The sequence below is a fragment of the Neovison vison genome, chromosome 7 (assembly GCF_020171115.1).
Source record: "Neovison vison isolate M4711 chromosome 7, ASM_NN_V1, whole genome shotgun sequence".
NCBI lineage: Eukaryota > Metazoa > Chordata > Mammalia > Carnivora > Mustelidae > Neogale > Neogale vison.
The window spans coordinates 58,445,092-58,500,469 of NC_058097.1; the positions used below are offsets into that span (position 1 = coordinate 58,445,092).

The following is a 55,378-nucleotide window of genomic DNA, read 5'->3' on the forward strand; positions in this document are numbered from 1 at the left end:
AGAGGGGGAAGCAGGCTCCCTGCCTAGCAGAGAGCCCGATGCGGGACTCGATCCCAGGACCCTGGGATCATGACCTGAGCCGAAGGCAGCGGCTTAACCCACTGAGCCACCCAGGCGCCACCAATAAAATCTTTTAAAAGATCTGCTGAAGGCAGATGCTTAATGACTTGAGCCACGCAGGCACCCACCCTGACATTCCTATATATTCTTTAGAGATGTGTTTAATAAAATTAATAGTTTAAAACACATATATTTTAAAGGATGATAAATAACAAGTAATACATTCATCTCACAAATGCTTTTTAAAAATCCACAGCAGGGGCACCAGGGTGGCTCAGTGGGTTAAGCCTCCACCTTCGGCTCAGGTCATCTCAGGGTCCTGGGATTGAGCCCCACATCAGGCTCTTTGCTTGGCAGGGGGCTTGCTTCCCCCTCTCTCTCTGCCTGCCTCTCAGGCTACTTGTGATCTCTGTCTGTCAAATAAATAAATAAAATCTTTAAAAGAAATCCACAGCAAAGAAAAGCACACTGATTCCATTCATACAGATTTCAAAATCAAGCATAAAATGTATTTATTATTAGTGATACATATGCAAGGTCCAACTATGAATTTAAAAGAATTAGTAAAGCAAACTTCCTGGACAAAGGATTCCTCTGAGGTATAGAATGGGATGTGTAATCTGTGAGGTTCATAACGAAATTCCAGTCTTGCTTATGCTCTTTTTTATGCTGTGGGCTGTGCACCGGTATTTATCTATCTTTTTTTCTACATATGTAATTTCGAGAAGATAAAATGGACACAGCTTAAGTGTGTGGCTTGACAAGTATTTGCCTGTCAACACATGTATAAACCACACCCACACAAAACCACAGGGCGCTCTCGGCAGCCCCGCACAAAGATGACCATGACTGTCCTTTCTCACCACATATTAGGTTCATCTGTTTTTTGACCTTTCTACAAGGTCACGGCACATACTACTTTATCTCTGACGGGTATTACTGCCACTCACTGTCTTTTTCTAGGAGATTCACCCACACTGTAGAGTGAAGCAGTAGTTTTTGTTGCTGTGTTTTCCTTCAGTTTGTGGCATGTAATTTGTTCAGGCATGTCCCTATCGAGAGCTATGTGCGTGGTGTCAGGGTCTTGGTTATCATCAGTAAAGTTGCTTGTAAACCGATAATCCTACAGTTGACCCTCGAACAACACGAGGGCTGGGTGTGCCGACCTAAAGTTAAAAATCCATGTATAACCTCTGATTCTTCCAAAACCTAACTAGTAATAGTCTACTATTAAGCAAACTGAGAAAATAAACAGTTGATTAACATATTTGGTGACCTCCCGTATCCTTACAATAAAGTAAGCTAGAGAAAAGAAAATGCTACACAGAAAATCATGAGGGAGGTGCCTGGGTGGCTTAGGGCATGATTTTGGGGTCCTGGGTGGGGCACCCTGCTCAGTGGGGAGTCTGCTTCTCCCTCTGTCTCTGCCCCTCTGCTCCCTGCTTGTTCTCTCTCTCTCCCAAATAAAATAAAATATTAAAAAAGAGAAAACTATAAAGAAGAGAAAATATATTCACAGTACTGTATTTTTTTTAAAAATGCACATTTAATGGACCCATGCAGTTCAAATGTGGGTTGTTCAAGGATCAACTGTGTATATTTTGAAGGAAAAATGCCCTCATTTCTATTGGGCATACACACAGAACTGGATTTGCTTGGTTGCAGTATACAAATATGTTGAAATTTTATACAAATCTTGACACATCAGAGTTTAAGCCAAAACGAATGAGAGCATTCTTCGAGAATCAGCTGGCTATGTGAAGCTGACAGAAGAGATCACTGTCTGTGTTACCATCTGTAAGTTGCATGCTGTACATCCTTTGTGTCGGTGAAGTGTGTAATGAATTTCTATAATCCCGTGCATTCTTCTTCTCTGGAGCAGATGTTCCACATTTACCTGCACACTCTTGTGGATACAGATCCGCTCATCTGCATTAGGGGATTTCATTGTGAATGTGTGTCTGTGGGAGTGCATGAGATCCTGGGTGTGCGCCTCTCTCTGGATGGCTCTATCTATCCATATACAATCATTTGTACACGTGTGTCTGTCACTGCGACTGTATCCATTAGTCTACTCTTGGCTACATACCTGTCTCTGTTGTCCTTGTGTTCTCGTGTCCGGGACTTCCTTTCTGTGGATGCATGCACAGTCCTTCTGCATGTGTGTGTCCCAGCGTGAACCTGCGTATCTGCAGATATGCATTTGTGCCAATGGGTCCATCTGCCTGCTACCCATAGGGAGCACTGTTCTGGAAGGACTGGTTGTGACGCATGTGGGACTTGTACCCGGGTGTCCTTATATGTCTGTGTCTGTCTTGTGGGTGCACACGTCTTCAGTTAATAGAAATACACCAGTGCCCAACTCCCAGGTCTGTGTCCTGGTGGGTATCCATGTGTGCACCTGCATAGGACTTTGTATCTTGTGTGTATGTCTCTGGGTGTGCATGTCTGCCAACACATTTGTGCTAGTTCTCTGTGACGGTGTTGTAGGGTCTGTTCCCAGACTGTGTGTTCTCCACGGCAGGTCCGAGGGTACTCTGCCTGCATCTCCCTCTGGGTGCTCCTTACCAGCTGCTCAAACGGGACCCAGGTCCCTTGCTCTGCCACAGCCCAATCACCTCTAAAGGGACTCTCTGGGTGCCACTAGGGCTTCACCAGCAATGGGGCACTCTGGAACAACGTCCCCACTGGCATCTCTGGGAGCTCGGCTTGTCCCAACTCAGAAGTCACCTCCTCCAGGAGGCCTCCCCGACCAGCCTCTTGGGTGGGCTGGTTCCCAGGCCCTGGGCACAGCTCTCCCCACTTTAAACTTCCACTCTCTCTAATGCACAGAATCCTCATATGTGCAGAGTTTTGTGTGTGATGCTCCCTCTTCCTACAGCTATGTGGGGCTAATTTCTGTCTGTAGGATGGGTGGAAATTTGCCATGATTGGAAAGGAAAAGTAGAGCTCAGGGGCGTCCTGGAGGCCAGGTCATGGCATAAGTAGCTGGCCTGGTACTTGGTTAAACTCTGGGATTCCTCTGTCAGACATAAACAAGTTCACAGAACACCAAACTCAGTCAAGGCCACTCAGTGACCATGACAGACTGAGACAAAGACAAAACCATCCCATCATCATGTCAGAGCACGGACAAAACCAAGAATTCTGTGTGAACAATGGAAATGACCAGGTATCAACCCTCTCCTTGGTGACCTAAGTGACAGCTATGTCATCTCCCAGCTGCTGCTGGAGTGACACTTCCATCCCTGCTTTGTAGAATAAACATTTCAGGATATCCCATCATAGGATCAGCCCTGCCTCCTGGTAATGTCCAGTTCCGACCAAATCTCTTCCTTCCTCCCTTCCTTCCTTCCTTTCTCTCTCTCTCTCTTTTTTTTTAGCGAGTGCGCGCGCGGGAGAGAGCGAGCACACAGTGGGGAGCAGCAGGCAGAGGGAGAGGCAGACTCCCTGCTGAGTGGGGAGCCCAAGGTGGGACTCAATTCCAGGACCCTGAGATCACGAGCAGAACCGAAGGTAGGCGCCCAATCGACTGAGCCATCCAGGTGCCCCCCAAATCTCTACACTCTAAAACCCTCCTACAAGTCACTGAGCACAAGGGCAGAGCCTGGAAGACACCCTAACACCCTGAGTGTTGCCCATCTCCGGAAGCGCAATATCCCCTGCAGTGCAGCAACACATCACTCTGGTCCGCGACGGGCGTCAGGTGCACTTTCAGTGCCAGAGGGCACTGGCGCCAACCACCCCGAGACCCAAACACGGCTCTGGATTCTAGCCTTGCTTGCCCAGCTGCTCACCAGCACCTCCTGCCAGACGGCTGGTAGAAACCTCAAAACTAGTGAGCGCAAACGCCAGTTCCTCATCCCGCCCTGCCCCGCTCTGTGGTGCCCACCTTAGCCACAGGGACTGCACCCTGGTTTCCACCGCAGGCCCCGCTCGCTGCCCCGGAACACTGACACTTGGCAGACGCTCCCAACTCCAGCCCCGCCTGCGCGTCGCGAGCTTCCAGGGGCAGCTCTGCTTTCTGGGTTTCAGTTCAATGTCCAGCTTCCCATTTTATGCAAGAACAGGGAACTCCAGCGGCGAGGGACAGGACGAGTCCTGTGGCCGCGGACAGGCGCGGGGCAGACAGGCTGGAATCCCGACGCCTCCAAGCTCTCGGCTGCTAGGCCTCCCCGTCCCCCTCCCGGTCCTCGGGGCCGACGTTCCACCCTTCCCTCCCACTCCCGGGGTTACAGACACGCGGTGTCAAAGCGAGTGTCCCCTTTTCCACCTGTTTAATGCAACCCCGTGTGAGCTTGAGGCCAGGGCTCCGGGAGCTCCCAGGCAGCGAGGGACGCGCTCTCTGCACAGAGTGTCTCCAGCCCTCGCAGACCCAGGCGCTTCGCGGCCTGCACGGCCACAGCCTCGGGTCTGTGCCGCGGGTGGAGGAGGAGCCTCGAGGGACAGCTCTCTCTCCTAAGTGACAGGAAGCGATACACGGGGTCGTTCATGACTGGAAGTGTTGTGACGGCAGAGAACGAGGAAGTGCGGTAGAGACCATAGAGTGGGTCGGCCGCGCGGCCGGCAGCAACACCACGCCTGCGCTCGCTGACCCGGTGTTGAGCAGCGCTCAAAGTGAGCAATTCTATTTATATTAAAAACTGCAGGGGCGCCTGGGTGGCTCAGTGGGTTAAGCCGCTGCCTTTGGCTCAGGTCATGATCTTGGGGTCCTGGGATCGAGTCCCGCATCGGGCTCTCTGCTCAGCAGGGAGCCTGCTTCCCTCTCTCTCTCTGCCTGCCTCTCCGACTACTTGTGATTTCTCTCTGTCAAATAAATAAATAAAATCTTTAAAAAAAAAAAAAAAGAAACAGCAAAATACCTAGGAATGAATTTAACCAAGGAAGTGAAAGATCTATATAATGAAAAATATGAAATTCTGGTGGAAGATGTAAGACACAAACAAATGGAAGGATACGTTACGTTCACAGGCTGAAAGTAATAATGTCAAAATACCCATGCCATGCACAGCTGTCCGCAGATTAAACACAATCCCTATCAAAATGCCAATGGCACTTTTCACAGGAAGAGAAGAAACAGAACTGCAAGGCCCCTAACAGCCAAAACAACCAGGAGAAAGAACAGGTAGCATCACATTTCCTGATTTCGACTATACTACAAAGTTACAGTAACCAAAACAGTATAGTACTGGCTAAAAATAGACACAGACCAATGGAACAGAATAAAGAGACAGAATTAAAACCTCATATACACAGTCATTCAGTATTTGATGAGAGCCAAGGACATCAAATGGGGGAAAGTCTCTCCAGTGAAAGGTGTTGGAAAACTGCATAACCCATGCAGAGAAACGAAATCGGATCACCTCCTTATAGCACTCACAAACATTAACTCAAAACGGATTGAGGACTTAAACACAGGCCTATTAAACTATGCTATTAAACTCCTAGAAAAAAACAAGGGAAGCTCCAGGACAATGGCTTTTAGGACAGGACATCAAAGGTACAAACAAAAGAAAAAATCAACAAGTGGGACTACATCAAACTTAAGTGTCTGCATTGCAAAAGAAATAATTAAGAAAAATGAGAAGACAACCTATGGAGTAGGAGAGAATATTTGCAAACCATGTTACCAGATAAGGGGTTAATACTCAAAATTTTATAAAGAACTCATACACATCAATAACAACAATAAAAATCTGGTTAAACCAGGGGCAGACAAACTACCCAGACATCTTAAAGACATCCAAATGGCCAACAGGTACACGAAGAGGTCCTCAGTACCACTAACCATCAGGGCAATGCAAACCAAAACCACAGTGAGAGCTCACCTCACACTTGTCAGAATGGCTAGTATCAAGAAGATGAGAGAAAAGTCACCAAAGATGTGGAGAAAAAGGAACATTTGTGCACAGTTGGTGGGACTGTTAACTGGTCCAGTCATTTTCGAGAACAGTATGGAGGTTCTTTGAAAACTTAAAATAGGGGCAACCCTCTCGGGTCCCCTCCCTCCTTGGGAGATTTGTACTATCACTTTGCTATTGCTCAATAAGCCTTGCTTTGCTGCCCACCAAAAAATTTTTAAATAAAAAAAAGGGCGCCTGGTGGCTCAGTGAGGTAAGCATCTGCCTCCAGCTCAGGTCATGATCCCAGGGTCCTAGATCGAGCCCCCAGTCAGGCTCCCTGCTCAGTGGGGAGCTTGCTTCTCCATCTCCCTGCTGCTCCCCCTGCTTGTGCTTGCGCTCTCTCTCACATAAATAAATATTCTTTAAAAAAATTGAAAACAGAACCACCATATGGTCCAATAATCCCGCTTCTGGGTATATAGATGGCTAAAGGAAATGAAAACAGGATCTCAGAGGTATGCGCACTCCAGGTTTATTAAAGCAACGTACACAAGAGACACGATGTGGTAACAACTGAAGTGTCTATCAAGGGAGAAGACGCGGTCTATACACAATGGACTATTATTCAGTCACGAGAAAAAAGGAAATGCTGTCATTTGCGACAATATGGATGGCCCTTAAGGAAATTATGCTAAGTGAGGTAAGTCAAACGCAGAAAGACAAATACTATATATTTTTATATGTGGAACCTTAAGAGCAAAACAAAAAACCAAACTCAAATTCGAGAGTGGAATGATGGTTACCAAAGGCTTGGGTGGGGGGATGTTGTTTAAGGATTTCTACTTGCAACTGGTAGATAAATAAATCCTGAAGATCTAATACACAGCATGGGGAAGAAAAGAAACAAAACTGTATTACAAACATTGAACTGGACAAGAGACTAGATCTTAACTGTTCCTACCATGAGGAACACTGGATACCACGAGGATACAGGTGCTAGTGCTACAATGGCAATCATACTAGAGTGTAAATTCATCAGCTCAATGCTCTACACCTTAAACTCGCACAGGGCTATATGTCAATCATATCTCAATGAAGAAAAAATTAGTGAATGAATAACTGAAGCCTTAAATGGTCTTAAAATGGTGCAGAAAAGGTACCCATTCATATCTATGAACTTAGCTCCTTAGATATGAAATGACTTTAGGTGACAATATTTTTAGTGTTCTAACTTCTTTTAAATTTTGAGTGCTTCATCAATCAACTTCACATTTATCACAAAGACTTATGACCCTGACTGGCTAAGTCAGTGTTTTTTTAACAAAGAAGGATTTGGGTAAATACCCGCAGAGGCTGTCAAGTGCCCAGCTCTCCTGACACAGAAAGGAAGTGACTGTGCGTAGGCTGGTTGACAGGGATGAGGCCCCCTCGCACCTACTGCCACCCCAAACAGAAATAACTGAAAACAAACTGTCATGAGTTTGCCTGGGACACTGGAAATAAACCAAGAAAGTAGTCCTTCTTCTGTCACGTCTACTTCTTTCCTTCCTCCTCCTATGCCTTTTCTCTTTTTTAAATAATCTTCCATGATTGCTTCTCAGCACATACTAAGACTGAGTGCTAGCTCAAGGTTTTGTTAACTGCACCATAACCACAAGTTTCCTCTCCTTTTCCCACTAGCTTTCTCCTTTCTCATTTGGAGAGTAAGGTCCTTGCAGAGTCAACTTCCAACAGGACCCTTTCGAAGACAGTAAGCGACGATCTGTTTCGGAAGATTTTCTCACAACGATGACACTTACAGGATTTCTCTTTGGTATAACTTCTCAGCTGCCAAGTGAGATGTTTCCTCCGGCAAACATTTTCCTCAGGAGTTACATTCTTCCCAGTATGAGTTCTCAGGTGTTGACTGAGCTAAGTCCACCTGCGAAAGGCCTTCCCACATCTCTTCCACTCACAGGGTTTCTCCCCAGTAAGAATACTTCAGGGGCAGGTGAGGGATGAATGAAGGTGGAGAGTGTGTCCACAGTCGCTGTATCCACGAGGTTTTCCCCACTGTGACTCCTCGTGCCAAGCTAGGCAAGAGCGGTCATAAAAGGCTCTCTGATCTTTATACTCAAAAGATTCTCCCCCAGCACAGATGCTCTTAATGCCAGGAATAAAAATGGTGAATGAAGGCCTTCCCACCTCACTGCCCTCAAGCCTTCTCTCCTGGGGGAGCCCTTACATGATGAGTGAGAAAACAGCTGACACAAAAGGCTTAGCCCACATATTCTGTACTTGAAGAGACTCTCTCGGTCGGGGAAAGTTATTTTGGACAAAAGCAGAGCCATCCCCCACTTTCCTGCATTCCTTGCATTCACAAGGCCTTTCCCAGTGTGAGTCCGCTGTGCTGCAGGAGGTCTGACCTGCAGCTGGAGGCCTTCCCACACTTGGAAGTACTCCCCTGGCTTCACTCAGTGCAAATCCTCCCATGCTGACCTAGGCCTGCCCTCTCAAGAAAGGCTTTCTCCGTGGTCACAGGCTTCCCTTCAGCATGATCTGCTGATGTCGAACAACCACACCAATATTTGTTAAACTTCCACTTGTATGAGTTCTGCCCATAGACCATGGAAGCTTTCTGTGGGGTGAGTGGTTCACAGAAAGCACCCTCCCCAAGAGACTCACTCCCATGAAAGTGTTGTAGGCAGATTAGCAGTTCCCACACCCATGTGCTCAGAGCTCACCTTCCTGGGAGGACTATCCTTGTGGGAAAGTGTCCCAGGCTCAGGAGCCTTTCCTGAATCTCCAATGACCCCTGTTGTTCCCAGGTTTACCACAGCCAAGAGTCCCTTGGGATGCTCTGAGTCAACCAACCCAGGAGCGAGGTTGCCTCCTAACAAGCGGAAGGCTTTATGATCTCAGATTATGGTCTCTTACCTAAAGGAAATCTGATATGCAAAAGGCCTCCCCAGACTCAGGGCCCCTGTGTGGTTTCTCCCCACTGCTAGGGGACTGCAGCTGGTAAGTCCAGAACTGACCACAAAGTTTTTCCAACCCTCCCTGCAAGTAAAGGCCTTCTCCAACACCTGGGATCTGTAGATCTTCACAAATCAGGCCTGGCTCCTTTCCTTTCTGAAGAAATTCTCTCCACTCTGCGGCCTCTGCATCTGGTCAAGGTTTATACTACCCCAGGAGTCTCTCCCACAGTGATGCACATGGCGGTGTTTGGGTACTGCTCAGATGGTGTTTCCTGTGGCTCAGCCGGGTGCAAAGATGTCTTTCAAGACCGGGTCACACATGTCACAGGGATGAGCCTTTTGGGTGGAAGGACCTGCCTTGGGAGTTCCCATCTGTGACACTCACAGAAACACCCTGCTCAGAAAGTGCAGCCTCATCCCTCACACCATGCCATCAACCTGAAGAAAGATAAAGGTGGGGAAGTGCATGTTTAATGGGTGGCAAGTGGCAGGCCACGACACATGCGTGTCTGATACAACCAGGAACGAGTCCATGGGACAACAGAACATGGGAGCTAGCGTCAGGATCAGGAAGGGAAGGCTGCAGGCCTCTACAGGTCAGGGAATGACAGAGACCTCACAGGAAGAGGGTACAAGGAGGGAGTACAGTACGAGGAGGGGCAGGGTCTCCAAATCACTCCTCTGCCCAATGATCTCCCAACAAGGCCTTGTGGTAGATAAGTGCTGTGCAAAAGGGTCTGTCTGTCAGAAAAATCTGGCTGGAATGGAATACTTCATTTTCAAGGAAAATTGAAGGATGTAAGCACAACTCATGACAGTGTTAAATGAAACCCAATGCTGCAGAGTACCAAGAGAAGATACAGGGCAGAGGGAAGGGACTAAGAGGTACCTGAGATCAGAGTACAAAGACAGTGGGCAGAGCATCCAGATGGAAAAGGAAAAGGAGAGAGGTCAGACACAGGTACCAGCGTCTGAACACCAGGAGACACAGCACGGGCTGCTGGTATAACGTGAAGCCAGCCCCAATGCGACCATTCCCTCAGCTTCCACTCACCAGGCCCAGGCTCCTCCAAGTCTTCTTTGCTGTAGCCGGAGCTGTGTTTACCTTCTCAGGCACCCTGGGCTCCCCTCCGGCTCCATCTGGGTAACTACGTGGGACCTGGAAACGGCAAGTCCTAAAAGGAAAGAAGAGCCGCTGAGTGGCTGGCAGCACCCCAGGGCAACGTTCTCCAAAAAGAAAAATAAATATTTAAAAAAGAATCTTGGAAAAGCGTCTTGTAGGAACAGCTCACTGTTCTTCACGAGGAATGACCATGTCAGTGCCTGCAATTCCTGGCACAGTCAGGCCCCAGGAAAAGTCAATTAGAAGAAGGGGTAAAAATGTAGGCAGAGAAGAGGTGTTTGGACACCCAGTCGAGGTGTGGCCAGGCTATCTGGGATCCGCTGGGCAGACCGCAAGATGTCTGACCCCCAAACTCTTCATTTGAAAGCTTTGGGACAGGAGAGATTGGGGCTGCAGCAGAACAGGAGCCAGTGCCCACTGCCCAGCCCCTGGACCCACACCACCTACCCCAGGGAGCCAAGGAAAATGGTCGGTCGTGCCATGACAGTACTGTAAGACTGAGAGCTACCCTTTGAGGAAGAAAGGGAAGAACAAAATTCAGCCCAGGAAACTGGCAATCATACTATTCCCTCCTGTCCATGTTCTTGAATGTGGGCTGAACTGAAAACTCCTTTTTAATGAAAAGAATATGGCCCAAATGACAGGATGTCACTTCTGAGAACAGATTACGAAAACACCAGCCTCTACGTTGGGTGCTGTCTCTTGCTCGTGCTCGTGGAAATCAGCTGCCTTGTTGTGATCTGCTTATGGAGAAGACACATGGCAAGAGCCTGAGGGAAGGCTCTGGCCAAAAGCCAGCAAGCAAATGACTAGTTAGTCCAATAGCCTCCTGCACAGGTGTGTGACCTTGAAAAGAGACTGACCTCCAGCTGAGCCTTCCCATGAGAGAGCAAACGTGGACAGCTTGACTCAAGGTTATGAAAGACCTTGAGCTAAAGGTACCTGAATAAGATATGCCTGATTCTTGACCCACAGAAACCGTGAGACAGTAAGTGTTTGTCTTCACTCCACTAAGCTTTGGGATAATTTGTCACGTAGCAACAGGTAACTAAAGCAGGGCCTTACCCAGTGAGGACACAAGTGCGAAGTTCTCCAGCATCACATCACGATACAGGAGTCTCTGGGCTTCCTCAAGGAGCTCCCACTCCTCCCGGGAGAAGTACACGAACACATCCTCGAAGGTCACACAGCCCTGTCACAAGGGGGGACAGTTGAGCCCACAGGCAGCAGGGGCCCCCAGTTGATCCACTCACACAACCACCCATGGTGCCTCTCCTCTTGGCCTCCCACCTCACAGGAGATAGCAGGCTTTGGCGCCACCAGTGCCTGCTCTGCCCTCCTGTCTCTTTGATCACTGCGAGCGGCCCAGAGCCAGGCAGGTGGTCAGACAGATACCATGTAACCTGTGGATCTGCGGGAAGGGCACCAACTCTCTGCCATGCCTCCCAGACACAACCACACTGGGCTTCGCCTTCTCCCGGAAGCTCTCAGCACTAGGGCCTTAATGCTCTCAGTTCGCATCCTCCCGAGCCTCCACTCTGTGGCCAGGGGAAGCTGCTGAGGGAAATCTGTGTCAAACCACCTTGGTCCTCAGCTCCAGACTTTCAGAAGAAAGGCCCAGCGTGCGGGGCTGCCCTTTCCCTGTTCCCGTCGGACCCACTGCAGACCCTGCTCTCTCCCAGCTCAATCTTGCTCCCAGTACTGGCCCATGCCCGCGCCCGTGCCTCGGTCCCCCTTCCGAGTGTTACTCCACCGGCCGCCAGCAACGGGAACATCCCCACGTTATCTCACCTGCGCCAGAAGCGACCTCCCCCAGGGCCTCCACCGCCGAGAAAAGGCGAAATTAAATCGAACCCCGCCCTCCCACCGGCCATGAGGAGGAGCGGCGCCCGTGACGTGAGAGACGGAGGGGCGCGTGGGGGGCGGCCCGGGACGACTCTCCGCTCACCTGCGCGGGATTCATCCGTGCTGCCGCCCCTGCCACGCCAGGGGTCCGGGTGGGCTGAGCAGGGCCCGAGAGGCGGGAGACCAGGTGGGTCCCAAGGGCTCAGCTTGGGCGGGGTCGGCCAAAGCCCGTGTGGCGTGTGGCGGCCCAAACCGCGCTCTCAGATGCTTGAGAGGCTCACAGGGGCCGGGCCGCCGCCTCCCGGGGCCTGGGCGACGGAGAGCGGGGACCTCGGAAGAGGAGCGGCGCCGGCGGCGCCCGTCCCACAGGCCGGCCACAGTCTCGGGGAGAGGGGACGGACGCCGGGCGTCACGGCTGGCCCAGGGCGCGGAGGCGGTCCCCACCACGTCACTCCTCCGCCCGGCGCGGCCCGGAGTGCCCCGGCGCGCGCTCCCGTCCACGCGGTCGTGGCGCCACCAGCAGCGGCTCAGTTAGGGATGCGCCCCTGCGGCGCGGCAGGAAGTTCCGCCCCTCGCGCAGGAAGCGTCCCCGGGCGGTCTGCGGTGGGGCGCTCGGGGCGGAAGCCCATAGCCCATGCTTCTGGGCACTGTGGCTTAGGGGTGGGTGCAGTCCTCGGGACTACGACAGGCCTACCGGGGGAACAGAACCCAGGCTCCCCGGTGCAAAGAAGCGTCCGCAGTCCCGCGGGCGAGGGGCGAAGGCCCCCCCGAAGCCAGGCGGCGCGGGAGCGGAGGACGTCTGCGGCCAGCCCGCCCCGGTGCGCGGGAGACTGCGGGGCGGGCGCAGCCGGTCGCAGGGCCACGCTGCTGGTCCCAGGTTGGGAACCCGATCTCTGCGTGACTCGGACGGGAAGTCCCTCGCGGACGAAGTCCCTCGCGGGATTTAACGTGCCCCTCACGCGGTTAGTTCCCGTTAGGTCACTCGCTGTTAGCTGTACCATGCCCGGCTGTGGGAGGCCAAGTCGCGCTGGCTCTTTGCGGGATCCTGGGCATTGTTTATCTAACAAAATACTATAACTTCTTGACCGGAAAGGAGCCTCACAGGTATTGGTTAAAATTTTCACATACAAGCACAGATTTGAACTAGTTGATTTATTTAGTGGTTTCTTAAACAGCGTGGCAGGAGAGCGTCTTCAACTACAGAGAGACAAGCTGCCCGACACAGGCGTTACGACAGGCCCCAGGACTCAGATCTCGGCTCGTCAGGACCAGCGGCTGTCAGGGCGAGCTGACGGTGGAGCTGAAGGGACCTGTTGTCTAGTTCACAGTAGCCCGGCCCTGCGTCTCCCATCTGACCTTCGTCCTGCCCTTCTGATTGCTTAGGGCAAATATATGATCATGAAGCTCGGAGGCCTTCGGTCATGATGCCCTGTCTTTATCAAAACACTGTCACTGGGCGCCTGGGTGGCTCAGGTCATGACCCGGGAGCCTGGTGATGGAGTCCTGCATCGAGCTCCCAGCTCCACAGGGAGTCTGCTTCTCCCTCTTACATTCTCTCCTCTCATGCGCTTTCTCAAATTAGTAAATAAAAATCTTAAAAAACAAAAACAAAAAAACACTGTCACCGTCAGCCCACGCCTCTGAACTTGCAAGCCCCCAAAGGAGTACTAAATCCTGGGTGGTGTGAAATCTAGAACCACTGAGGATATCCCCAGAATTGTGCACAAACGTGAGAACAGTTAAGACACAATTTCACCATCACTTCTGCCTATATCCAACTGGCCACGGCTCATTCACATGGTCTCAAAATAAGTGTAAGAAGAGCTGAGACATGCTGTCCTCCCGAGAGTCCAGGCAGGGAAAATGCGATTGGTAAGCATCCAGCCACCGTAGGTCACAATCCGTCAATTTGGTCATCAGATATGTATTCTATTATTTCTCCTATGGATTCTACACTGTCACTTTTTTATTGTTCTAACAACTCAAACCCCATCTAATTCCTGAGCCCATCTCACAGTTACAATCTCTAGTGTGTCGTTCAAATACTAGTCTTTAACAACAGGAAACTATCAACACAAAGTAAGTTGCTTCCACTCATTTCCGGTTTACAGTGGGTCAAGAACACATTGAACAACACAGTGAAGGTGCCAAAAAACAATCGTCCACAAAGATTTCGATACTCGACAAAACAGTATTTTTGAAGAAAGAGCAGGAGGGGCGCCTGGGTGGCTCAGTGGGTTGGGCCGCTGCCTTCGTCTCGGGTCATGATCTCGGGGTCCTGGGATCGAGTCCCGCATCTGGCTCTCTGCTCAGCAGGGAGCCTGCTTCCTCCTCTCTCTCTCTGCCTGCCTCTCTGCCTACTTGTGATCTCTCTCTGTCAAATAAATAAAATAAAAAAAAATCTTTAAAAAAAATGAAGAAAGAGCAGGAAATAAGACAATATGAGGCCAAAAATGAAAAATATAATAGAAACCTAAGCCATACAAAATGAATCCTGAAGTTTAAAGTCAAAGGAAAGTGATCCCTGGTAAAAGGTCTGCACTGACAGAAGGAATGAAGATCCAAGAGAGATGCATCTATGGATTAATAAAATTATTCGCTATCTATAAAGCATATGAACGGTATCTCCTTGTTGAACTGAATGATAGAATTGCCATGCAATTCTCAATAATTCCCCTTACATTGTGCAAAAAAAGGGTAAAGGTATTAACACTATATTCTGTTGTGTTAGACGTGTCTTATAATTTTTACCTTAAACATTAATAAAATAGGGCCACATACATTCCCAACTAAAAGCAATGTTTAGAAAGCAAATAGTCTATACAAATTTTTAAAGGAAAGTGTAAGAAACAGAACTGAAGCAAAAATAAGAACAAAATAGGAAGATGCATTTGAATCCAAATATCCCAGCCACACAGGACATGAGGAATAAATGCTTGAATTAGTAGTCAGTTATTTTTGGTGGGTTGAAAAACATCCCACAATAATCAGTTTATAAGCCACACTTCTAAGATATGATGTTACAGAAATTGATGAAATAAAAGTTAGAGAAATATATAACTATTTTTAAAGATTTTATTTATATATTTGAGAGAGAGAGAGCCAGCAGGGATGGGGGTGGGGATGGAAGTGGGGTGAGGGGGTGGGGCAGAGGGAGAAGCAGAGAGTTCCAAGCAGACTCAGCCCTCAGTTCAATCTCCCCACCCTGAGATAATGAAGCCAAAATCAAGAGTTGGACATTTAACCGACTAAGTCACCCAGGCACCCCTATAGCTAATAATTATTAGACAATAACACAAAGATTTGTATTTGTATTGAAAAATAGATATAAGGACGAAAAAAGCTGGAAGACATACTTTAAAACTTGTATACAATTCTTTTTTTTTTTTTTTAAGATTTTGTTTATTTGAGAGAGAGAGAGCACAGCAGGGGGAGGGGGGTAGGAAAGGAAGACCGACAAAGGACTCCATGCTGAGCATAGAGCTGGGCATGGGGCTCAGTCCCAGGACTGTGAGATCATGACCTGACCCGGAGTCGGATGCTTAACTGACTGAGCTACACAGGTGCCCCTAAAATTTGTATGTAATTCTTAGCATCAATTCAAACTATGTAAAAAAATTTTTTTTACTCTAAGAATAAAGGGTTAAATGTGGGATATTTTACTATGATTTTTGAAAGGCAGGCATAATACTGGTAAGTTTCCATTAGAGTCACACATCAAGATGGACAAATCTGACCTGAAGGATACATATAGAAATGTAGACACTGACTATAGGAGGTTTGCTTTTTAGCACAAATTTAATATGTATGAAGCTGACTATACACAGAACCATAAAAAAAAAGGGGGGGTTCCTGGGTGGCTCAGTCAGTTGAGTGTCTGACTTGAGATTCTGTCTCCCTCTGCCCCTCTCCTCGCTCATGCTCTCTTTCTTAAATAAATAAAATATATTTTTTTGATCCCTCTTTGGGGCACCTGGGTGGCTCAGTGGGTTAGGGCCTCTGCCTTTGGCTCAGGTCATGATCCAGGGGTCCTGGGATGGAGCCCCGCTTTGGGCTCTCTGCTCAGTGGGGAGCCTGCTTACCCCCTTCTCTGCCTGCCTCTCTGCCTACTTGTGATCTGTGTCGAACAGATGAATGGACTCTTTAAAAAAAAATTAAAAGGCCCTCTTTAACTGCATAGAATGAAAAAAAGAATGCAATCAGGATAGAGATTAGCAACAGAAAATAACTGAAAAAAACTAAAGATATGCTTGGAAAATTGAGTTCCAAAATACTAAATAACCCATGCCTAAAGAAAGTGAAGATAATCAGTATTGAACTATGTGTTTTGAAAATGACATCCCCAATGCCAACTTGGCGGGCCTTTTATAAATACCATAATGGACGGTATTCAGACAAGCTCAGAGAAATAGACATGGTCTGTGCTTGAGTATGGGCTTGGGTTCATCATAGGAGTTCTCTGCACTTCAGTTTTCATATTACATTGAAGGGGTTTCCATGGTTCTTTAAAGTGCTCAATCTCTATTATTTGAATCATACTTTTGTTTTAAAATTCTTATACAATATTCAACGTGAAGCTTTGCTTTACAAGGTGCCAAAAATGATGATACCCCTACATATTCTCATGAGATGCCATTAATGAATTCCATTAAAAGGAATACCCTTTAATGTATATAAGGGTGATAATGAGACAGACATACATTCATCTCAAAAACCTTTAAAAATCACAATAATAACAACAACAGGCAATACAAAAAAGGCATCTGTAAAGCATTATACCATTCATATAAATTTCAAAATCCAACAAAAGTACAATAACCACTATTAGTAATACATATTTAAGGTATCAAACTATGAAGAAAAGTAAGAAAATAAGTAAAGCAAAATTCTGGACGGTGTTCTTCGAAGTGAAGGATAGAATCTGCAATCTCACAGGCTCATCCATGGCATGCTAATGTCACTTGGCTCCATTTTTTACTGGGGTGGGGGATGCATTTCTACTTATGATATTTATCTTTTTCCTCCTTTTTCATACATGTCTAATTCAATGAGATTAAATGGACAAATCATAGAAGTATAGCTTGGACACTCTTTATGTGTTTCCCATGCAACCCCTAGCTGTACATAGAGAATATTCCCAGGAACTTCTCAGACACGTATCTGCCTCCTCTCAGTTAATACTATGCGAACATGACCATTATTATGTTCTCAATCACCATGTATTAGGTTTTCTTGGTTATGAAACTTTCTATAAAATTCTGAAGAATTTACTACTTTGTGTTCAATGTACATTGCCCCTCAGAGCACTGCAGGATGAAGGCAGCAGTCTGAAACCGTTTTCTTCCACTGCATGAAAGGTAGAAATTAGGCACCTTTTCTTTTTTTAAGATTTTATTTATTTAGGGGCACCTGGGTGGCTCAGTGGGTTAAACCGCTGCCTTCGGCTCGGGTCATGATCTCAGGGTCCTGGGATCGAGCCCTGCATTGGGCTCTCTGCTCAGCAGGGAGTCTGGTTCCTCCTCTCTCTCTGCCTGCCTCTCTGCCTGCTTGTCATCTCTCTCTGTCAAATAAATAAATAAAATCTTTAAAAAAAAGATTTTATTTATTTATTTGACAGACGGAGATCACAAGCAGGCAGAGAGGAAGGCAGAGAGAGAGAGGTGGGGGAAGCAGGCTCCCCGCTGAGTAGACAGACCAATGCAGGGCTCGATCCCAGGACCCTGAGACCATGACCTGAGTCGAAGGCAGAGGCTTTAACCCACTGAGCCACCCAGGCGCCCCAGAAATTAAGCACCTTATAGATGACTGTCATCTGAATTATTTCCATTTCTTGGTTATCATGAAATTATTATAAACTTTTGTATATATTTATGTTGGTGTAAAAAGCACTCATTCCTAATGCACATGCCCCCAAAGTGATTAGGTTGGTTATAAAATGTTTAGTAGAAGTAATATAAAATCTTTACCTCAGACCACATAAAAGTATTAACTCAAAAATGGGTCTAGACCATAAAATATCTAGAAGAAAGCATAATTCAAATCTTTGCAACCTTGGGTTGGAGAGAAACTCCAATAGAGAGTAGACAGAAAGAACACATAAAAGAAAATGAATTTTGGATTACATCAAGATTAAAAACATCTCTTCTTCAAAAGACACTATGAAAATAATGAAGATATAAGCCATTGATTGAGAGAAACTATTTGCAAAACACACATCTGATAAGAGGACTAGCATTCAGAATTAACTAAACCAATTCTTACAAGTCATGTTAGGGGAAAAATTTTAAATGGGCAAAGGACTCGATCAAATAACCAAAGATCTATGAATGATCAATGAACATATGAAAAGATGCTCAATATCATTAGTCATTCTGGCAATGCCACTTAAAACTACAATACAGGGGCACCTGGGTGTCTCAGTGGATTAAAGCCTCTGCTTTCAGCTCGTATCATGGTCCCAGGGTCCTGGGATCGAGCCTTGCATCGGGCTCTCTGCTTGGCAGGAAGCCTGCTTCTCCCTCTCTGCTTGCCTCTCTGCCTACTTGTGATCTCTGTCTGTCAAATAAATAAATAAAATCTTAAAAAAACCCTACAATACAATAACTATATGCCTGCCCAAATCGCCACAATTAAAAAGACTGATGAGGACGCACATCAGCGTGTGGAATTCTCACACGCTGTTGGCGGAGTGCACAGTGGCACGGCCACTTTGGAAAGCAATTGGGCAGTTTCCCAATTAATTCCCAATTCCCAAGGTAAATACACACTTGCTATAGGACAGGGCCATCTCCTCCCACATATTTACACAAGTTAAAAGGTCTCCTTCCAAATATCTGTTGAAACATCTGGATGGTTTTGTGCACAATACCCAAAAACTTGGAACTGCTGTCCACAACTGGTTAATGGATGGACAAATTGTAGCACACACAGAAAACAAAATACTACTTGGCTTTATATACAAGGAAGAGACGAGGAACAGGACTGAATCTCAAGATCATTATGCAAGTGAAAATGCCTGAAAAAAAGAAAGACCACATATTAAGTGATTCCATTCATTTGACATTCTAAAAAAACTAAGTCAGTGGTTCCTAAGGCATGTGTTTGGGAGAGGAATTTCCATGAGGAAACATTTTGGGGTGAGGCAAGTATTTTCACATCTTGATGGTGATAGTGGTCACAAAATTGTATACATATTTTTCAAAATTAATCAAGATATATTCTTAAAAGATTCCTGAATGGAAATTATGCTTCAACACTTTTTTTTGTTGTTTCAATACATTTTTTAAAATAAAAAGTTTAAGATAAATTTTTAAAAGATTTTATTTATTGGATAAAGAGAGAGAGAGCATGAGAGGAGAGGTCAGTGGGAGAAACAGACAGGGAGTCTGATGTGGGACTGGATCCCAGACTCAAGGATTGTGACCTGAGACGAAGGCAATTGCTTAACCAACTGAGCCACACAGGCACCCGAGTTTAAGATAAACTTGATGCATTTCATGTACTTCCCTAGGCTTGTCCAAATGAACAAAGAAGGAATGTAAAGAAAATATGCACAAAGAAATAAAAAATTTGAATTTGTTTTACACTGGGTGAAAATTTTGAGTGAAAGACTTAGAGAGGAGACTATCTAGCATATCAATCATTGTATAGGCTGAAAATATTAACATCACAGGGGAAAAGCTGTAGAGAGCCGCAGTGGGTGGGCAGTGCACGAATCTGGGGAAATGCACACTGGGGCTGCCACGATTTTGGAAGAGAAACACATAAAACTTCATTCGAAGTACCTTTAATCAGTGAGGGGCAGTGGAGTCTGGAAATGGTGATAACAAAGTCAGAAAATACTGTTCATCTGAGTAGCTGAAGTCTCCAGAGGTTTTAGTTTACTTTATGAACATCTAGGACTTCCCCTGTGTGGAGAAGAGCTTCTGGAAGAAAATGGCTCAGAAACCATGATGATAAATAAGGGCAGGTATGATCAAGCTGTAAATATAAAAATTGGAACCTTGAGAGATGGCTAAGATGCTGAAAAATATGAACATACTTAGAAATGATGGGTAGGTAGAGGTTTGTTGGGTGGTAGAGATGGGGGTCCGGCTTTCTCCAAAATTCCCCCAGAGCCTGAATTGGCTCAGAAAATGTAGGGATTATGAATACTCTTGGTTTAGGGCCATGTATGGCAAGTGCCATGAAATGGAGCTAAAAGAGGAGATTTTCAGAGGAGGATGAAGCAGTATCTGCAAGTGAGAGTGGGAAAATGAGAACGAGGGGCAGCTGGTGAATGGAAAGAAAATGTGAAAACAGAACTGCTTACTTCAGATATTTTATGGCAGGAAACTGTGAGCTGAATCCTGGGGTCTGGGGAGTGTAACCAAGAAAAGAACTTAGGACGCACAGGAGAGACAGCAGGCTGACATCATGGGCAAGTCTGGCTCCATCCTGCTGGGGACCCTCTGATAAGACGTGTGGTAAAGTGGGTAGTACAGAGCGTGGGATATCAACAGCGCTGGCTACAGAAACTACCTTGCACGACCTCAATCCATTCATCTACAGAAGATGGCATCTTCTGTGTAGTGGCCAGCTAGTGTTGGCAGGTCAAGTAGTCACACACTGTTGTAATGGTGTCTGCAGAGGCCCTCTTGGCAGGGAAGTTAATACCATACCTGGAGATAGCATCAGTTCCAGTAAGGATGAGTCATTTCCCCCTCCAGAAGAGAACAGATCTGGTATAAACAATCCGCCACCACGTGGCAGTTGGTCTCTTACAGAATGTATGGTATCGTGATCATAGTGTTGGTCTTTGGAACCGGCCCGTTAGACATTCAGTAAGGGCAGTGGCTATTTCAGTTGGGGGAAGAGGCATGCCATGCTGTGGGGCTCACCTAACACCTCCACTTCTACTACTGAAGCCAACATTACCTATAGCTCTGGAGTGCAAAGACTGGGAAAGCCAAAGACTGAGCCTGGCTAGCCTCGACTACTCTGCTTCCCTCCCTTCTTCTCTGCAGTGGGTGCCTGGAGGCACTAATGGGGGACACATAAATCCACTCACTTTGCACTCCCTCTAGTAACAGCATGCTCCTGTTCCATACAAACTTATCACTGATCTGCCAGTCTTGATTCTTCGGTGCTTCTGAACAACTGGACTCGCCATTTGCCACACAAGTACACATACGTCCCGACATCAGGCCACCTCTCCTAATACAAAAGTGATGCCCAATTGTACTTGTCTGGGATCTGGCCACAGAGAGGATTTCTCCACACCAGTGCCCTTCAGGGGCACTCTACATGAGATGTGATGTATCATCAGCACATTTGCAGCCTACCCTGCAATGAGCAAGGTGCTCGACCTGTAGCAAGGCCGGGGTTTTTCCTATTCAACCCCTGAACCAAAAGGACAAGAGTCTGATTCCACTTTCGATGTTTGTGGCCCACTTTCAATCCGACCTCCCCCTTCTGCCCCACATTTGGACAACATGATATAAAACTCCACATGCTCCTTCCCTTTGTACAGGTGGGAGAGCTAAATGCACACCCTCACCTAGTATTAAGGCAGTAGGAGGTGACGGAAGGCGGTATTCCGCTTTCACCTGTGGTATAGTGTGGTGATGGCCCAGGGGAGGAGCTAATCTTCCAACCCCACCCAGAAGAATGAGGGCAGTCTGCACTCCACTCCCTGACCCCTCTGCAAAGCAGGTTGATAGAAATTACTCAACCGGAACAGATATAAAACAGACTAGGGGAAAAAATGTGAAAAGAACAGAGCCTTAGGACCCATGGGACAATTAAAAAAAAAAGAAAGATTTAACATGTTATTCAAGTTCCAGAAAGGAAGGAGAACGGGTGGATCTAAAAATCATACCGGAAGAGAGGCGCCTGGGTGGCTCAGTTGTTAAGCATCTGCCTTTGGCTTAGGTCATTATCCCAGGGTCCTGAGATCCGCCCCGTGTTTCTCCCTCTCCCTGCTGCTCCCCCTACTTGGGCTCACTCTCTCTGTTATTTATTTATATTTATTTATAAATAAATTTATTTATAAATAAATAAAATCTTAAAAAATATATATTAAAAATTTTTTAAAAAAATACTGGAAGAAATAAAGGTTGAAAATATCCCCAAATTGACCGGCTAAAAGGATATGCCTACAGTTTCAAAAACCTAAACAACATCCCAAGCAGGATAAACCAAAAAATTCTACACCAGGACACAGAATAATCAAATTTCTGAAAACTAAAGATAAACATTTAGGGGCACCTGGTGGCTCAGTGGATTAAAGCCTGTGCCTTCGGCTCAGGTCATGATCCCAGGGTCCTGGATCGAGCCCTGTGTCGGGCTCTCTGCTCTGCAAAGCCTGCTTCCTCCTCTCTCTCTGCCTGCCTCTCTGCCTACTTGTGATCTCTGTCTGTCAAATGGATGAATAAAATCTTAAAAAAAAAAAGACAAACATTTAAAAAGCAGCTAGAGGGAAAGGACATTATTATCTGTAGGGGAACAATGGTTTAAATGGCAGATTTCTCACCTGAAAACACAGAGGCCTGAAGGAAGTAACGTAACATTTTGCAAGTACTAGGAGAGAACTGCCAACCATGAACCCTATATCACATCAAAATTTCCTTCAGGGGCACCTGAGTGGCTCAGTGGGTTAAGCCTCTGCCTTTGGCTCCGGTCATGATCTCAGGGTCCTGGGACAGAGCCCTGCATCGGGCTCTCTGCTCAGCGGGGAGCCTGCTTCCTTCTCTCTCTCTGCCTGCTTGTGATCTCTGTCAAATAAATAAATAAAATCTTTTTTTATAAAAAAAGATAAGGAAATAAAGCCATTGTCAGATGAAAGTAAACAAAGAACATTTGTCACCAAATCTACCCTGAAAGAATGGCTACAGCAAGTTCTCCAACAGAAAAGAAATAAGAGCAAAAAGAGACTTGAAATTTCAATGAAAAGGGTTAAGAAACAGAAGTAAATTGACTACTCTTCTTCTCATAGACTTCTAAAAATGTTTGACGACTGAAGAAGGTAATAACATCATTTTACATGGTCTTCAACATATGAAGAGTAAACACCCAAGACCACTGTACGAAAAGAATAGAGCGTAAAGGGAGCTAACAGAAGTAAGGTTTCTACAATGCACTTAAGTTGCTAAAATACTGTAGACAGGAGACTGTGATAAATTGCACATGTACATTTTAATACTTAGAGTAGCCACTTAAAAAGATAAAGAAAGGGCGCCTGGGTGGCTCAGTGGGTTAAGCCGCTGCCTTCGGCTCAGGTCATGATCTCAGGGTCCTGGGATTGAGTCCCGCATCGGGCTCTCTGCTCTGCAGGGAGCCTGCTTCCTCCTCTCTCTCTCTCTGCCTGCCTCTCTGCCTACTTGTAATCTCTCTCTGTCAAATAAATAAATAAAATCTTTAAAAAAAAAAAAGATAAAGAAAGGAAAAAATATACCCCCAAAACCCTATACATGAATCAAAACTGATTCCTAAAAAATGTCCAAGGTCCAAAAAGAAGGCAAGGAAACCCCCTTCCCCACCCTTACAAAAACCAAAACAGAAAAACAGGAACAAGAAAGAGGAAAAATTAGGGGTGCCTGGGTGGCTCAGTGGGTTAAGCCTCTGCCTTCAGCTCAGGTCATGATCTCAGGGTCCTGGGATTGAGCCCCGCATCAGGGTCTCTGCTCGGCAGGGAGCCTGCTCCCCCCACCTCGCCTGTCTCTCTGCCTACTTGTGATCTCTGTCAAATAAATAAATAAAGTCTTTAAGAAAAAAGAAAGAAGAAAAATGAAAAATCAAAGAAGAAAAATGACATTATTTACTCCAAACATGTCAATAACTACTTCAAATATAAATGGTCTAATACAGCAATTAAAAGACACACTGTCAAATGGTAGGAGGGGAAGCTTCTATATGCTAACCACAAAAAATTACCTCAAATATAACAATATAGGTAGGTTAAAATAAAAGGGATGGACGAAGATGAACCATATAAATAGCAATAAAAATCCAGCAGTGGCTTTATCGATATCAGATAAAGTATACTTCAGAGCCATGAAAATTAACAGGGACAAAAAGGGATATTAGTTACATGATAAAGGGTCAATACACCAAAAAGATACAGCATCGTAAGTGTATGTGCAGCAAACAGGAAAACATTCAAACACACAAAGCAAAAGGTAAGCAGAATAGAAAGAGACAATTCCACAATTCTAGTTGAGGATCTTGACACTCCTTGTTCAGGAGTGAACAAGGAACACTAGGAACAAAATCAGTAAAGATACAGAAAATCTGAATAACACCAATAACCAGCAGACTCTGAAATTTATAGAACATTCCATCCAGCAACAGGAGAATACATATTTTCTTCAAGTACCCATGAAACATTCAAGAACGTTGCTTATAGCTCACCTGTTTGTGGATCATAAAACAAACCTCAACAAATATAAACATTTTAAAATCACATAGAGCATGTACTCAGACCACATGTGAAACTAAAAATAACAGAAAAATAACAAAATATTCCAAAAACTTAGAAATCAAGGAGCACCTTTCTAAATAATCCATGGGTCAGAGAGGGAGTCTCAAATGGAATTAAGACATATTTAAACTGAATGAAAATGAATTTAAAACAAATGAAGAGTTTGTGGGATGGAACTTCAACACTGCAGAGAGGGAAAGTCATGAACCAAATGCTTCTTTCATTAGCAAAGAAAAAGAAAAAACCCAGGTTAATAAGCTAATTTATGATCTCAAGAAACTACACACTGCTAAATAAAACCTGAGGGTAAAAGAAATAACAAAAACCAGAGAATAAATTGAGAATAGAAATAGAAAAAATCAATAATATAAAAAGCTAGTTCTTTGAAATAGTCAATAAAATTGACAAAAATCTAAGATTAATAAAGAGTAGAGGGGCACCTGGGTGGCCCAGTGGGTTAAAGCATCTGCCTTCAGCTCAGGTCATGATCCCAGGGTCCTGGGATCAAGCCCCGCATCGGGCTCCCTGCTTCCTCCTCTCTCTCTGCCTGCCTCTCTGCCTACTTGTGATCTCTGTCTCTGTCGAATAAATAAACAAAATATTAAAAAAACCCCAAAAACAAAAAAAACCCTAACCATTATTTCTCTGTAACAGTAACATTAATGTGCAAACTGACATTAAAACTCAGTATGATACATAAAGATGCCCCCAAAAAGTACTTAGATAAAAATCTAACCAAAAATGATCAGTGGAAAATTATAAAACACTAACGAAATACAAAAAGATCTAAATAAATGAAGAGACTTATGATGTTAATGGACTGAAAGAGTCAACATAATAAAGATGCCAAATCTCACCAAAATGATCCATAGACTAATGTGATGTCTATCAAAATTCCATCAAGATGTTTTATAAATAAAGAAAATAATGATAACGTGTATATAGAAAGCCAAAGGAAAAATTAATATGGAAAGCTAAATCAATTTTTAAAATATAGGGAAGTCATCACTTTACCCAATTTTAAGATTTACTGAAAGCTACAGTAAGAAATTGAAGTGCTGGCAGAGGTTTAGACATGCACATCAATGGGATAATGTAGAGAACTCAGAAACAGATCAACATAGACATGCCCAACTGACTTCTAAGAAGTAAATGTTCAATGGAGACATAATATGGTAGTCTACTTTTCAACTAATGGTGCTGCCCAACTGAACATCCTTAGGCACAAATACAAGAAAGAAACTCAACCTAAACCTCACATGGTAATACAAACATGAACTCAACATGCATCAGAGATTTAAATGTAAAAGTTAAAACTAGAAAACTTCTGAGAGAAAAATTCAGGACAGAGAGCTTGCTTAAGACTTCTTACACATGACATAAAAAGGATTAAGAGGTTCCTTCATAATAATGCCATGAATCAATGTAACAAAAATGGCTTGGCCTATGATGACAATACAAAAGTACACGCGTGGTGACTGAAAGGGCCCTGAGGAGCGTTCAGTGTGAATGCATGGTTATTTTTACATCTTTCTCCACAGCATATTTCTTTTTTTTAAAAAAGAATTTATTTATTTGTTAGAGGGAGAGAGAACACAAGTAGGCAGAGCAGCAGGCAGAGGGAGAGGGAGAAGCAGGCTCCCTGCTGAGCAAGGAGCCTGATGCCGGGCTCAATCCCACGACGCTGAGGTCATGACCTGAGCTGAAGGCAGCCATGTAACCAGCTGAGCCACTCAGGAGCCCCATCCACAGCATATTTCTTTTTTTTTTTTTTTCCCACAGCATATTTCTTTCTTTCTTTTTTTTTTTTTAAGATTTCACTTATTTATTAGACAAACAGAGAGAGATCACAAGTAGGCAGAGAGGCAGGCAGTGAGAGCAGGGAAGCAGGCCCCCTGCTGAGCAGAGAGCCCGATGCGGGACTCGATCCCAGGACCCTGAGATCATGACCCGAGCTGAAGGCCGAGGCTTCAACCACTGAGCCACCCAGGCACCCCTCCACAGCATATTTCTTAATGAGAGATAATAGTATCATATGTAGCTCAAAAAATAAATAAATAAACAAAAAAAAACAACAAAAAATACCAAAGGAATTCCAAAAGACCCTGACTTAGTATATACCAGGACTAAGGCCATAGTAACAACTGTGAAACTCTACAGATAACTGCATGTGCACATACTAGTTTTGTCAGTTAAAATTCTAGTCAATTTCCTCAGTAGCAAATCTTCACACAATCTTTTTTTTTTTTTAAAGATTTTATTTATTTATTTGTCAGAGACAGAGGGAGAGAAAGCGAGCGAGCACAGGCAGACAGAGAGGCAGGTAGAGGCAGAGGGAGAAGCAGGCTCCCTGCCGAGCAAGGAGCCCGATGTGGGACTCGATCCCAGGACTCTAGGATCATGACCTGAGCCGAAGGCAGCTGCTTAACCAACTGAGCCATCCAGGCGTCCCCACACAATCTTTTTTAAGAGTAAAAATGAGATTCCTTCTCTGTGCTTTTCTGAGTTTGTTTGTTTGTATGTTTTTTTTTTTTTTTTTAAGCTAATTTAGCTACAAGTTTTATTTTGTTTTGGCTCTAATTCAATCCCTAGAAAACAACTGATGTGGACTTGAGAAGAGTCTCTCTGAGGAGGACTGGAGAAGCTTAGGAACCGCAGAGGGAAGAATTCAGGTTCACCAGGGAAGGTCACATAGCTACACTGCCGTCTTCATCACCCAAACAAAAAACAATAAACAAGTAGATCAAGAGCAAGTACAAGTAGTGGGTTGTTAAATACACATGAAAAAAATTTTATGTGTCTTTTTTTAAATCAAAATCTTTTTTTCAAATGATTTTATTTATTTATTTGACAGACAGAGATCACAAGTAGACAGAGAGGCAGGCAGAAAGAGAGAGAGGAGGAAGCAGGCCCCCCATGGAGGAGAGAGCCTGATGTGGGGCTCGATCCCAGGACCCTGGGATCATGACCTGAGCCAAAGGCAAAGGCTTTAACCCACTGAGCCACCCAGGCACCCCTTAAATCAAAGTCTTAAGAGTGTTGTACAGTGGGCCCATTCATATGTACATTTTTATCTCCTACAATATAACATTTCATAAATCAAGCCTTTATATTTCTCATTAAGACTTATGCTACTCAAGGGTAGAGACAAAGCTGCAGAACAAAGGATTTCAATAAGTGTTTTTAGGCACACGTTAAATGTCCAACTGTCCTGACAATGGACAGCAGTGGAAACATACATAAAAAAGAGGGGACAAGGCTCTGTGAACTCTGAAACAACATCCTCCCCTTTCCCAAATGAGATAAGGAAAAACACTGCCACAGGCTTATAACAGAAGTCTGAAAGAAGCAAGGCTTGCATTTCTTTCTCTTTTATGTCTTTTCCTCCTTTGTTTAAATATCCCTGAGATAATTTTTCAGTGTAAACTGAAGAGAAAGATGTGGCTGATGGTTATGTTAAGTGCATGAGAATGACTGACCACACTCCTGGATGAATTCGCAGATGCAGGATAAGGCTCCAGATGGGGTAAGTTTCCTGTCTGACTCCTCAGATGAAAAATGATGTCCTGCAACAGAGGGTTTCTCATCAGGAAGGAAACTGAGGGGATTCTCTTTGGTATGAACGATCAGATTCTGAGTAAGAAGTTTCCTCAGTGGTTACATTCAAGAAGTCTTTCCCCAACAGGAGCTCTTGGAGGTTGACCAGGACTGCCCGCTCATGAAGGGTCTTCCCACTTTGGTTACACAGACAGGGTTTCTCCCAGTATGAATCCTCTGATGCTGAGTGAGGGACGAGCTGCGACTGAAGGCTTTTCCACACTCACTGCACTCATAGGGCTTCTCTCCGGTATGGATAACGGAGTGTCGGATGAGACTGGTGCTCCAGCAGAAGGATTTCCCACACTCCAGGCATTCGTAGGGCTTCTCTCCTTTGTGAATCCGTTGGTGCCTCGTGAGCCCTGACCGGCGGTTGAAGGCCTTCCCGCACTCCGTGCACTCATAGGGCTTCTCTCCAGCGTGGATGCTGATGTGTCGAATGAGGTCTTTCTTAGTGCTGAAGGCTTTCCCACATTCTTTACACTCAAAAGGTTTTTCTCCAATGTGAGCCCTTTTGTGCAAGATAAAAGTGTAGCAGTACGTAAAGGCCTTTCCACACTCGTTGCACTCATAGGGCTTCTCCCCAGTGTGGATGACAGCATGTCGAATGAGGTTTGCCTTCTGGCAAAAGGCTTTACCGCACTCCACGCATTCATAGGGCTTCTCTCCACTGTGAATCCGCTGGTGTCTCGTGAGGTATGACCGGCGGTTGAAGGCCTTCCCGCACTCCGTGCACTCGTAGGGTTTCTCCTCCGTGTGGATGCTGAAGTGTCGGATGAGGTCTGATCGATTGCTAAAGGCTTTCCCACATTCCTTGCACTCGTAGGGTTTTTCTCCAGTGTGGGCCCTTTTGTGCAAGATGAAAGTAGAGCAGTGGGTGAAGGCCTTTCCGCACTCACCGCACACGTAGGGCTTCTCCCCAATGTGACTCTGCTGGTGCTGCTTGAGGTGTGACCGGCGGTAGAAGGCCTTCTCACACTCGAGGCACTTGTACGGCTTCTCTCCTGTGTGGATGACATAGTGCTGAACGAGGTCCGTGCTGTCGCAAAAGGCTTTCCCGCAGTCATTGCATTCAAAAGGTCTCACTCCGGTGTGAATCTGCTGGTGCCATGTGAGGTGGGACCGGCGGTTGAAGGCCTTCCCGCACTCCATGCACTCAAAGGGCTTCTCTCCTGTGTGGATGATGTGGTGCCGGAGGAAACCTGTCTTATCACGGAAGGCTTTCCCACATTCTTTGCACACAAAGGGCTTTTCTCCAGTGTGGCTCCTGTTATGCAAGACTAGATTGGAGCAGTGGGTGAAGGCCTTCCCACATTCACTGCACTTATAAGGCTTCTCTCCAGTGTGAATCCGCTGGTGCCTCGTGAGGTGTGACCTGCGGTTGAAGGCCTTCCTGCACTCTGCGCACTCGTAGGGCCGCTCCCCTGTGTGGATCATGCGGTGCTGCAGGAGGTGTGTGCTCTTGCTGAAAGTTTTCCCACACTCGGTGCATTCATAGGGCTTTGCTCCAGTGGAAATCTGCTCATGTCGAACAAGAAAGCAATTCTTGGTAAACACTTTCTGTCGTTCCTCACACTGATAGGGACATTTCTCTTCGTGAATCAAGGAATCTTTCAGTAGTTCCTGGGAGTCATAACTGCGGAGAACATGTCCTGCAGGGATCAGCTGCTGTACAGTCCTTGAGTGTAGACCATCATCTGTCCCTAAACCATCATGTTTAGGCTTCATGTTCCCAGGGAACTTCTCCGTTTGGGGGTCTATCCCTGGTTTCAACTGGCCTTCCAGCATTTCCGATGGCCAATCCTGACTCTTGTCTTGCCCCATCTGGGAGCCCCCCAGAGCCTGCTGAGCCTTTTGTTCCTGTGGCGAGACTTCCTCAGACAAGGCAAGGTGAGAAAGGGAAAGCTCTGGGGTCTCGGGTTTTGTGGTGTCACCTGAAGGGAATACAATATACAGACAGGCTTATTAGAGATGGCAACACAGAAAAACAAAATTGCCATGTCAGTGGGAATAAAGATGAAAACAATGGCTCTGTGCCTGCTATGTTTTCAAATCTCTAAAATCCAGTTTGCAATTTCTTTTCAGACCTTGAGTTCTTAAAATCTTTGAGCAGAAACCCAGAGGGGGAGAAGAGTTGGGGGACAGAGTGTCTGGCAACTAGGGACAAGAACACAGAGTAATGACACAGTGTGTGCTGGGTTTGCGCAAAGCAAGAATGCTCCAGATGCTCCAAGAGGCCAGCAGAAGGGAACCCAACGCAGCCTCCACGGTGGCTGGGAAGAGGCCGGTGAGGGTTTCCAGACAGGGAATGTGAGAAATTGCCATTTAGAGAAAACAGGAAAGCCCTATCAGCCTTAGCTGATGGAATGAACAAAGGCTGAGTCTTCCAAGACTCAGGGAACCTGCAGGGCACCAGAGGATGGGGCTGGTAAGAGTGCAGCCCCTGACACGGGACTGGTATCCTCACAAGCAGAAACACAAGAGCTTTTGCGTCTTCTCAGCGCCACGTGAGAACAGAAGAGGAGACTCTTCTCTGCAAACCAGGAAGAGGGCCCTCACCAGACACCAGACCTTAAACTTCTGGCCTCCAGAACCATGGGAAATAAATATTGTTTCATCCTCCAGTCTGTGGCATTCTCGTTACAGCAGTCCACGCTGACCAGACTGTTGGTATGAGCACTGTACTCATTCTTGTCTGTGATGTTAACTGTATTATTTTCAAAAAGAAATGAATGAGCAGACAACTTAAATAATACATCAATTAATCACGGTCATTCGTGAATCAGTGATGACGATGTGTTATAAGCCAAGGTTTGGCTTGGTACAAATCAAAATTTGTACCTGAGGTCCATGAAGCAAGGATTAGAGGTCACAGCAGTGTTATGGTTAAGATCATGGTCTCCAACCACAGAAACCCTAGGCCCAAGTCCCACAAAAACTCAGTATGAGCTCCGTAGCACTTGGCAAGGCACTCACATTTCGTAAGCTCTCCCTTTGTCTCCTAAAAAGTAAAGCCAGAAATAAAGACTGTGCTGTAGGACTCTGTGAGGATGAAGTGAAATCCTGCATTTGCCATGTTCATATATGAACCACATTCAGTAGGATAACAGATACTGCGCAAAACATGGCTACACGTCAGCTCTAAATTTTTATTATGGGTTAGTCAAATAATATGCATCTGGGACCTAATAGCGAGCATATAAACTGGCAGTGTTAGAATGCGTGAACTGACCCGGAAGAGTACTGAAGAGTAGAAACAGTGGTCCATGAGATGCCTGCCGAGCCAACATTAAAGTCACCAAAAGAAGAGAAGGGAGGTCCTGAGAGATTAGCGGGGGAGACCGCAGGAGGATCAGATGCTCATGACACAATCTAGAAGCCTGCTGAATTATGAATTCACAAGCACAGAGGTTCAGAGCGTTGGCTGAACGCTTGGTGCAAATCCTGCCTGTACCAAGTGAGCTGATATTGGACAAATTACTTAGCTGTTCCCATCTCAAATCCCTCGTCTGAAAAACTGAGCATCTCTCAGTTTCTGCCTCACAGACTGTCCTGAAGGTTAAATGAGAAAATGCCTGTAAAGTGGTCAGCACACTGCCAGCCACTGGGGGATCGTTCAGGAAATTGTGGGCCATTACCCATCATCACTATGGCTGCTGCTGTATTTGAAAATTAGGAGCAAAGCAGTGACCGTATAAGGAACATTTTTAGTGCTGTGGTACAGAGGAACCCCCTCACAGGGCCTCAAAGCACAAAGAGAACGATGTCACCACTTTCACAGGTGAATGGTGGGAACGTGAAAGGGTTCGGCCTCTCCAGAACTGCCTGGCATTTTCCAATAAAGCCAACCTGAACTAGAAACATACTGGTATCTGTTCCTAACAGAAATTAGTGCTTATCTACACCAAGACACCTAACAAGAATATTCTCAGCAGCATTAAGTTGAAAACAAGAGGAATGCCCGCCAAGAGGGGAATGGGTGAACGACTGGCAGTTTTTCACACAATGAGATGTCACACTAGACTGAGAGTGAACAAACTCCGACTGTACACAACCATATGAAAAGATTCTCATAGATGTAATGAAGGTCAAGAGGAGACGGACACAAAGACACCATGCAGTGGGGTTCCAAGTCAACACAAATTCATGCTAATGGTCTCAAAGGGGATTACCTAGCAGAAGGGGCTACTGAAGGCATGAGACCCTGACGAGGTGCTGGAAATGTTGTACAGTAGTTCCTTTATCTGCGGGGAATTTGTTTCAAGACCCCCGTGGATCCCTGAATTTGTGCGTAGGACCAACCCTATATATACTATTTTTTTAAATATATATATATATATATATATAAAATGTATAAATACACATTTATAATAAAGTTTAATTTATAAATTTGGCACATAAGAGATTAGCAAAAGTAAGTAATAATAAAATAGAACAATTAAAACAAATACTTTAATAAAAATTACACGAACATGGTCTCTCACTCAAAATATTTTATTATATGGCACTCTCCCTTCTTGTGATGCTGTGAGATGATAAAATGCCTATACAAAGAGATGAAGTGAGGTGAATAACACAGGCATGTGACACAGCATTAGGCTACTGGTGGCCTTCTAATGACACATCAGAAGAACAATCCTCTGCTTCTGGACCGTAAATGACCGCAAGTAACTGAATCTGCAGAAAGCAAAGCCACAGACCACGGTAGACACTATATATTAACACAGGTTGTGGATATGAGTTTATACACACACGATGATTCATCAAGTGGACCTCTTAAGATTTTTGCACAAGAAGAGACCATAATCACACTGCATGGTATCTGCCCTCAGCAGCTCATTCCTGCTGGGTGTTCAAAGGACAGTGCAATAGAAACTCAGTATCTGGCATCGTTGGTTTTCTTGGCTTTGTGCATGTCAAACCTGGTATTTTTATTGAAACAGTATTCTTAACGGTTTTTCATACTGCTCAGCTTGAGATAATTTTCAAGAGGAAGTAGTGCTTCTCCTTTTCTAGGGTGTTTGAAATTGAGAACCAGGCAGATCCACACTCAGACCCTAAATAGGGCCCTGAAGTAAAGACATTGGATCCCAAAGATTACAGGTGGGGAGTTCTTAAAGTATGTCCGTATTCAAATGGAGATGCAAGAAACCCAGCTGAAAGAACTCTGAGGGAGGCTGGCTTCAGTTTACATGATCATCTCTGGAAAATGGGATGCCTGGGTGGCTCAGTTGGTTAAGCAGCTGCCTTCGGGCTCAGGTCATGATCCCAGGGTCCTGGGATTGAGTCCCACATCGGGCTCCTTGCTCGGCAGGGAGCCTGCTTCTCCCTCTGCCTCTGCCTGCCTCTTTGTCTGCCTGTGCTCGCTCGCTTTCTCTCCCTCTGTCTCTGACAAATAATAAATAAAATCTTAAAAAAAAAAAAAAAGATCATCTCTGGAAATGGAACCTTACTTTATGTTCCTATTATATAGGAGTGACAGTGACAGCTGTGGATTGACCAAGTTCTTTTTAAAAGGGCTGTTTTGAAGATTATGATTCTAACTTTGGAGGAACTATGGTGATGAGCAGTGACTGGCAGTGGAAGGAATCACATGTAAAAACTCCTTAAATAAAAATTTATTGGCTTTAAATAAAAAAAAAAAAAAAAAAAAAAAAAAAGAAGAGACCATAAGTGTAGACATCTCTTGCAAGAATGAGGCAACTTGGGGCTCCTGGGTGGCTCAGTTGTTAAGCGTCTGCCTTTGGCTCAGGTCACAATCCTGGAGTCCCAGGATCGGGCTCTATGTCAGGATCCTTGTTCAGTGGGGAGTTTGCTTCTCCCTTTCCTCCTGCCTGTGCTCTTTCTCTCTCTCTCAAATAAATAAATAAAATCTTGGGACACCTGGGTGGCTCAGTCAGTTGAATGCCTGCCTTTGGCTCAGGTCATGATCCCAAGGTCCTGGGATCGAGTCCCACATTGGGTTCCTCGTTCAGAGAGGAGCCTGTTTCTCCCTCTGCCTGCCAATCTTCCTGCTTGTTCTCTCTCTTTCTGGAAAATAAATAAATAAAATCTAAAAGTAAATAAATAAATAAAATCTTAAAAAAAAAAAAAAGAGACAACTTTTCCAAGAAGATGGGTTATGCAGGGAAAGAGTTGATACCAGTGTGAAGACACTGGAGAGTTATAGGCCTTTTTCATTTACTTTCGTTTTCTGTGACACAACCAAGTGTATTTTTCTGCTGAGCAGAGAACAGGTAAAGTTACAGAAGAAGCAGAAAAGCAGCGAAGAAGCCAATTCCCTGACGAGGTGTGCTCTGGCCTCTCGTGTGGTCCTTTGCCATGGTCGGGGCCAAGGCCTCCTCTGGGAGGGTGGGAAGGGAAGTCACACACAGGAGAGAGTCAGATCAATGTGTAACGGTTGGCGATCAAGCAACGCAAGAACAAAGACTATTTTCGACATGAAAATATGCGAAGACATCAGTGGCTGAGGGGTGTGGTGAAGGTCTGGAACAAGCCATCCGTGGCTGGGGGAACCAGTGGGGAAGGCGGGGTAGATGAAAGGCGCACAAGAGATGCAGGGAGACCAGCTCTCACCCAGGCAAAAGTTGAAAACCTGGACGCGGGAGTGTCAGAATGGGTCTCAGGGAGGAGGGGGGAGGGGAGCCATTCATGGGTAATGGACAGGATGTGTGACCGTATGGGCTGGTGGCAGTGAGGTGCTGAGGAGTTATCTGAAGTCGCAGTCGGCCTTCTGACATGCATGGGAGGCGGGAGGAGCAGTAGAATCAGAATCCCGAGCTCCCTCTTAGGCATGTTGGGCGCGAACTGTCTTTTCCACACTCACAGATGTGAGACTGGTGACGAGGGTAAAGACTTGGAACACCTTCCAAGGGGCCAAACAGACACATACTCGGGATGAAAGCCCAAGGGACCACCAGAGGCGAGAGCTCTGGGCTCTGCAGAGGCGCCAGTCACCACACCAGATGCCCCCAGGGCCTTAGCAACCCAGGTCTGCAAAACAGAAGCTGAACATTAGCTGGAAGGTTAAGCAGACAGGAGGGGTGCAAGGACTTGGAGCAAGGGAGTGTCTGAGTGTCTGACTGGCACCAGGAGGATGGGTGGATGGAGAAGGCGAGAAAGGGTGGAATACAGGGTAGAGCTTGCTTCCTGGTGATGCAGAAGGAAGTCTGAGTTACTATCATTACTAATGAGGGTTAATATTACGACGTGAATAACACCAACAGCTCACTTTTGCTGAGCCATTCGCTCACCGTGGGTCAGGGCCAGCGTGAGCCAGTTTCACACACAATCTGGTGCGTCCTCAGACAACCCACTGACTCAGGAAGAGACTGAGCGCAGCAGACTACACCCACCGAACCATTTGTTCTCTCCTTGGACACACAGCTCAGCCTCATTTTCCAGCCCCAGGTGCTTAAGTGGGGCCAGATGTCTTGTTGGTGGAATGTGAGGAGAAACAGTGTGACTGGAGATGGGTATGACACCTTCCTTTCTTCTCCCGTTTCCCCTGAATCCCTGAATAACTGCGTGGCACACAGCTCCACGCTGACTCCACGGTCGCTGGTGAGAAAAAGACTTTCATGTGCTGAGCCACCAAGATTCTGGACTATGCCTGTTAGAGCGGCTCTATTTACACTGGCTGAGCTTATGCATAAGTGCATGAGACCATGCACTCTCCCCAGGGCCACAAGGCTGCTGTGGGTCCCAAGCAACTAGGGCTGAGAGCCCGAACTTATAACCTAGCAGGCCCCACACCTCCACAGGAGCACTGGGGATTGTGATAGGGCTGGACAGGGTGGGCAGAAGGACCACAGGTTAAAAGGCTCATGGATCCTAAGCCTCTAGAGAGGCCACAACAATAAATCTTCACATATTCCAGAGGCAGTAATTACTGTGCTGTCTGCAAGCTGCTGTGATCCTGACCGGGTCCGCTACTGGCACCCACCTGGGCAGGAGTTAGGGGAGAGGCCTCTCTTCGATGTCCGTAACTCTGGGCTGTTATCCAAGGCATAGATCAGCTCTGGTTTGGGCAAAGGACAGCCTGTTCAAAGAGACAGAAAAAAGTTGTGGAAATTGTGGTGAGAGGAAAGAAACCCTCAATCTAGATGGGGACTTCAGAATTTAGAGAAGCCTCATAATGAAGCTGCTCGCATCCATCCAAACAAAATATGACCTGGAAACCAATGCATAAAACATCATTATGAAAACAACAACAACAACAACAACAAAAACATCATTATGGTGCCCCAAAGACTGCAGACATCAGTGCTGGCTCCAGCGACAGCACCAAATCCCTTTAATCTCCAGCCTGTAGAATCCCAGCACTGTTTGGACCTATCTCCTGAAGGCGCTTCCTAATTAACCCAGTCAGGGGCCTCGGCCTCCCTGTGCCTCAGCCATACCTGGTGAGCCTGAATGCCACCATGGACTAATTTACACAAAACCTCTGGGGTGAAGTCTAGCCATCAGATTGTAAACACTCCCCAAGTGATGGCACCCCACCTGGTAAGTTAAAAAACCCTGGTTTCCACCGTTTCACAAATGGCATCCCTGATTATCGACAGTCTGAGGTAGGCAGAGGGGCTGGGTACTCTGAGTAAAGAGAAGGGTTTATTCCAGACAGGAAGACTGGAAGACAAAAACAGGAACAAGGACAATAAATAGGAAACAGTGACAAACATGGTAAATATTAATCCCATTACATCAACATCACTTAGAACATCAATGTTGTTCTAAATTCTCCATTATAAGACACAGATTGTCAGAGTGGATCAAAAAACAAGACCCGGGAGTACCTGGGTGGCACAGTTAAGTGTCTGACTGTTGGTTTCAGCTCAGGTCATGATCTCAGGGTCATGAGACTGAGGCCCGTGTCAGGTTCCATGCGCTCAGTGCAGACTCTGCTTGAAGTTCTCTCTCCCTCTCCCTCTGCCCTTCCCACTAGTGTTTTCCCTCTCTCTAAAATAAATGAATAAATCTTTCTCTCTCTTTTTTTTTTTTAATTTTTTAAAATTTATTTATTTGACAGAGAGAGATCACAAGTAGGCAGAGAGGCAGGCAGAGAGAGAGAGAGGAGGAAGCAGGCTCCCCGCCGAGCAGAGAGCCCGATGCGGGACTCGATCCCAGGACCCCGAGATCATGACCCGAGCTGAAGGCAGAGGCCCAACCCACTGAGCCACCCAGGCGCCCTTTTTTTTTTTAATTTTATATATTTGACAGAGAGAGAGAGACAACAGAAACAGGGGGAGCGGGAGTGGGAGAAGGAGACTTCCCAAAGAGCAGGGAGTCCAATGAGGGGCTTGATCTCAGGACCCTGGGATCATGACCTGAGTTGAAGGCAGACGCTTAACAACTGAGCCAGCCAGCCACCCCAATAAATGAATAAATCTTAAAAATAAAGACAAAAACAAAACAAAACCCAACTATAGATTGTCTATAAGAAACCCACTATAGGGACGCCTGGGTGGCTCAGTTGGTTAAGCAACTGCCTTCGGCTCAGGTCACGATCCCAGCGTCTTGGGATAGAGGCCCACATCGGGCTCCTTGCTCCTCAGGGAGCCTGCTTCTCCCTCTGACTCTGCCTGCCACTCTGTCTGCCTGTGCTCGCTCTTGCTCTCTCTCTCTGACAAATAAATAAATAAAATCTTAAAAAAAAACCAAAAACCCACTGTAAATATAAAGACACAAACATGTTGAAAATAAATGAATGTAGAAAAATACACTAATATGTTAATAAAATATGCTAATGCTAATCAAAAGAAAGCAAGCATATCTATGTTAATTTCAGACAGAAAAGACTTCAAAGCAAGGAAAGTAACCAGGGATAAAGAAGGCATTACATAATGATAAATAGGTTAATTTGCAAAGAAGACAGAAAGGTCCTTAATCCATATGTGTCTGGCAACACATTGTCAAACTACACGAGGCAAAAATTGATAGAATGGCAAGAAGAAATAGATGAATCCACCATCAAAGTTGGAGATCACACTATTCCTCTAGGAGCAATGTACAGATCCGAAAGGCAGAAAGCTAGTAATGACATAGGTGAACTCAACAATACTATCAATTAACTGGCTATAACTGACATCTGCAGACTACATCCAAAAACAGATACACGTTCTTCTCAAACTCACATGGAACATTCCCATGATAGATTATATTCTGGGCCATAAAAACACACTTTAATAAATTTTAAAAAGAACAGAAATCATTAAAAAAAGGGAAAATATCAGGAGGCAAAAAACAAAGCTTAAATAGAAATGAGCGAACCCATGATTTGAAATTAAACATTAATGATTGAGAGAAAGGAAAAAAAAGGAATAGAAACCATAAAATATCTGCCCTCAGACCATAGAGTAATTAACTAGAAATTAATAACAGAAATATAGTTGGAAAATCACCAAATGGTAAAGATTAAACAACACACTTTTAAATAACATACGGGTCTAAGAAGCAATCTCAAGAAAGTAAAAAATATTTTGAACTAAATGGAAACAAAAATATGGGGCACCTGTCTAGCTCAGTTGGAAGAGCATGTGACTCTTAATCCTGGGGTCACGAGTTTGAGTCCCACACTGGGTGTACAGGTTACTAAAAATGAATAAATAAATAATCTTTAAACAAACTAACTAAAAAACCAAAAATAAAACCTAGCGAAATTTGTGGGATGGAGCAAAGCAATGCTTCGCAGGAAATTTATAATAGGATACATATTTTTTTAAAAGAAAGACCTGAAATTAGTTATATAAATTTCCACCTTAGGTAACTAGAAGAATAAATTAAATGCAAAATAAACACTACAAAAAAATTAGAATTAGAGCAGGAATCATTGAAATTGAAAGCAGAAAATAGAAAAAAAATAAACAAAACCAAAATTTGTCTCTCTAAAAAGATCAATAAAATTGATAACCTTCTAGCCAGGCTAACAAAGAAAAAATAAGAAAAGACGCAAATTACTAATATCAGAAATAGAACAGAGGGTATGCCTGGATGGCTCAAATGGTTAAGCATCTGCCTTCAGCTCAGGTCATGATCCCAGGGTCCTGGGATTGAGCCCTGCATTGAGCTCAATGCTCAGCTGGGAGCCTGCTTCTCCCTCTTCCACTCCCCCTGCATGTCCACCTTCTCTCACTGTCTCTCTCTCTCTGCGTCAGATAAATAAAATCTTAAAAATATAAATTAAATTAAATACCATTTACATTAGTACTCTCCAAATGAAATACTTAGGTATAAATCTAACAAAATATATATAGAATCTATATGAGGAAAGCTACAAAACTTCACTTAACAAAATCAAAGAATAAACGGAATATTTCACGTTCATGGATAGGAAGACTCAATATTGCCAAGATCAATATTGCCAAGATCAGTTCCTCCAAATTTGATCTATAGAGTTAATGCAATACCAGTCAAAACCCCAGCAAGTCATTTTGTGGATATTAACAAACTGATTCTCAAGTGTATATGGAGAAACAAAAGACCCTGGTCTCCTATGCACTAGAGTAAAAAGGAAACAGTAAACACTCCTGTGGGAACAGCAACCTGAGTCCAAGAAGGCTAAAGCAGTGAGAGGGGGAGGGGGATGTGAGCAGGAGAAGTCAATCCTCAAGAAAGGGGGGTCAGGGGGAGAGGCAGACTTAGTGATGCTAGATGCCATTTCATGAACCACCAAGAACAAAAAATTTGCACACGGTAATTTAGTCAAAGAGAGACACATGCATAAATATAAAATATCATCTATTCCAGCCAACATTTCACAAAAGAAACCAAAAAACGCAGAGGAGAGCTTTTCACAATGAAGATGCGTCTTTTAAAGTGAAGAGATTAAGCTTTATGAGGGACTTGCTGCCGTGGCCCTATTTTCCTTATTTGCCAAGGATGGCATGTTGGGAGAATTAACGGAGTGAAAAGAAACAGTATCGGCATATAAAAAGGAGTAGAGAAAGGAACAAGGGGCCTCACATGGCAAGGACTGGGCAGCCACTTCCTGCTGCAAAATAGCCGTGGCAGAAAAAAGTCACCGTAAAAAGACAAAGACACAAGCAGACCCACAGAGAGAAGCCAGGACAAAAGCCCCCAAAGCAGGGATTAATTGTGTTTCTCTAAGTTCCTGTATCAGTCCCTCAAGGGGCCCAGATGGAATTCCTGCCTTTAGGCTTTGTGAGACAACCCCATTTCCTCCCAACGCACCTTTCTCCTTTGGCTGTGACCAAAAGTAAACTATGTTTCTTGCTTAACCCTCCCTGAGACGCAGGAGAGCAGGCAGGAAGAGAGGAGTCTAGAAAATGACTGAAATGGAGAAGACAGGAGGGCTCTAGAGACCTTTCCAAGCAGCCAGGCCTGGAGCCAGAGAGCAGAGTGAAGGAGGTGACAGGTCTCCCACACCACAGAGTTAGGGAGGCCTTACCCAGAGAGACCAGGAGCCCACACGTCTCCAACATCACTTCCTGGTACAGGGTCCTCTGGGCCGGGTCCAGCTGCCCCCACTCCTCCCGAGTAAAAGTCACGGCCACATCATCGAAGGTCACAGTCATCTGAAAAGTCAAACAGAGGCAGTGTGTTGGTCTTGGGGCTGCTGGGGCTGCTGGGACTGCTGATGGGAATCACAGCCCATTTCTCTCGACGGAAAGGGAACAGAGTGACCAAACACCCCCTGAGGGCTGAGCTCTGTGCGGGACTCAAGGGAGCAGAGATGTTGTTTTGCCCTGATTACAGCAGCATGAGAGACAGCGCCTCCTGCATGGGAGCCAGTGGAGAACGGCATGAGGTCAGGACCTTCCCACGTGGACCGTGAGGCACGGAATGGTAAGGGCTTTAAGACCCCACAGGAATGGGAGAGAGTAACAAAGATAATGAAAACAGCACCAATAACAATTACACCAAGAGCAGCCCAGACTCACCGATCTTCACTGCGCGCCTGACTCATGCCGATGCGCTTCCTGTCCTCTAATGTGAACGTCCCCAGCTCTGAAGCCATAATCCTGAGGTTTGAATCCCACGTCTTAGAATCAACACTTGCCTGCATGTGAACTTAGGAGCCTCACGTCATTTCTCTGAGCCTCAATTTCTGGATCAATACAGTAATTCTCACCCAGCAGTAAGAGTATGAGAATTAAAGAAAAAATCTTTGTAAAGGAAACACTGGGGTGACTAGCCACAGCCTGTGAAGTCAGTATCATTACCACGTTCCTGCCAGACAGGGCCCTGAGGTCCAGGGGGCTTCAGCAGTTCATCCACAGTTCACATGTGGTATGAGGAGAGGCAGGCTCTGAACTGAGGTCCCTCTGGTCCCTCCGGTCTAGGGTCTAATGGCATAATCCTGACACTCCTCCATTAGTAAAGGAGTCAATGAAGATGTGAGGAACTTCAAAAAAATTTCCCAGCCACATTCATTTCAGCCATCATTGAACATAATTCTGCAGACACGGGCAGAGGAGCAGCTCATCGTCACCCACCTCACCCACGATCACCTGAGGTGGTGGCACCTGCTTGGGAAGTGGCAGGGCCTGGATAGGGTCCCACTGCCTTCTGCTCCTCAGAGACTACCAAGGAGAATCCACAGTGAGTCACTGTTTCTTTTTCCTACATGGGTCTTCCCCTCACCCTCTGGCTTTGGCAACTATGAAGGAACTTAAACCCCCCACCCCAACCACCTGAGTCTCAACAGCACATATTGCTGAGGAGAAAATACTTCAGGCCCAGAAAATAGAAGTTACTGAGGACAATGTGGGCTTTGGCCATGAGAAGAGCCTTTGATGGATGTATGTAGCCTATGATGGAGTATGATGGAACATCCAGCATATGACCCACAGTCTGGCCCTCCCAGGGTTATGGTTATGTCTCAGCAGACGGAGATAGAGGGGCCATGGAAATCACACCGGTACTCTGGCAACACCTTGAACAACTGATCTACCCTTTTTGTCCACATATTTCCACTTGCTAAAATGCCATATCCCCAAGTCATGCCCAAGGCCTGTACGGAAGCCTGGTTGGCTTACAAAGTTGACTTCAGGTGTCACCTCCAGGTATCCCTGTCTGCTTTTTGTAGAGAAAAGAGTAAAAATGCAGGCTGGGGTGCTCAATACACTGGTTGTTTCTGCTACTTAAGAGCTGCAGTGAGTTGGGGCACTAAACCTCTGAGCCTCAAGGTGTTCTTGTGCAAAAGAGAGAGAACAATACAACTCAACTCAGAGGAGCCGAGGATTAAGTGAGGTGATAGGTTATGACTGTCAGCCCACAGCAAGAACAAGTGGAGGTCAGCTATCGCGCTTCTCCTGTTACTGGTCTCACTTTGCTCCCACCACATCCTAGACAAATTCAACCACCACACTTGTTTAATTTTGCCAGGCTCCCTACGCAACAATGCCAGATGATGGCAAGCAGGGAAGGGCCCATTTCGGCTGAACTGCTATGAACGTTCTCTCCAAGCAAGTGACATCTGAGCAGAGGCCAGAGGATGTGAGAGGGAGGCCCTGAAACGTCACAGGGGGAGTATCCCAGGCAAAGGCCAGTGCAGGGACAAAGGCTGGTGGTGAAGGAGAACCTAGCATGGTCAGGCTGGTACAGCCCGAAAGGCCAGAGGAGGTCGGCGGGGGCACGGGTAGGCCCCTGCAGGTCATGGCAGCGGGCGGGATTAGTAAGCCAGGGAGCCAGCACTTCTCCTCCTTCGTGCCCAGACTGAGCACCGCCCGAGATCCGCTACAGATGCAGCACTACGGATCAAGGGACACGCCAGCCATTTGCTGTCAACAAACGACAAAGAGAAATGAAACCGAAGGGCATCCTTGGCCTGCAGGCGCCCAGGAGCCGCCGCAGCGGAGGGGCAGCAATGCTAAGAGCATCGTCCACTCACCCACATGGGGTCCGTCCACGCAGCCGCCATCATGGGACCCTGTGCACAGAGCAGGGCCCGTGGGGCAGCGGCCGAGGGGCTGCCACCTTTTCGCTGCCCAGAGCGGGGTGACCTCGACTGACTGTCGCACTCCGAGCCTCAGTTTCCCCAGTGTGAAACGCGCCCCAGGCCCTCAGCGTCGCGCCGGGGCCGCAGAGAGAGAGCCCCGCGCCCCGCAGGCGCTCACGTGACACCCCGTTACGGAGGACGAGGGACGGGTGTCAGGCTCATACAAAGACACGAGGACGGACCTACGGTCCACACCACCGTCTCCGCTCTGGCCTCGGAAAGGTGCCCTGCCTTTCCAAGTCACTGTTCAAAGCCCCACAGCCCGGGTAAGACCAGCCCCGCGCAGGCGGATGACGTCCTCCTCATGGGACCGGGAGCCCCGCCCCGCCGGAGCGAGCCGCAGGAAATGCCCCTGTCCTGGGCAGTCATTGGTCCAGTGCCCGCGCGACACGCGGAGCACAGCCTTCTGGGTAATGTGGTTTTTTCCTTTGCTTACAGTCGCGGTGGGGCAGTTTCCGAGCGTGTCTTCTCCGGAAGAGTCGCCTCAGACCCGCTTCTCAGAATGGGATCTAGGGGCGGGGGCGAGGCCATTCCTGTCCCGCCCGGGGAAGGTGAGGCTCGGCGGCGGGGACCTCCGCCCGCGATCAGAACGCGTGGTCACCAGGCCTTTGGGTCGGCTGGTGACTTCCCCCGTGCGCCTCACCTCCCGGAGATGCCCCTGGACGGAAGACGGATGCTCGAGAGGTGACGGCACCGGCGGGGCCAGGACGCCGGAAGCCCCCTCTGACGCGGCCCCCTCTGAGGGGCCTCCTGTGGGCCAGTACCACGCGCTGCGGCGCCTTGACGCGCGGATCGGGCCCGGGAGCCGGAGGGGCGGCGTGCGAGCCCCGGAGCTGGGGAGGCCGCCCGTGACCCCAGGCTGGAGCCCGGCGCTGTGGAGTGTCTGTCCTACGCGGCACCTCGCCCTGCGTCTGAGCGCCGGCGGAGGGGTTGTGCGCGGACGCGGAGTGCGGGAGTGGTCGGCCGCCGCCGCCGCCGCCGCCTAGAGTCTCCGCGAGCGCGAGAATAGGTGAAGACGGGAACGGACCGGGGCGAAGCCAGAGCCAGTCCTTCGCTGAGGAGTGCAGACGAGAAACCGACAGTCACATTAGCGGTTCGAACAACCCTTCAAGACCGTATCTCAGATGTTTTAGAGGTCACTGTCGGTTACTTCTTTGGGGTTCCCCCCACCCATTCCTCTCGGGCAAAGGTGAGAGAATGAAATGCAGCTTCCAACCAATCGAGCGCACGCACACCTACAAAAGTGGAAACGGTGCGCGTTTGACCCTACTGCCCTGTCGCAGTTACTAAACACATCACGAAGGAGTAGGCCTCGCTTTCTTTTCTCCCCAGGTGTATGAATGGGAATCACAACAAGCATATTTCTTGTAAGTACTTGTATTTATCCACTTAAAAAAAAAAAAAAAGAATTAGTAGTGCTCTCGTGTAAATTAATACAGGGAGAGAAAAGAAATCTTCCTAAAGAATTCCAAGTGATACACAGACACTTTATTTCAGGTGATGGAGCTTGACTCCCTCGAGTTGGCGGGATTGGTGACTGAGTATGCAAAGAGAAAAATGGTAACTCGACAGCAGAGGAAACTGGCAGACACCACCCTTACCGCCTGATGGAGGCTAACATCATTAGTAATGTCATGTTCACACCAGGTATGAGCACACGGCAACAAAACTGTTCTGGGATGTCCTTTCCCAAAACCCCCAACTTCATTCATCACAGAAAAAAAAAAAAAGAGAGAGAAAAGAAAAAGATAAGATAAATGCAAATTGAGGAACATTGTATAAGATACCTGATGAATCCTCATCAAAAGTGTTTGGATCATGAAAAACAAGGATAACAGAACAACCGTTAGAGATGAGAGAAAACTAAACAGATAAAATGATTAAATGCAACTCGATGGCCTGGAATGGGATACTGCAACACAAGGACGATAGTGGGGAAAAAATTTAGTAAAATCCAAATCGTTTGTAAGGTAAACAGTATTGTATCAATGTTAATTTCTTTGCTTTGATGAATGTACTACATATCTGTGAAATAGTAACATGAGGTGAAAGTATGTGGAAGTTACATGGGAACTCTATATTTGCCACGTTACACTAAATCTAAAATTGTTTAAAAATCAAAAAATGTAAAAAGAGCAAGGAGGGACGTCTAGCTTGACAAGATGAGTAATTATGTGGACTCATTCCCTAGTGAAACTGGTGAAGAAGGTCATGAAACAAGCAAACAAAACGAACAAAATTTAATGTCTGTGGAAATGTTCCTAAGTATATACAACAAATGAACATTTATTCAAGATGATCTATAATTCTGTAAAAACAGTGGAAGTCTTTGGTATTTGAACTGAAGGACTTTCTTTCTTTTTTTTTTTTTTTTAAAGATTTTGAACTGAAGGACTTTCATTCTCCTTCAACATTCCCATCAGCGAGAGAGAAAATCCCCTGTGCGGTGGTGCAGATGAGAGCACAGGGGTCTGTCACTCCCAACTCCCAGTGGGAGAGTTACCTTCCCAGGAGGGGCAGAAGGTCTGCGTTGTTCATCCTGCTCCCAGCTAGTTGTTGCTAAGGTTAAATTCCTGGCCAGTGTGGTCCCAGAGTTCTCTTTCTCCACCCACTCAGCACCTCTGGGTTGGAGACCCACCTTGGGCACCATGCTGGTTCCATGAGAACAAGAGAGATTCTACAAGGAATGGAAGGAAGAGCTGACTGGAACTGACATCTCTTAAGAGGGTGATTCCCCCCAAGTGACACAGGCTGAACATGAAGCAGATTGATTACAGAATAGTGGTACCCTATCATTTTCACCCCAGCTGAGAGGAAGTATTTCCATACTAGGAGAGAGCAGCTGAAAAGACTTGAAGCTACTTTCTACCCACCCCACTGATCCTTCAGCTCCCAAAATGGGGGTGTCAGAAGTGGGCCATTGTCACCACTCCCAGGTCAAGAGCACTGGCTTAGTTATTTTGCTTGGGGGAGGCAGAAAACCTGGGAAGACAAACTTGGGAGTACCTTGCCTAGGGAAGAACAAATATCAAACATGGTAGGAACCCAAGGAGCTTGAATATTTTTGGTTCAGGCTGTGGAGCAATTTTCCCCAGAACTTTGCTGAAAGCAATGTAATTCTGGAACTCTCTCCTCAAAACCCAGGAATGGTATCTTTAGTTCTCTGTAGGCAGAAAAACTCACCAGCTCCCAAGTCCTCTCTGGCCAGGAATGCATTCAATGGGTCATGACCCTGGAATTCTGTAATCAGTCTGCTTCGTGTTCAGCCTGTGTCACTTGGGGGGAATCACCCTCTTAAGAGATGTCAGCTCCAGTCAGCTCTTCCTTCCATTCTTTGTAGAATCTCTCTTGTTCTCATGGAACCAGAAGCACACACATATCCTAATCCCAAACAATGACTGTCACCCAGGGACTGTAGCTCCCCATGGAATCACATGCTAGTTTGGGGGGGGCGCAGAGACAGGGCGTGAGTAGATCAACAACCAGTAGTCCTAGCAATGGGAGCATTTAGTAGCCTCCACGTTACATTCACGCTACAAATGTCTGCTAGAACAGCTGAAGGAGGGCACTTTGCAAGGTGCTGTGAAGGATATAATGTTGAGTCATTCATACCCAAACTGTAGACAAGTGGTCTGGGGTGATGGATTCCTCATGTCAACCATTCCCTCGCCATGGAGGTCTCCCTGTATCTCTCAGTTTTAAAGTAGCCCTCCACCCCAATATCACTCTTCTATTTCTCTCTTGTCACTCATAATGATTTAAAAATCTATTTACAAGTATTTATTTGGTCAATTCACTATTTACTGAGTGCCAGCTGACAAGAGCTGCAATCAACAATGGGGACATATACATACCAAGAAAGTACATTCCTGCTCTAAAACACCTTTCATCCTAACCACCAATGACTGAAAAACAAAAACAATGAAAACCCTAAGCAATATAGGTTGAAAGGAGGGAGTGCTGTGGAGATGGGGAAAATCAGAGTAGATGAGAAATAGTGGGAGAGCAGAATGGAAGTAGTTCCGCAGTACTAAGTAACATGGCTGGGACAACTCGAATGAGTTACAGTAGATCAACCAATTCCTGGGTACATTTATTTGTTTTCCCCTGGGTATATTTTAGAGCGTACAGGAAACGTTCCAAGCTCCTGTTGATGGCCTACAAGGCAGACACAGGGCTCCATTTCTCTCTCTGATTCACCTTGTCCCACACGAACCCCTGCAGACGCAGCTCTGGCCACGCTACCCTTCGTGCCCTTCTTGAGGCACCCAGTGCTCTCGCACATGGTTCCTGTCCTGGCTGTTTTCTGGGTGAAACACTGTTCCCTTAGATAGCAGCTCGGTGACTCATTATCCGCGCACAGAAGTTGAGGAGGGAGAGGATTACCACGAAGGGAGAAGTTTATTCCTACAGACCTTTAGGCTCAGCATGCAGGGCACAGGAGGCAGGGCCATGTGAAGACCAGGATGGGTCAGGAGGCAAAAGTGGAGGACAAAAAAATGGTCCAGAACTTTTGTATTTAACACAGGAAGGGCGAGGCAGGGCACGGGAGACAGCTTGGGATTGGCTATTTTGAATACTACTGGCAGGCTGTAGGAGAGAGGGGGTGTCCCTGTTTGTCTGATACCAGGACCTGGATGATCAGCACAGAATATTGTCTCCTACAATGGAAGAACCTGGAAGAAGGGGTTGGTTCCCATGAGGGTCTTTGGATTGTCTAATATGCGTGTGAAAGGCAAGTCCCCATCAGTAGTTGGCTATCTCTGAGAACTGTTCCCAGGAAAAAGCAGCCTCCCTGTGGAGAAGCCCCAAAAACAGAGCACCAAGAATAGATAAGAAAATACAGTGAATACACTGTGACATACACTGTAGTAGCTACAGCAAAGTTTTAAGTAAATTGGTGATGTCACTTGATTCAGGTTTCAAAAAGATGACTCTGGGTGCTCGATGGAATTTAGATTATGGAAGGGGCATGAGAGGGGGAAGGTCTGTTAGAAAATTCTGACTGCATTCCAGATGGGTGAGGACGCTAAGTGAAAAGAAGGTAGTGACAGGGGAGGTGGGTTATCACAAAGTGCGAACAGCTGACCAGAAGAGACAACTTACCAAACTAGTGCAGAAGCATGGAGGACACGAATATAATGGTCTCACAGTAGGCATTGTTGTTCTTTAATCTACCCACACCCTGCGCAGACTCCTTCACATGGTGAGCAGATTTCCGATGATACTACAGTGTGTCCTCATGGAAATGCTTTACTACACAGAGATGCTCAGGCAAATATCACTGTCTGCTGTCCCAGAGCCCAAGCCAAGGGCCAGCCCGGGGGACTGTGCAGGAAAGTATTCCCGAACATCCTCTCCTACTCAAATGCTATGGATCGCAAAGGACTGGCCCCTGACCAGCTCCGAGAAGACAACCTGAGTCCTTGAACATGGCCTGGTCGGAGGGACTTCAGGCCTGTATCTGCAGGGCCCGCGCTTCAGGCTGACCGGGTCACTTAAGCTAACATTGAGGCTCACAGGAAACAGAGGGCTTTGTACCCCCGAGCCTCTGAGCCACACTGTATCTTTGCCTCCTGCGGTCCCACCGAGTATCCACGGGCAGTTACCAAGGAACCACGTGCCTCAGGAAGAAACCCTGGGCACTGAAGCATGGTGACTTTCCCTCGTTGGCGATACTAGAACATGTCGTCCCACATGTTTGCCGAAAGACTTAAGCAAGGGCGTGTGCAACTGCACTGGGAGGGAATGCCTGGAAGCTCGGGCTTAGTTTCTTTACCCTGTGTGCCTTTTCCCTTTGGGGACCTGGACCCGTGTCCTTGTGCTGTCACAGACAGTAACTGGGAATACAGCAGCAGTTCTGAGGGACTCCTGGTGAACCACCAAGCGAAGGTGGTTCGGGAGGAAAGAACCACATGTGCACACGGTCATGACCTAGACGGGTGTGCGGGTAAAGGTTGTTTGAGGAAGTGCCATCTGAGATGAGAGGGGAGGGCTGAGCGTGCGCTAACCGGGCAGCGTGGGGACAGAAGAGGCCATAGCAGGTGGGAAAGTGAGGGAAAGGGAAACGGGAAGTGAAGAGAGACCAGAGTTGTGCAAGACAAAAGGTAGTAAATTAGGCACATCCCACACCAGGTAGGGCCCCAGGGATGGGCCATGTTATGCATGCATTTGGTTTTTATCCCAAAAGGGGAAGGGGGTGGGGTGGGGGTGAGCCCTCTATGACCAGGTCGGAGCCTCATCTCTGGCTCAGTGTGGAGAATCAACTGGAGGAAAAGAGCGAAAGGTAAACAGAGGTGCGGGATGATGCCTGGCTGGACCCAGGAGGGGGCGGTAGATTGCACAGCAGAAAGGTCCCACATGGGAAAACTTAACCATGACAATGGCTGCTAGATGCAGAGATTTGAGAGAAGCAGAATGAACAGGGACTTTTATTTTTTTATTTTTAAAAGGATTTTATTTATTTGTTTGACAGACAGAGATCACAAGTAGGCAGAGGCAGGCAGAGAGAGAGGGGGTAGCCAACTCCCCACTGAGCAGAGAGCCCGATGCATGCCTCGATCCCAGGACCCTGGGATCATGACCTGAGCGGAAGGCAGAGGCTTTAACCCACTGAGCCACCCAGGCACCCTTGAATGGGGACTTTTAAAAAGCCATCCAGGGGCGCCTGGGTGGCTCAGTGGGTTAAAGCCTCTGCCTTCGGCTCAGGTCATGATCTCAGGGTCCTGGGATCGAGTCCCACATCGGGCTCTCTGCTCTGCAGGGAGCCTGCTTCCTCCTCTCTCTCTGCCTGCCTCTCTGCCTACTTGCGATCTCTGTCAAATAAATAAACAAACAAACAAAAAAAAGCCATCCAGCAGCTAGGAACAAGGCCAGGAAGTAGATCCCAGCAGTCTGACTCAAGGGCCCATGCTCTTGACTCTCCATTGCTCCCAGGAGGGCAAAAACCAGTTGCCCATTTACAATCTAGTTCAGACCATTCACTCGTGAGATGTGTGAGCTCCTGTGAGCAAGCAGCTGATAGGTCGTTAACGCCAGGCCCGAGGAAGACATCACTGAGCCTTCCAGAGGCAGCCCCGCATCTAGGACTGCGACAGGAAAGGCCATCTGTGGGCCGGGGGGCGTGGGGTGAGCACCGAGGGAGCTGTGCCTACTCCCAGGAGCCAGACTCCCCCAGGCCTCCAGCATGTGGTCTCTGTGGCCGGCCCTCCCAGCTGGAGCCCAACACTCCCACTCCCTCCCAGTCACCCCCTCTTGACAGATCCATCAACCTGACCATGCCCAACATATTATTTCATCTCAAGTTATCCACATTTAATGATGCAGAAATTATTATGGCCACATATTTAATTTTCTTCTTTTGGAGCCAAAGGCTACATGTTTCAACAGCGGGAACAGAGTAAATGAGAAATCACGGACATAAGTGCGATGTAAAAACAGCATTGACCTGGCCATTTTGTCTTTGTGGAAATAAAGGCAAAAGAGGGACTATTTGCAAATCAAATCACCTAAAGCTCCATCTATATCAAGAAAGGCAAGAGCCTGGCTCTGCAGTCTCACACTTCGTCCCCATTAAGTTCAACTCTACGGTGGAAGAGTATCTGTGGCTGCACTGATTTAGTTACCATGGTCATATGTATGTAAGCTGTCGCCTCAAAGCTAGGACTTTGTCACTGCAGCAGGCTGTTGACTCAACCTTTTAGTACCATTCAAGTCACTGTGAAGAAGAGCTCACCCTGGAGCTTCAAAGTCTGCCTTTGGCTGGAGTTGGGATCTTATGTTTCAGGAGGTTTCCCGTAGTTCCCAGAAATGACAAATGGCTCGGTTTGCCTATTGTGTCAACCACGAGGCTTATGCTGGTGGCCTGCTATTCTTCTGGAGGTCTAAAGTTTTTTTTTTTTTGGAGGTCTAAAGTTTTGATTATATTTTAGAGAAATAGTGCCCAATAAAAACCCTGGGTATGGAGTTTTTCTTTCCTTCCTTCCTTCGAAAGTTTATTTATTTGAGAGCGAGCACAAGCTGGGTAAGGGGCAGAGGAAGAAGCAGACTCAAGCAGGGTGAAGAGCAGAGAGAGAGGGGGAAGGAGACTCTGCTGAGCAGGTATGCCAACACGGGGCTTGATCCCGGGACTCAGGGATCATGACCTGAGCCGAAGACAGAGGCTTAGCTGACTGAGCCAGCCTGGTGCCCCATGGCATGGAGTTTCGAATGTGCTTCTCTTGTATACATTGCACAGACGCTGTCCTGACTTGTTGATGGAACCTGAGCGCCCAGAACTCCCGAGGAACTCCACACTTCCGCCTCCTTGCTTGGCCGACTTGGCTCTGACCCCATCCGCTGTAATAACTCAGTCACAGCTGCTGTGCACGCAGCATCCTCGGAGTCTTCCTACTGCATCATTCACCCTGCGGTAGTCTTGAGGACTTGCAACACACGCCACTCATTATTCAGTCAAATGCTCCACCGCCAAGCTACCCCGTGCCGCCACCACCATTCACCATGGCTTTGCAAGTCTTAGAGATGTGGCCATAAACGCTGCTGTGGTTTCTCTTTGGGGTCAACACATGCCACATGCTGTGCCAACTACATACAGAGCATTGCGTGAACACTCTGTGAGGGGCCCGGACATAGTAATAAAAAATACACTGCCACGTGTGACCATTTACTAAGACACACATACACCAAGTGTCTATGGAGGAAAACAAAAAGCTAAAGACAACAGAATGAGACACTGGCTGGACGTGGGGAAGACGGAAGAGAAATGGCGGCAAGGTATCCAGCTCGGGCAACAGACAGAACACAACGGATTCACTGAGATATTTCTCAGGCACCTCAAACACGATGTGTAAAACCAAATGCCTCCCATACTCCTCTTCTACCTCATACCATGTGAAACCCAGAGATTCTCTATAAATTTCTACAACATTATAATAGACTATGCAGCCATTGAAAAGTTAAGTTTGGTTTATCTCACTCAACCTAAAGGAACGGCCAAGGTGTACAGTCAAAGAGAAAAGGGGATTATAGCTCAATGACCATAATTTGATCCACTTTAATAAAAATGATGGTGACCAGGAAAACAAAGACTTATCCCATGAGAAGGAACATAGGAAAGGACCAGGACATGAATCCTGCAGCTGCCCTAACTGGCCTCAAATCCCTAGTCTCATACTTGGTTAAATGTACAACTCTGGGTAAATCCCTTAGCCTTTCTGTTCCTCTGAACAGATCAGTTTTCTGATCTGTAAAACAGGGATAACATGACCTACCACATAGAGTTATTGCAAAGAGGAAGAGCTGATGTGTGGAAGACATTCAAAACAATAACGGAAACATAGTAATGTACCATGTCTGCCTGCTCTTGTGCTGGCCCACCGCCTACTGGCCCACTGCCTCCTCGTAGGGACGCCCGTGAGTACATGGCACATGCAGACAGGCTCCGTGTGTATGATTACTGCCCAGCTGTGCAAGGATGATCAGACAGAAACATTCAACCTGGAGACAAGGACTTGGGGAACTCTGCAGATCACTGAGCATCAAATACCTTGAGGGGGGATTCACTCACTCATGGAACCCCTCCCAAGTCAGAAAGGGCGACAGATGGACTGAGAAGTACCACTGTTTAACAGATGCAAGAAGACCGAGTTCCTCTGAAGGAGCAGGACAGGAGCTCACAGAAACCAGGAAAGTGCCTTCAAGTCAAAGAGGTAGGCAGCAGGAAAAAGGTCCCATCACAGCCTGTGGGGGGGAGGGGCGCGGTGGAGAAGGGTGGGAGGACAAGAGGGAACTCTGGGAGACTTGCTTAAGTCGGGTGACGGTGCTGGAGACCACTGTTTAGTTGTCGGCGGGGTGAAGGGACATGAGGGGGTGGTGACAGACAGTGGGTGGAACGGTGACACAGGGTGTGTGTCCACGTGAGTAAAGAGAAGGGCAGAGCTCACTGGGCAGTGGGGCAGAAAGTGCCTGGGGGTGAGACTAGAGACCTGAACACAGGTAGGGATGAGGCGGCTAGAAGGGGATTAAGATAAGTTACAGACCAAGCAGTGGGGGGGGGTATAACAGACGTCTTAGACAAGTCAGGGATTGGAGATACATGTCCAACCACAAAGAGGAAGAGTGAGCCTTGAAGAGGAAGAGCCTCTTTCTCCTTTGAGGCTACACAACTGAAAAATTCAAAAACCAAAATGAAAACTCACTGGGTGAGCTCAATAGATTAGCTACAAGAGAGAAAAGACTCAGTTAGCTCAGAGAGAGATCAATGGAACTAAATCCCTCTAAGCAACAAAGAGAAAACAGACTAGAGAATGGGGGGAGCCACGAGTCCACAGACCTTCCGGCACAAGAACAGAAGATCTACCACTCACGTTACTGGAGTCCTGAAAGAGAGGAGAAACGGGGGCTGAAAAAGATAATTGAAGAATATCTAAAAATCTTCCAAATTGGCAACACATTCAAAAAGCTAAGCAAACACCGAACAGGATAAACCCCCCAAATGTCATGCCACGTTATATCATAATCAAACTTCTGAACTCTATATACAATAAAAACCACATTGAAAACAGCTTGACAGAAAGAGGCATTACAGATAGAAAAACAATGGGTCAAATGGCAGACTTCTCATCTGAAACCAAGGAGAACAGAAGGAAATGACATGCTTCCCAAGTACTAAAAGGAAAGAATTGCTGACCCCACATCCTGTATTCCACAAAAATATCCTAGAATGAAGGAGACTTACATCGTTAGATGAAAGAAAACAAAAACATTTGTTACTAGAAGACCTTCCCTATAAGAAAGACTACAGATGATCTCTGACTTAGAACGGTTTTAGGATATTTTTGGCCTTATGATACTGTGCAAGTCATAGTCAGCAGTAACAGCCACAGCCAGCAGAAACCGTACTTCCAAATCTGAATTTTGACTTATTTTTCCTCAGACCAGCAATATGCAGTGCGATACTCCCTTGTGACACTAGGGGAAGCACATCTCCCAGGCAGCCCTGCAATCCCAAGGGTGACCCACCGGTACTCTACAGGGCCCTATGTTGCCAGCATTTAGGATACTATGTCTTGTGTTTCCCATCCCATCATTTCTACAAAACACCCATCTGTGGCTCCACTTTCTGGTGAGAAGAGAAGGACAATTACTCTTGAGAAGAAACTCAAGATAATTACCTGGCATGAAGGTGGCGAACTAGTAATGGCTATCACATGTGACAGTTCAGACTTTCTTAAACAACAATCAACCATATTAATGGTCAGTGTTGATGAAATCCACTGTCACCACAAAGAAAAGAGATGGGCCAGTTGATGGGCAATGGGGAACTTTGCTGTCATGCGGACAGATGACCAAATACAGAAGCTAAGCACATGCTGCTTAGGCCCACTGACGATCCAGGCTAAGGCAAGAAGTCGAATCCTAAAAGAGCAGATGATGATCCTACAGATACACAAATGGTTACAGAAAGTCCTAAGGGATTCCAGTGCTTCACAAGGCATCATAATTTTCATCATGTGAAGGTTGGTAGTGAGGCAGAAAGTGCCAACACCGAAGGGGCCGAAGCTTTTAAGGAAGACCTGCACGGGATAATCATGAATGAGAAATATGTGCCAGAGCGAGTATTTAGCGATAATGAAACAAACTTGTTCTCGGAGTGTGTGCTGGGGCATTCATACACTTGTCAGCAGTCCAAGTCAGTGCCAAGATTCAAGGCGCTGAGACATATAATGCTGCTTTTGCGTGGAAATGTTGCAGAGTTCAGATGAAAGCCTTTTCTACTCTACCACTCAGAGAGCCCTAGAGTATTCAAGAACATGAGCAGGCATATGCTTCCCATATGTTATCACTACAAAAAGAGAACCTGGATGACATTAGCACTGTTTAAAGGCTGGTTTTCAAACTGTTTTATTCCACAGGCAAGAGACTATTTGAGGCAGGCATCGTCCCATTCAGGAGTCTTCTTCTTCTTCTTTTTTTTTTAAAGATTCTATTTATTTATTTGGCAGAGAGAAATCACAAGTAGATGGAGAGGCAGGCAGAGAGAGAGAGGAAGGGAAGCAGGCTCCCTGCTGAGCAGAGAGCCCGATGCGGGACTCGATCCCAGGACCCAGAGATCATGACCTGAGCTGAAGGCAGCGGCCTAACCCACTGAGCCACCCAGGCGCCCCCTATTCAGGAGTCTTCTTATCTGAGAGGGTGCTTCAGGGCACCCACAGCAATTCAGGCACAAGCATCCTGCTGTAAAGGTTGTACCTTTGCCAACAAACAGAGCTACGCTCGTTCAATCCATGCACCAATGTGCCACAGCTATGTTCAAAGCACACTATTTGTGCCATTTGTGTAGGCTGTTGAAGTGACTGAATCTGGCCAAATTCTCCCGTTTTAGAAAAATCTTCACATTCTAAATGCTCTCCAGAATATCACTACAGAGCGAGGGGTCACGCAGCAATGCACGACAGAAGCCATACGCGAACACATTCAGAGGCTGTAACAAAGATTCTGCTGTTGAGGAATGTTAAGTAACAAGATGTTAGTGCC

General features: G+C 46.5%; 1 protein-coding gene, 1 long non-coding RNA gene and 1 other non-coding gene across 3 annotated transcripts; 1 reads left to right on the top strand and 2 right to left on the bottom strand.

The window, feature by feature from the left end:
* Positions 1–6,678: 6,678 nt before the first annotated feature.
* Positions 6,679–12,099, bottom strand: LOC122912138. Its single transcript, XR_006385555.1, has 4 exons — positions 11,932–12,099; positions 11,049–11,175; positions 9,915–10,035; positions 6,679–9,298 (listed from the first exon to the last, which is right to left on the bottom strand). It is a non-coding gene; the product is annotated as an uncharacterized LOC122912138 (long non-coding RNA).
* Positions 12,100–27,235: 15,136 nt separating this feature from the next.
* On the bottom strand, positions 27,236–43,116 carry LOC122912132 (zinc finger protein 543-like). The gene is made up of 4 exons (XM_044257497.1): positions 42,737–43,116; positions 40,292–40,418; positions 35,831–35,926; positions 27,236–29,819 (listed from the first exon to the last, which is right to left on the bottom strand). The coding sequence occupies exons 1-4, from the start codon at positions 42,767–42,769 to the stop codon at positions 27,952–27,954; spliced, it is 2,124 nt and encodes a 707-aa protein (XP_044113432.1). The 5' UTR covers positions 42,770–43,116; the 3' UTR covers positions 27,236–27,951.
* LOC122914874 lies at positions 32,693–32,830 on the top strand. Its single transcript, XR_006385938.1, has one exon. It is a non-coding gene; the product is annotated as a small nucleolar RNA SNORA8 (small nucleolar RNA).
* Positions 43,117–55,378: the final 12,262 nt, after the last annotated feature.

Excerpts from the sequence above, each read along its gene's own strand:
- LOC122912132 (XM_044257497.1), bottom strand. The coding sequence starts at position 42,769 with ATGATGGCGGCTGCGTGGACGGACCCCATGTGG. Across the intron at positions 35,927-40,291 it reads TGGGCTCCTGGTCTCTCTGG|GCTGTCCTTTGCCCAAACCA; the intron begins GTAAGGCCTCCC and ends CTCTTTGAACAG. Across the intron at positions 29,820-35,830 it reads CTCCCCTAACTCCTGCCCAG|GTGACACCACAAAACCCGAG; the intron begins GTGGGTGCCAGT and ends TATTCCCTTCAG.